This window comes from Elephas maximus, chromosome 9 (genome assembly GCF_024166365.1).
Source record: "Elephas maximus indicus isolate mEleMax1 chromosome 9, mEleMax1 primary haplotype, whole genome shotgun sequence".
Classification (NCBI taxonomy): Eukaryota; Metazoa; Chordata; class Mammalia; order Proboscidea; family Elephantidae; genus Elephas; species Elephas maximus.
The window spans coordinates 4404211-4474570 of NC_064827.1; the positions used below are offsets into that span (position 1 = coordinate 4404211).

The 70360-nt window shown below is 53.9% G+C and overlaps 1 protein-coding gene and 1 non-coding gene across 3 annotated transcripts; one reads left to right on the forward strand and one right to left on the reverse strand.

Annotated features, from left to right (window-relative positions):
- The first annotated feature begins 25079 nt into the window (after positions 1-25079).
- LOC126083501 (U6atac minor spliceosomal RNA) lies at positions 25080-25205 on the forward strand. Its single transcript, XR_007518843.1, has one exon. It is a non-coding gene; the product is annotated as a U6atac minor spliceosomal RNA (small nuclear RNA).
- A 6037-nt stretch (positions 25206-31242) lies between these two features.
- Positions 31243-51586, reverse strand: WDR5 (WD repeat domain 5). 2 transcript variants are annotated; one of them, XM_049895972.1, is made up of 14 exons: positions 51475-51586; positions 48094-48233; positions 47007-47115; positions 46514-46587; positions 46076-46165; positions 45756-45845; positions 45457-45540; positions 40871-40926; positions 37086-37132; positions 34354-34429; positions 33430-33463; positions 33052-33126; positions 32490-32577; positions 31243-31343 (listed from the first exon to the last, which is right to left on the reverse strand). In XM_049895972.1, the coding sequence occupies exons 2-14, from the start codon at positions 48172-48174 to the stop codon at positions 31243-31245; spliced, it is 1005 nt and encodes a 334-aa protein (XP_049751929.1). In that variant the 5' UTR covers positions 48175-48233; positions 51475-51586. The 2 variants fall into 2 exon arrangements, with proteins under 2 accessions (XP_049751929.1, XP_049751928.1); XM_049895971.1 differs by having other exon boundaries at positions 48094-48275.
- Positions 51587-70360: the final 18774 nt, after the last annotated feature.

A 70360-nucleotide genomic window follows, 5' to 3' on the forward strand; every position in this document is an offset into this window, starting at 1 on the left:
TTGCAATCTATGAAAGCACCTGAGCTAGTGGCATCAGGCTAAGCCACACCTGGATTCCTTACCCACAGAATCTGAGATAATAAATATTTGTGTTTTAAGCCACTATGTGTTGGGATATTTTCGATACACGGCAATATGTAACTAATACAGAAAAGGATGATTAGACAATACAGGCAGCCCCTGGGTTACAAACGAGATCCGTTCCTAACTGTGCCTTTAACTCTTTAAGTCGAGTTTCTAGGTAAGTCAGAACAGGTACATATGATTCTTAGTTAGCCTTACTTTAGAGCAAGAAGAGGCTCAGAGCCTTTGCCATGATTTAAAAGGTGCACCTGCAGCAAGTGAGGGTGATTGTGATGAAAAATTGGTTGCGAGCAGGGGTTGGTGGCGCAGCGGTTAAGAGCTTGGCTGCTAACCAAAACGTCGGCAGTTTGGATCCACCAGCCACTCCTTTGAAACCCTATGCGCAGTTCTGTTCTGCCCTGTGGGGTCGCTACGAGTCTGAATAGACTCAAAAGCAATGGGCTTCTTTTTTTAGGGGTTGGTTCAATTATTTCAAAGAGAGGGCAAATTTACATAACATTAAAGGCCAAGGATGAGTTGTCCCTAAGCTAGGCACTGGTAACCCGGGGACTGCCTCTACAGCCAAAAGAAGAGCCAACAAACAAAACAACAACTGATGAACGTGGCTGTCTCGGGGCCCCATCTTACAGACGAAAAACGAAAAACTTAGGAAGTCTCAGCAGTTCGCCCAAGATCACTCAGCTCATAGTGGTTGAGTCAGGATTTGAGCCCAGGTCTGGCTGGTGCCAAAGCCCTTGTTCTTAACCATTCTGTTATCACGACCGTGTGGCCCTGGGCAGGTGGGATAACCAGGGAATTGGGGGGAACACATAAGAAGGGGGTATCATCTGGGACTTGGGGTCCACATCCAGTATTCTGGTGAGACTCCACACTGAAGGGGTGAGACCCCCAAGCCAGTCCCCAAACAGAGACATTGAGTCAGAATTCATCAAGCCATCCGGGGTAGTCCTTGCGTAGTCCTGCCCCTCTCAGACCGTCCTGCCTGGTGAGCCATCGGGGCCTCCGCCTACCTAGTACTCAGGCAGCTCGGAGCCCCCGAAAGCCACTAAATCCATGCCCCAACACGAGGGACTTCGCACCTCTGAGGCTCCGTGTCCACTGGCCCAAGCGAATAATGACAGGAAAATCAGTCGCCGTAGCGTCACCTCCAGCTCATGGCAACCCCGTGTGTGTCAGAGTTGAGCTGCACTCCTTTCATAGGATGTTCAAGGCCGTGAACTTTTTGGAAGCCGATCGACAGGACTTTCTTCCAAGGCACCTCTGGGTGGGTTCAAACCACCAACCTTTTGGCTAATGACCTAGTGCTTAGCCGTTTGTGCCACCCAGGGACTCCCACAGTTAGGAAGCCCTCACTACATGCCAGACACAGAGGGCTAGCTCTTCTTCAGCCCCTCTCCCCTGAGCCCACAATATTCCTCACTAAGTAGGGGGCATGACAATTCCTATCCCACAGTCCCCCAGCCAGTACATCCCATTGGAGCAGAAGCGGTGGGGCACGGGGCTTTACTCTTTTATTCGTGGAGGTATCGCCAGGGCTCGGCAAACTTTGCCATGTAGAGGCATGAAGCGAGCCCGGGTCAGAGCCGAGCCACCTGACTCTCTGGGAGAGCTCGGGATCACCCCGCCCGCTGCCTCCCTGTTTCCTTCCTTCCGCTCTAGAACCTGAGTGGGCGTCTGTGTCTCTGAACCAAGAGGCAAGGATGCTCTTGAGGAGGAATGTGAGGGCAGCCTCACTCCCGCAGGCTGTAACTGGTCAGGGGCAGGCACCTAGCCAGAGGGCCAGCTCAGTCTTGCCAGCCGAGCCTATCCCAGGCTGAGGCAAGGGAACGGTCCATGGCCCACAGTGTCCCTGCCTGGTCTGTCATGCCACGCTCACTCCCAGGAGCCCCCTGTTACTCCTGGCCAAGGAAGGGAGCAAGTAAACTCAGGGCAACCGGCCTCAAGTGCCAAGGTGGCCTGGGCATACAGTTCACAGAGTCGGAGGCCACCAGGGCCCCAGTGGGCAGTCCTTGTACTCTGCCTCCACCGTCACCTGTGATCCGCTGGAGCCGAGTGAGCCTTTGCCATCTTCCCCCACCCTCCCCAAGCCCCGTCCCCCTCCACCAGCCCTCTCCTGGCCCCCCTTCTCACTGCCTCCGGAACAGACTTTGCGCTGTTCCCTGTTTTCTCCAAGATGCAGAATTGCCGGTGACGTCCATGTTCTTGTACCAAATTAGCCACACTTAACTCAAGTGCCCACCCAGCTGCGGTCCTAAGCTGCAGCGGTGGGCTGACTCACAACCTGATGCCACTTGAAATTAACGAGCAGTGGCAGCTTCAGCCTTCCCCGCCCCGTGCACCGGCCCGAGCCTTCTTTTAAGAGGTCTGGGGAGAGGGGAAGCCACCTGCCGGTGCATGGCCATTTGAGGAGGCAGCTGCACTAGTAGTTGCTCTTCAGCAGCTCTGGGCTGTGCCGGTGAGAAGCCAGAGGAGAAGGTGCAAGTCGGGGTTCAGCCCAGAGCTGCCCGAGTCAGGGCTCTAGAGCACCTTGGTCTCCCCAAGAGATGAAGCCTCGGGGTCTCCCTATTGAATAGTCCGACCCTGCCTGTCTCCTTCTGCGCCTGCTCTCCTCCCTGGGTGCCTTAAGCTGGGTGGCTGTCAGAGGGCTAAAGTCCCAAGGGGAAGGCAGAGTGTCTCCGGGAGCATCAGGCCCCAGGGCACAGGCTGCTAAGCGCTGCGTGACTTGGGAGGCTCGTCCTCTCACTGGGCCTTGCTCCCTCCCCCTGAACCAGGGGTTTGGGGCTGAACAAGGCCCTCTCTGGGCTCCCATGGGGCCCACGGAGAGGGGGAGACAGAGGGAAGACATGACCGCAACCTCAGATGCAGCTGCCCAGAGAGCCCCACCCCTCCACCTCTCCTGCAGCCAGCCCACCCCACGGCGGCACCTCATCTGCCGGCCTGCACTCCTGCCAGGGGCCTTTACCTCAGAGGTGACATTCCAAGCAGGAGGAACACCAGGGTGTCCCTGTGGGGATGGAAGTCTGGGGAGTGGATTAGAGCAGCTTAGGAGAGAGACAGGCCTGAGTATCAGCCTCCTCCTCGTCCCCCTCAGCTGTGTGTCCTGGAACGAGTTTATTGCCCTCTCTGAGCCTCAGTTTCCTCATGTATAACCTGGAGGTGAGAATCTCACATCCCTGGGATGTAAAAGAGCTACTGCAGCTAAGAATGTGGCCCTGCGCTAGCCCATACCACAGCCAGTGGGAGCTTGTTGAAAGACTGAACGGAAGAGCGAGTGAACAAATGAGTGAGTGAATGAACACTCGCTGGCAGGGCTCTCTCCCTGCTCCATGTGATGGGTAATGGCCTCGGCTTCTTGGTAAGCCCCTCAGGGAAGGAGCCCCGAGACACAAGCAGAGTCCAGAAACCTGAGCTGAGCCCACCTGTGGGTCCCGCCCTTCTCTCAGCCCCATGTCCTCACCTGTGGACCCAGGCAGGACTCCTGGCTCACAGTGTTGCTGAGCAGATGGGAGAGAAATCAGTGCCCCCAGGGAAGGTAGTACAGGCATCAACATCTCTCTACCCAGCACAGTTTCCAAAGTTGTAATCTTGTTGATGTGGCTAGTGGGTTCGAACTATTGACCTTTCAGTTAGCAGCCAAGCACTTTAACCACTGTGCCACCAGAGACTTATTAACAACCTGAGTTATACTGATGACACAACCTTGCTTGCTGAAAGTGAAGAGGACGTGAAGCACTTACTAATGAAGATCAAAGACCACAGCCCTCAGTATGGATTGCAGCTCAACATAAAGAAAAGAAAAATCCTCACAACTGGACCAATGAGCAACATCATGATAAACGGAGGAAAGATTGAAGTTGTGAAGGATTTCATTATACTTGGATCCACAATCAACAGCCATGGAAGCAGCAGTCAAGAAATCAAGAGACACATTGCATTGGGTAAATCTGCTGCAAAGGACCTCTTTAAAGTGTTGACAAGCAAAGATGTCACCTTGAAGACTAAGGTGTGCCTGACCCAAGCCATGGAATTTTGAATTGTCTTATATGCATGCAAAAGCTGGACAATGAATAAGGAAGACCAAAGAATTGATGCCTTTGAATTGTGGTTTTGGCAAAGAATATTGAATATACCACAGACTGCCAAAAGAACAAACAAATCTGTCTTGGAAGAAGTACAACCAGAATGCTCCTTAGAAGCAAGGATGGCGAGACTGCATCTGACATACTTTGAACCTGTTGTCAGGAGGGATCAGTCCCTGGAGAAGGACGTCATGCATGGTAAAGAAAAGAGAGGGTCAGTGAAAAAGAAGAAGACCCTCAACGAGATGGATCGACACAGTGGCTACAACAATGGGCTCAAGCTTACCAACGACTGTGAGGATGGCGCAGGACCGGGCAGCGTTTCGCTCTGTTATACACAGGCTCACTATGAATTGGAACCAACTCAGCACCTAGCAACAACAACAAAAAAAAAACACAGTTTTTAAAGGAAAAAAAATGCGACTCACTGGAAAGAAAGCCATCACACAGAAATACAAATAAATATCTCATTCCCATTCACATTCCCCACAGATAACCAATGTCAGAGAAAAAAAACAGGGGGCAGCCCTAGAACTGGGGGCTCTTCTAGGGGAATGAGCAGCTCTGGTGGCACAGTGGTTAAGCGCTTGGCTGCTAACGGAAAGGTCTGTGGTTCGAACCCACCGGCTGCTCAGTAGGAGAAAGATATGGCAGTCTGCTTCCATAAAGACTAGTCTTGGAAACCCTATGGGGCAGCTCTACTCAGTCCTACTGGGATACTATGAGTCGGATCGACTCCACAGCAAGGGGTCTGGGGGATGAAGAAGGCAGACACGCACAACTTGGCACCTTGGTCTTTTTCCCACTTAGCACTTCGGCCCGTTCCCAGTGGAACATGTGGAGCTCTCAGGCGCTGCTCAGCCAGGAGGCACACTCAGAGGCCTCCAGGCATGGGCATGGATCGGGCAGTGGGGCGCCGGCCTGGTGGCAGGGGCTTAGAAAGCAGAGGCCCAGCCTCAGCTCCCACCAGCGGCATCGGGTATGAGCGCTCCGCAGTTACTACGAACATGGTCTTTGCACACGCAACCGAGATCGAGAGAAAGAGCTTGGCCCAGGCAGCCCCACAGGACCAGCAAGAAAATGCAGCTGCTGCAGAAGGACGCCAGGATGCAGCCGCCCTGCAGCCGGGTCCTGGACTCCAGGAAGCCTGGAGACGCCGCCTGCTGCTGTGAATAGAGTGCATCAGCACCTTGAGAGCCACTTGACCTTGGGCTGCAATGGGCCAGGACACCAGACTTCAGGCTGGCTTCTCCGGGAAGGGAAAGCCAAGTGGCTGAAGCCTCTCTTGACCCCTGGCCCCTCTCCTCAATCAAGAGCGGGGTAGGAGGAGGTCCAGGGAACATAGGGGAGGGAGAACATGCCTGTCCTGGCCTCCTCACACTCACCCAACAGCTCTTTCCCTGACCTCCTGGCTCCCCCACCCCAAGCCCACTCTTCGGCCAAGATCTTTGCAAAGCCAGAATCTGACCATGACGCCCCCCACCCACCCTCTGCCACCGCCTGCCCCTCCCTGCACCCTCCAGCCTCACACCCTCCCCCTCCAGCCCTTCCCCCTCTGTCCTTTTCCAGCATTTGTTCCTTTGCTGCCTTCTGCTCCCTGGCCACTCCCACTCAGCCTTCTAGAGCCACCTTCTCCTGGAAGCCCTCTGGGATGCCCAGGTTGCATTGTGCTGCCACTGCTTACGTTACCTCAGTGGTAGCCCCCCAATGTACCCCCTTTACCTAGTTCAGAGCAAGCTCAACGTCGATGCTCAGAAATAGCCGGTGAGCAAGCAAGGGCAGTGATGGGGCAAAAGCCTGGAAAGGTGGACCAGAAATGATAACACACACACTCACACTCGCACATACACACCGTCCTAGTCACCTAATGCTGCAAGTGGATGGCTTTAATAAAGAGAAATTTATTTTCTCACAGTCTAGTTGTTAAGTGCAATGGCTGCTAAACAAAGGGTCTGCAGTTCGAATCTGCCGGGCGCTCCTTGGAAACTCTGTGGGGCAATTCTACTGTGTCCTATAGGGTCGCTATGAGTCAGAATCAACTCGACGGCACTGGGTTGGGTAGTTGGCTAGAAGTCCAAATTCAGGGCGTCAGCTCCAGGGGAAGTCTTTCTCTCTCTGTCGGCTCTGGAGGGAGGTCCTTGTCATCCATCTTCCCTCGGTCTGGGAGCATCTCAGCGTGGGAAACTCAGGTCCAAAGGACACACTCTACTCCTGGCGCTGCTTTCTTGGTGGTATGAGGTCGCCACTCTCTGCTTGCTCCCCTTTCCTTTTATCTGTTGAGATAAAAAGCTGGTACAGGCCACACCCCAGGGAAACTCCCTTTACATTGGATCAGGAATGTAACCAGAGTGAGGCTGTTACAATCCCACCCTAATCCTCTTTAACATAAAATTATAATCACAAAATGGAAGACAACCACAGAATACTGGAAATCACGACCTAACCAAGTTGATGGACACATTTTTGGGAAGACACAATTCAATCCATTTGACACACACCCACACATTCCCACACTCACACACACGCTCACTCGAACTCACACTTTTGAAAAAAAAATTTTATTGTGCTTTAAATGAAAGTTTATGAATCAAGCAGTCTCCTCATATAAAAATATACATACACTTTGCTATGTACACCTAGTCGCTCTCCCTCTAATGAGACAAGACGCTCTTTCTCTCCACCCTCTATTTTTGTGTCCATTCAACTAGCTTCTGTCCCCCTCTGTCTTCTTATCTCCCCTACAGACAGAAGCTTCCCACATAGTCTCCTGTATCTACTTGATCCAAGAAGCTCACTCTTCACCAGTATCATTTTCTATCCCATAGTCCAGTCCAATCCCTGTCTGAAGAATTGGCTTTGGGAATGGCTCCTGTCTTGGACTAACAGAAGGCCTGGGGACCATGACCTCTGGGGTCCTTCTAGTCTCGGTCAGACCATTAAGTCTGGTCTTTTTGTGAGAATTTGGGGTCTGTATCCTACTGCTCCCTGCTCCCTCAGGGGCTCTCTGTTGTGTTGCCTGTCAGGGCAGTCCTTGGTTGTAGCCAGGTACCATCTAGCTCTTCTGGTCTCAGGATGATGTCGTCTCTGGTTTATGTGGCCTTTTCTGTCTCTTGGGCTCATAATTACCTGGTGTCTTTGGTGTTCTTCATTCTCCTTTGCTCCAGGTGGGTTGAGATCAATTGATGTATCTTAGATGGCCACTTGCTAGCGTTTAAGAACCCAGACGCCACTCTCCAAAGTGGGATGCAGAGTGTTTTCTTAATAGATTTTATTATGCCAATTGACTTAGATGTCTCCTGAAATCATGGTCCCCTAACCCCTGCCCCTGCTACGTTGGCCTTCGAAGTGTTCAGTTTATTCAGGAAACTTCTTTGCTTTTGGTTTAGTTCAGTTGTTCTGACCTTTCCTGTATTGAAACTCATATTTTTTGACTCAGAGCCTGAGCTCGACTCTGAGGGCATTGGGGAGCAATGTAGGGCTTGAGGCAGGGGAGGGCCGTGATCAGGACCCCTGGCCCAGGTGATGGCAGCTCCTGTAAACCCACCATATCCCCCAACCCTCCATCCCTCCCCTCCCCCAGTGGGCTTTGCCTTAGGTTGGGAGGCTCTCGCTGTTTAGACATCCAGGTGGCTTTGGGCCAACTGTGAGCCCCACCCCAAACTACTCCAAGGACTGGGCAAGACAGTCAAAACCCTCCTGTGCTCTCTGAGAGCTGCAGTTCTGCCGAGACCTGAGCTGTTTCTGCTAGATTCCAGCAGGGAGGAGGAACAACAGTGATGAAGATAACAACAACCCCAAACACCAGCCGCCTGCCAGGACTGTGGGCCTGCACCCGGACCCCCACAGCTGGGCAGTGGGGCAGGTAGAGGGTGGCCAACCCCACCGGAGCTGGGGTCTGCCCCACCCTTCCAGCACTTGGTCTTGAACCCGATTCTGCCTCCCCAGCGCCCTCCTTCACTCAACAATGGTGACCAGGACACCCCGTGCGGGCACTGTGCTGGGCCCCTCACCTGTGAAAGGGTGACCCCACACCCACCCCACCAGGTTTGTCACAAGAACTAAATGGGGTGCCTGACTTGGTGAGCCCACTGCCTTGACCATTAGCGCCTGGGGCTGTGGGGTTACTCTGGCCACCTAGCACAGCTATGGCAGTGGTCCATGGGGGACGTGCTGCAGGCAAACAAGCGTCGTGTGGACACTCAGCCTTGGAGACAATGGTCAGGGACCATCCCTTATCCTTACTGACATTGAAATGGTGTGCCCTGGGGTGGGCGAGTCACCTGCCTCTTCTATTCTTTGTGGCTGATTCGGAATGTGGAACTCATGTCCGCTTCCCTGGACAGCTAGCCGGCCCCCATGGAGGGGACAGAGGAGCTGGAGGCGCAGGATGGGGGGGGCGTGAAGAATGGGAGTTTGGGGACCTGCCTGGGAGGGCCCCCACGCAGGGACACTCAGGGCCAGATCACAGCAAAGAGGAGCAGGCAGGAGGGCTGAGACGGGGCGAAGCTGCTTAAACTTGCTCTCAGGGGCCATGGTCCGGCACACGGGCTTCAGCTGGGGACCACCCCGTGCTGGCCTCTGAAACTCCAGCCCTGAGCTGGCTCCCTCCAGCCTTGCTTTGCTGGTGTGAAGGGAGTTCTGCAGGGAGGAGAGGGCATTCAACTCACAGGGCGGAGTTCCAGGAGCAGCAGGGCAGGGGGCACCCCCCAGCCTGTCAGCTGCCACCCTTCCCAGGCTGCCAGAGAAGATAAAGTACCTGCTAGTCCTCCTCTGGGTGGGGGGGGGCTCCTCCTCTCCCCTCCTCTCAGCCCTCTCCCTCCACTTGTCTGTCTCTCCCTCCCTCTCTCTGTCTCTCTCTTTCTGTGACTCTCTCTGTGACTCTGTTTCTCTCTCTTTGTTTCTCTCCCTCCCTTTCTCCCCTTGTCTCTCTCTCTCTCTTTCTCTCTCCCTCTCCCTATCTCCCTCCCCTTGTCTCTCTCTGTTTCTCTCTCCCTCTCTTTCTCTCTCTCCCTCCCTCTCCCCTTGTCTCTCTCCCTCTCCCTATCTCTCTCCCCTTGTCTCTCTCCTCTGTTTCTCTCTCCCTCTCCCTATCTCTCTCCCCTTGTCTCTCTCTCTCTCTGTCTCCCTCTCTCCCACTCTCCCTGTCTCCCCCTCTCGCCCTCTCTCCCCCCTCCCCTAATAGCACTAGCAGAGAGGGGAGCAGAGAGGGCTGCACACAGTAACAAATCTTCCGTATTATTTCCTCTCCTTTATTTACACCGGGTGCACAGTAGCAATTCAATCTGAAAAAGTGCCGTGTTTTCAGAGGCGTGCAGCCCGAGAAATTGATGTTTGTGTTAATCAATCTTGTAGGCGCCTGCGGGACTTGGAGAGGTGTGACTCCAGAGACTTCTTGTATTGATTAATTGAGCTCGGAGCAAGGAGGGATGGGGGGATCAAACATTCCAGGTGGCTGAACGCTCGGTTCGTCCTGTTTCTGCCCAGCCTGGGGAAAGTGTGGAGGGCCCTGAATTCTGGGCCCCCATACCATTCTTCTCTCTCAGGATGGAGCACTGGCTGGGGGTCAGGACACCTGGCTCCAGGGCCAGCTCTGCCCTGACTCCTGGTAGGACTTTGGGGATACCCTGTTCTGTCTGGGGTAGCTGGACCAGGCATGGTCCCTGCCTCATGCCCTACCGACTGCCTGACTGGGGGCACCTAATGCCCCTTCATCGTGGGAGGACCCTGTGAGGCCCTTGACTTGAGCAGCGCCATGCGTGGGGACGAAGGCCCCTCACCAGGCTGCCCCTGGCCTCCCTGGACCTCCTCCCTGCGCCCACCACCGTGGAAAGTTTCTGGTGCCACCCAGGCTGCCTGCCCGCTGGCCAAGCAGGGCAAAAGATGGCAGCTCACCAGTGTCAGAGCCTGCGAGTTATTTTAGGGTCTGCATGGCTCTGGGGGGCAGCATGGCTCTGGGGGGAAGATGTGACTTGGGGGAGGCAGGATGGTTCTGGGGGGGATGACAGGACTCTGGGGGGTCAGCATGACTCCGGAAGGACAGCCTGACTCTGGGGGATGAGCCAGGAGCAACTCTTTACTCCACAGAAGGATGGAAAAGTACCAGGTGTAGAAATACTCTGCTTCTATATGATACTTAAAGGGCTAAGGCAGGAACTGCCTAGTGGTTCCAGGGCTTTGAACCAGTTCTTCCCAGTTCAGTCAAGGCCAAGGAAGCAAAACCAGAACAGACCCAAATTTTTTAAATTCAGGTGAATGGGAGCCACAACCGAACAGGGCAAAGTACAGGTTGAAGCCTTGCTAGAAATCTAATCTCTCTCTTAGGAAACCAGGGCGGCAGAGGTGTTACACAGCGATCGAATCTCTTGCCCTTCCGATACTGAGCAGAGTTGGGAACAGCGGTGCCCTGCTCAAAGATGGCGGCAGACCACACTGCTTTGGCTGTGTGTCGCTGTCCACAGTCAGGCTCCTGAAAGGGCTCACTGTGCCTCTTCCGAGTCTCCCATTCCAAGGCTTTCACTCATAATTTTTCCCATTGCAGTTATCCTTCTGGGCCACCCAAATTGTAAAACTTCAGGTCTGCTCCAGCTTTGCGTTGTCAGCTTCGACTAAACCAGCTCCATCCAGTTTGAAGCCCTGAGTGGTTCTCACTAACCCGGCGGGAGCGCAGGAAGCATTGTCATCAGGCCCATTTCACAGATGGGAAAAATGAGGCTCCAACAGATTTGTCTTGCCCAGCTGGAGTGCACAATCCAAGCTGCCTGGTTCCCTAGATCCTGCACTTGGCACCCAGGAAAGTGTGGGGACACTCAAGGTGACTGGTTCCTGGTGGCATCACCTCATTCCACAGGGGCAAACCTGGACCAGTGAGGTTGGCACAGCTGAGCAAGGAGAAACAGGCCAACCAGTCCAGCTGTGTGGCCTGCGGGGGAGCCTGCCCACAGCAGCAAGCCTGGACGTCCAGGCCCCTGTACTTAGAAGGCTTGACAAACATCAGAATGACAGACTTCTGTATTTCTCCACATTCTACGATGCGGAAGCAGGAGAAAGGGACCCCAGTACCACATGGGCTTCTCATCTGCTTGGAGACATCAGGCAAAGTGTCCCCACCACTGGGCCTTCGCTTCCCCGTCTGTAAAATGGGTCGGAGCAGAGACACCACCTGGGGCATGTTGCTGGGAAGTCTGTGGACCAAGCTGATTCCAGGCACTCTCTGTGGGGCTCTGCCTGGAGCAAGCCTGACCACCACCCAACCTGATGCCAGGTGCTGGGGATCTTTGAGAGAACACTGGCGTGGGTGCTCTAGGGCGCCATCGGCTCTGACACTCTGTGGGGGGGGTTCTCATGCCTGCTGCGTCCTCTCAGGATAGTCTCCAGGGTCGTCCAGAGCTGAGTGCTCGGGGAAGGGCCTGGGCTTAAAGGAAGTCGCTTTTTATGGCTCCTCAAAGGCTTGTTTTAAACTGCTAATCGGGTGACTCCTGCCCCATTTCCGTCCGCGCGTGCACACGCTCACATATCTTTGATTTTTTCCAACAAACAGACACAACGTAATCTCTGTTACTGCAGCAGAATGTCCTGTTTAGGTTGACAAAAGCCAGAAGGGACGACCCGAACCATTCCTCCACGAACGCATTTCCAAGAAGAGTTCAGGGGCACCGTCACGTCTACCCGCTGGAAGCCACCAGGAGCGCAAGGTCGAATCTCAGCGGGCAGCCGCCCGGGCGATGACCACACTCTCCCCAGCACCCCCACCCTGGCTGCTCCCTTGAGACCATTCAGCACGCACACCAGGCATGACCAACACAAAGGAAGGAGTGATCTGACTATATTAAATAAAAATCAGTGTTCAAGTGTAAAAATCAAATACAAAGTAAAAGACAAACTTGGAAAAGCATTGGCAACATACACAGTTGAAAACGTCCATATTATTCAGCTAGAAAGGTGGCTATCTCATTAGGAAATAAAGTGGGTGAAGGTGTACAGGCCATTACAATAAAAACGGTCCGTAAACGTTTAAAGATAGCTGTTGTTGTCGTTAGGTGCCGTCGAGTGGATTCCGACTCACAGCGACCCTATGTACAACAGACCGAAACACTGCCCAGTCCTGCACCATCCTCACAATCGTTGTTAGGCTGGAGCCCATTTTTGCAGGCGCTGTGTCAATCCATCTCATTGAGGGTCTTCCTCTTTTTCACTGACCCTCTACTTTACCAAGCGTGACGTCCATCTCCAGGCACTGGTCCCTCCTGATAACACATCCAAAGTTCGTGAGACAAAGTCTCCTCATCCCCCTTCCTAAGGCGCCTTCTGGCTGTATTTCTTCCAAGACAAACTTGTTTGTTCTTCTGGCAGTCCACGGTATATTCAATATTCTTCTCCAACACCGTAATTGAAAGGCATCAATTCTTTTTCAGCCTTCCTTATTCACTGTCCAGCTTTCGCATGCATATGAGGCAATGGAAAATATGTGGCTTGGGTCAGGCACACCTTAGTCCTCAAAGTGACATCTTTGCTTTTTAACGCTTTCAAAAGGTCTTTTGCAGCAGATTCGCCCAATGTAATACATTGGTTGATTTCTGACTTCTGCTTCCATGGGTGGTGGATCCAAGTAAAATGAAATCCTTGACAACTTCAATAATTTCTCCATTTATCATGATGTTGGAAGCCCTGGTGGCATAGTGGTTAAGTGCTATGGCTGCCAACCGAGAGGTCAGCAGTTCGAATCCACCAGGCGCTCCTTGGAAACTCTATGGGGCAGTTCTACTCTGTCCTGTAGGGTCACTATGAGTCAGAATTGACTTGACGGCAATGGGTCTTTTTTTTTTTTAATCCTGATGTTGTTTATTGGTCCAGTTGTGAGGACTTTTGTTTTCTTTATGTTGAGGTATAATCCATACTGAAGTCTGTGGTCTTTGATCTTCATCAGTAAGTGCTTCAAATTCTCTCCACAAAATTCAAAAATTAGAAGAACAAAGACATCTGTTTGCCTCTACCAAATGGGCAGTGGTTTTTATGTCAATACCTGAAATTAATGAGATAAAAAGTTTTTTTTAGGGAAAGGCTCTCTCTGTTTCCCTGTGTAGTGTTCCTGAAGGAACATGGAAGACCACCTCCAAGCCTCTTCCTCCGTGAGAAGTCCCAAAAGCCCCAGGAGCACCAGTCCTTGCTCAGAGGAAAATGCCTGCACCCAGGTCTGCCCACCCACCTGGAGCTCAACCTTAGCAGGTCTTGTCCTACTCATCTTCACGAGCTCCTACTGTGCACTGGCCTCATTCTGCCTTTTGCACACTTGGACTTCATCTACTGCTCGCATGCCCCATGAAGTATGTAGGATTACCCTATTTTGCAGGGGAGAAGACGCCCCGGGAGGCAGCTGGTCTCCACTCTGGGCTGTACCTGCCTGAGGACAGGTGGTGCAGGCTCGCAGCCTGAGTGTGGTCAGCAGAGGTCCAGGGACGTGGGTCTGGGCCGGGCGTGGCCTCCCCACACCACATCGCTGAGTCCTGCCTCAGACACTGGCCCAAGGGGAGAAGACTGAGCTGACCAGAACCCCAAGCTTGCAGGGCCAGGCATGGAGGATGCTAGCTCCGAGCTAAGCAGAGGTTACTCCAGGCTAAATAAATAAGAGAACTGAGAGACGAGAGCAGAAAGCATGGAGCATCTGTGAACCCATCCCTGAGGCAGCCCTGCCAGCTCAGGGCAGCGCCTTGGGGCCTGTTGCTGGCCAAGGGGGCTGATGGCCTAAGAGAAGGGCCCGGGGCATGCCTTGGGGCCAAGGTGCCCTGGGGACCCGAGGCCTAGCGCCCCAGCCCTCACCTTTGCTGACATCAGACCTGCAGGGCAGGTGTGGGCTCCCCACACTGGTGGAGGGAGAAGCTGGCCCAGGTCCAGCTGTGTGACCCTGGGGGCTTCCCTGTGCCTGTCTGAAGGGGCATGCCCTCGTTATAAGGTGAGGCCAGTGGGCAGACCTGGAGGGTTGCTACTGGGATTCACACCTGGGACCATCTCATCCTATCTTAAGGCATACAGTGGGCCCGCAGGTGCCTGGGTGACGGGAGGGGGCTCTGTCCTGCTCAATGGGGGCCCTCCTCACCACTCCCAGCCCACAGCACAGGGGCATGCAGCACAGGGGGATCAGCACAGGGGGGGCACAGCACAGGGGGGCTCAGCACAGGGTGACACAGCACAGGGGGGCTCAGCACAGGGGGGCTCAGCAAAGAGGCGCTCAGCACAGGGGGAACAGCACAGGGGGGCTCAGCACAGGGGAGCACAGCACGGGGGGGCACAGCACGGGGGGCTCAGCACAGGGGGCCTCAGCACAGGGGACACAGCATAGGGGGGTTCAGCACAGGGGGAGATGGCACAGGGGGGCACAGTATGCCTGGTTGCACCCCATTCTCTTAGTGTTGCCCCGCTGTAGTCCCCACTTGGAACTTTCTCTCTCCTCCTGCCTGTCCCATCCCGTCTGAGAAACACAGCCCCTCAGGTCTCACCTTTGCCTGGAGGCCTCCCCTGCTTGCATCCATCAGGCAGCCTTTGAAGCAGCTGGGTCGCTGAGTCTCAATTGACTCTAGGGCAACAGGTTTGGTGCTGCCTGTGGGTGGGCCTGAGCCAGGTTCAGGGACTCAGCCGCAAACCGGCCTCAGGATGCACAGCCTGGGGAGAAAGGATGGCAAACACGCAAACAGGGAGAGACAGCCCCCAGTGCGGTCACCCTGTGACAGAAACCAGGGTACAGAGCAGGACCATGGGGCTATCTCTGCAGAAACATCGAGAGGAGAGCAGAGAACAGGTTAGATTCTGGGGTGCCTAAGGGATCGGTGCATGCTGCGGAGGTGCCTGGCCTGAACCCACACACTCGGAGGCTGCCTTTCATTCTCAGCCCAATGGCAGAAGGGTCGATGGTGGGTTTAAAGCATGAAATAAGCCCAGGGTCTTGGGGGTCCACGCACCCCTGGAGTCATGTTGCATGCACTGTGACATTCTTCTCCATCAGAGCCTGAAGAGCCCCATAGACCTGCTCACTTCACAGAAGCACAGGGGCTTCACCGAGGTCACAAAGGTGCTGGTGACAGAGCTGGGCAGAACCCTGGCCTGGCCTCGGGGCGGAGCTGCTTCCCTTGGAGGGACAGAGCCCTTCAGGAGCAAACAAGGAGGAAAGCTGGACTGGGCACAGGAAACAGGAATTACCACCAGATTCACAGCACCGACCGGCCTGGCCTGCTCCACCATGCTCCACCCTGGTCTGTGCTTGCTCATCCCCATTTCTCAGACGTGGAAGCTGAGGTCTGGAGAGTACAGCAGACTGGCTGGTGGCCTCCAAAGAGATGTGTCCCCCAGAACCTATGCACGTGGCCAAATTCGGAATGAGGGTCTTTGCAGATGCAATTCAATGAAGGCTCCCAAGATAAGGTCATCCTGGATGACCAGGTGGTCCCTAAGTCCAGTCGGTGTGCATCTAAGAGACAGAAGATGGGAGACAGAGACACAGAGGGGAGACCACGTGAAGATGGAGCAGAGACTGGAGTGATGCAGCCACAAGCCAAGGATCACTGGGGCCACCAGGAGCTGGGAGAGACCAGGAAGGATCCTCCCCTAAAGCCCCCAAAGGGAGCGTGCCCAGCCCACTCTGAATCTCGGGCTCTGGCTCCAGAGCCATAAGGGAGACATTTCTATGTAAGCCCCCAGTGTGTGGTTGTTTGTCACAGCAGCTGCAGGCCAGTCACATGGAAAGGCTCGTCTGCCTGGTGGGGACAACACAGGGATGGACCCGGGCCTGAGCTCCTGACAGTGCTGTCTACCGCCACCACTTCAGACAGGGAGTCCGTGCAGGCTGAGCCGGCCTTTACCCCACTGCAGGCAGCGGGCCCAGAGCACAGAGTCTGCAGGGAGCTGGGACGTGACAAGACCCAGGCTCAGCGTGGCCAGAAATTGCACCAGGCCTCTCAGATGAGGTCTCGGGGTCACCCAAAATGCCGGGTCATCGGGTCGGGGTCGGACGCTGTGGACAGCCGAGAATGAGCTGGGGTGAAGGGTAGTGCCAGGCCTCCTCCTTGTCCACCCACCACTGCCCGATGGGGCCCCTTCTCGGTCATGTCCCACCCTGGGGCCGTGCCCTTGCTGTTCCCAGGAAGTCTGGTTGGAGGCCAGCACATGGCCTGAAAGGTGCGTCCCCCCACCTAGCTTCACCTGGCACCTGCTTCCTCATCCCAAACAGGAATAGCTGGCTGGCCTCGAGGTGCCATGGGGAGCCCCGAGGGCTGCCATGAGGGGCACTGCTGCCCTTGATGCCCACTCCCATCCTCTGGTGCCTAGTGGAGGGGATGGTGGGTGCGCCCTGAGAGTGGGACCTTCCGTGAGGGGACCCCTCTACAACCATGCCCAGAGCAGCAGGGGGAAGGGGTGCAGGGGAGCCCCGGGTTCTACCCTAGTGAAACTGCCATCCCCCTCGGCAAGGCCAGCACTGACCAGGCACCTCCTTTCTGTGGCCAGGATGGCTCCTCGGCCACCAGCCTTCTTTCTAGGTCTCCGGTCCATGCCAGAGGCTTCCTCAGACACCCAGCACATGTCTCCAGAGCCTCATCCCAGGTTTCTAGCTCGAGTGGTTTTCTCCCCCACTTCACAGATGAGGAACAGGGTGCAGATGGGGGAGCAACTTGGCCCAGGGTCTGCAGGCTCATAGGGGTGGTGCCATGGCGGCCCAGCCACAGCCCCCACCTCACAGCATTGTGGCCCCAGCTCCTTCAGCCTCAGGCCTCGCCCGCCGGGGACACACAGGCAGAAGACAGCGGGGAGCACTCATGAGCTAGAGCACTGGTCCTGCCTCCTCCTTCCTTGGCTCATTGCTGCTCCACGGTGACAGGAAGCTGGGAAGTGCTGGGCTAAACCTGCTCCCTACTAGCTGCGGGTGCCCTCGGAACTTCATTTTTTCCTCTCTCACTGTAGAAAGAAATGCCCAGAGCCCAGGGAACAGAAATTCTGTGCACAGGCACCAGGTTGCAGCCGGCACCTAGTAGGCACTCTATGCAGTGGTGGCTGCATGGATCTGTGATACTAAGAGGGCACACAGGTTGACGCTACCCCCCGACTTCCTCCAGGGCCAGGCTTGCTCTGCCTGGCAGCTGCTCCAGCGTCACCTTTAAGAGGGAGTTTTTTGTCCCACGGAAATGGTTTACAAATGCTTCATCGTCACCAAGGCTGCGTGTGGATGACAGCCACACAGGCCACGGGGACAAGGTGGGAAGCACAGTCATCACAGGGAGCAGGGGCACGGTCATCACGGGCAGCAGGAGCACGGTCATCACAGGAAGCAGTCGCATGGTCATTACAGGGAGCAGGAGCACAGTCATCGCAGGAAGCAGGAGCACAGCCATCACAGGGAGCAGTGGCAAGGTCATTGCAGGGAGCAGGGGCACAATCATCACAGGGAGCAGGGGCACGGTCATCACGGAGAGCAGGGGCACGGTCATTGCAGGGAGCGGGAGCACGGTTATCGCAGGGAGCAGGAGCATGGTCATCACAGGGAGCAGGAGCACGGTCATTGCCACGGTCATCTCAGGAAGCAGGAGCACGGTCATTGTGGGCTGTTTGTTCAGTACAGGCTATTTTGGTCCTTCATGCCGCTGGGAATGCCTGCATCTTCCTCCAGGAGGAGGTTCTCCAGGCTCCCGTGGAGTGCCCAGGCCTGCGCTGCCGGGTTCAATTCACGCAGCTTTTGGAGAAAAGCCAGAATGTCAGTAAGGGAGAGGGGACTGCACGGGGTGCGTATCCGAGGATGGGAACGCGGTGGAGACTCTCATGGGGACAGGGGGGCTGGGGAGGCCTTGATAAAACTGGAGGAGCGGCAGCCTCGCCCACCAGTGGGCACCAAGCTTCTGTATCCGGCGGGGTTCGGGCTGGGCGAGGGCTGCACCGAGTTCTGGGCCTCACAGCGGCCCCCACGCTGGGTATCAGCGGGGACCGATCAGATCCTTCAGCCTGCATCAGGCTCCTCAGGCCCGACCCCATTCTCCTGAGCCCCGCCAGGCCCTCCTCCCCAGCCAGGCCTCCCCTGGGCTGGCGCTCCCGCTCCCTGCCCTTGCTCAGAATGCAGCCCTGCTGGGAGTGCCAGCCCTTCAAGGCAGCGTTCCATGTGCAGGCTGCGCCCTGCACCACAGGGAGCCTCCTGGCCGCTAGCCTCTCTAACAAGGCACTCCTTCCCATGGGAACCAGCCCACCAGCCCTGAAGCCTGGGCAGCTGCCTCTGCTCCAGGTGGCCCTCCAGCAAGTTCCTCAAGAACAGGGGCCCTGACCCAGAGCACCCTCGCTCACGGTGCAAACTCAGCTAGTAGCTTGGCCCATGGGTGCCTCGGCTTCTCATCTGCCAGACATGGACAGCAGCAGGGCCCACCTCACAGCTGTTGTGTGGATGAAATGGGTCCTCTGGTTGGCTTATTGCTTTTATAGACCCTTGTTTAATCGTCCGCTTCCCTCCTGTCCCAGGACCTAGCCCAAGAGACGTGTGGTACAGGTATTACCAGTCGTGTTAACGCTGGTCCCCTTCCCTGGCTCTCGTCCTTCCGCTCTCCAGAACAGACATATTTTCTGGAAGGTGGGGAGCCAACCCCTCTTCTGTCCCCAGGCCATGTCCACAAACACCCAGGGGCCAACCGATGAGAAGTAAAACAAGATCCCTCTGCTGATTGTCTCAGGGCCTATAGGCAGAGCCAGAGAGCGCGGCAGCTGAGAAGGTTCTGGAACATGTGTCTGAGTCCCACCTGGTCCCACACTCCTGAGGTCCCTTCCCTCCCTGCCTCAGGGCGCCCCAGACGCGCTTGCGGGGATATTTATATCATGGAGGAAGGACAGGCTCGGCGCCTGCTCCACAAAGGGCTTCCGGTTCACCAGGGCCATCGGGCCCAGGGCAGAACTGTGCGTTCCAGGGCTGGTGGGGTCAGACAAGGTCTCCAGCCAAACGCCAACCCTGGGAACACTTCAGCCCCACCTCCCTCCCGCACAGCCGGGGTCAGCAGTCACTTTATTAATAGCGGTCCTCAAGGAATAGCCTTCCCCCCCACAACAGTCATCACCGGCCCTGCTGAAGCAAAGAAAGAGCCTACCGGTTGGACTTGGCGAGCGGCCCCCAGGCACCCTGGGGGGAGAGGCACCAGAGACGCTGAGGGGAAAAGGAAAGTAGGTTACAAAGACTGCCAAGCATCGTTGTACACTTTGACTATGCAACGTCCACACCCTCAGAAATGTCAAAATGTGAAGGGACAAGGAAATACCCTGCTTTAAATCATTTGGGCCCATAAGTACACAGAGAAAAGTCTGGAAAGTTATTCACCATAAAGGCCTTATCTGGGCCCTCGGACCTTCCCTGGGCACCAAACCTCCTGAGAGAGTAGTCTACTGCTGGGAACAGTGAAAGGCCTTGAATCCAGCCAAAAAGAGGGCTGGCTGAGCTGCTGTGCAAACCCTTCGGGCCATTGTTGAGCTGTTTTACATTACATTACAGGAAATAGGATGTTATAACAATGTAAACGGTCCTTGTCCACAGAAATGCAAAAAGTGTGCCCACTGGGAGATTGGGGGGTAAGATGAGGGCACTTTTTCTACCTTTCAGTCTTGCGCCTGTGTGACTTAAAATTCTTCTACGAGTGGGGTCCTGTGCATAACACAAAAACAATCAACCTTTGAAAGAAGCGACAGTACCTGGAGCCTTAGCCTGTGGGCACAAACTAGGGGCCCCACGAATCCGACATCCCCCACATGGCCACAGAGGGCAGTGGAACCAGGCCTGCAGCACCGCCCCAGTCCTCGGGGTCGCTGGGAGTGAGGGACCCGGGTTCCAGACCCCACTGCCGGCCTGCACTCTGGGGGTATCCCCTTCAGGGGCCCCGTGAGCATTCTGAGCCTCGGTTTCCCTCCCCGTTGCCAAGCCCTGTGCCGAGCACTTTGCAGTTCTGTTGTCAGTCCCTTCAGGGGGAGAGAACTGAGGCACAGAGATCTAGAAGGTGAGCTGAAGAAGTTGGCCCTGCCCCAGGGTACAGGTGAGGACTAGAGAAGGTTAGACATCTAGCACCTCACCCGGGCCTGGCACCCAGAGGGGCTCCAGAAAAGGGTGGGAGCGGCTTCTGGTTGGGTTCCCCCTCTGGGCCCCACTGGAGCTCTGAGAGGTGCAGCCCTGCCCCCTGGTGGAGGCTCCTGGAATCGCCCAGCATGGCGGCCCAGGGGAGGTGCTGGCCTCTGTTGTCCACCCCAAGCGAGACAAGTGGCTGGGGTGGACATCCACGCCTAGGGCCCAGCAGCCTGACCATGAAATCCTTTCCCCATTGTGCCCTTTCCCACAGAGAGCAAAGCGCCAGACGGCAGGAACCCACCACCCCTGGGGCCACCCACTGGCTGCTCCAAGGACAGCAAGATGGGGGCCCAGACACAGGCCAGGATCCACCCGATTCCAAAGGCCCTGGGTGTGTGCCACCCTTTAGAGTGCCCTTGAAGCTGACCCTCTGGGCCCCAGCAATCTCCAAAAAGCTCATGACAACCCCAGGGGGGTCCCAAGTCTCTGAGGCCTTGCATTCCAAGGGGAAACGAGTCCTTGGGGTCTACTGCTGTTCCCAGGAACGTCACCAATGGTGCTGCTCCTCTCCCCCTCACATCTGAGAATGCCCCAGGCACCTGGGAAGGCCTTTGGGGTGGCTGGCCAGCAGGCAGAGGTCTGGTAACCGGAGTGGGCCAGGCAGGGGCCAGGCTCCCCTACCCTGCCCCATCCCACCCCACAATACTCTGCCACTGAGATGTGTTCCAAGAGATGTTCTCCCTCGTCAAGACTGAGCTCGAAACTCACCCCAAATCCCTAATTCTGCAGGAGTTGGATTGGAGTTGGGAGGGATCATTTTCCACCGTGCACCCATCTCTGGCTTTGCCCTTTCCGTGGTACCAAGAGCTTGTGAACAAGCAGGGTGGGCCTTGGCCATCCGCACCACTGGTTTCTAGGGAAGGAAACTGGCCTCCAGCTTCCCTCCAGCAGCCTGGTCCTGACTCACTGACATTTCTCTAGATCTAGAGCAGAGATTTCGTCAGAAGTCTGTAATATCCAGTCCCTCCAAAGCCACTCATGCCTGAGTACTGTAACCAGTGCACGAGCAGGTTTTCCGCTCTGAAGAACCCGGATCACTGCCTCAGGGCACTCATTCACTGCTTGTTTGTTGAGTGCTTCCTGGGTCCCAGACAGGGATGTGGTCTGGGTTCACAGGGCCAACGCCTCAAAACTTTGCGCCTGCAAACCAGGCCACTGCCACCAGGGGGTGCTCCAGTGTGAACGCTGCCTGCTTCTCAGCGGCTCTACATGGATTCCCGGGGAGGAGTAGCTGCCTCCTGAGTCCTTGCAGTCTGGCCCTCCCAACCCTTTGGCCACCTTTCTTCCCAAGCAGCCTTCGCCTGACTTGACAAGACTGGATCCATCCTACCTGTTGCATCATTATTGCTAAATCCGACTTCCACCCAAAGCAAAGACAGGCTGCTAAGGCGGGGAGATCCAAAAGGCTTCCTCAGTGCACAACCCTCAGGCTCATTGCAGGCCCACAGATTCAGACTCTAATGGATGAGCCCAGGAATTTGCATTTTAACGAACTCCAGGTGGTTTTGATTCACCTTAAGGCTTGAGAGACCTGGCCTGGGGTTCCAAGGAGGAACCTGGGCTTCATTCCAAGTCCTTCCTCAGGACAAGGAGCTTGCAGACTCCAGGAAAGAGTGAAGCTCCACATGAACTGGTGATGGGCAGGATGAGACATCATGGGGACCAGGGCCCCGTGGACCCCAGTGGTGCATTGGGAAAAGAGATTTGGGTACAAGCAGGCTGGAGAAAGACCACAGAGTTCGAGATTGGCCTGGTTTAAATTCTGTTTCTGGCCCAATAGAAGCCATAATCTTGCAAAGACTACCCAACCCCTCTGGCCTCTATACCTTCAGCTATAAAATGGGGGTGCTAATGGCATCTTCCTCGGGTTGGGGCTTTAATGAGAGAATGCTGTGCAGGGCTACCCAGTACTTGGCACACAGCAAGTGCTCAGTAATGACAGCAGCTCGGTCCATCCGCACTCATCGCGGCCTGCTGCACCCCAGCCACAGACATGGGGCAAGGGCAGGAACCCAGGAACTGAATTTCAAGAGGCCGCCATAACCCTGAAAATGAGACTGAGGTTTGCGTATTTGGCCCCACTGCCCTGCCCTTCCCACATGAAACCCTGGTGGTGTAGTGGTTGAGACTAAGGCTGCTAACTAAAAGTTTGGCAGTGTGAATCCACCAGGTGCTCCTTGGAAACTCTATGGGGCAGCTCTACTCTGTCCTATAGCGTCGCTATGAATTGGAATCAACTTGATGGCAATGGGTTTGTTTTTTTTGGCCCTTCCCATGAAGGTGGCCGAGTTCTTGGTCTGGGGTGGAAAACACTAGGGCAGGAGAGTTTAGTGACAGAGCTGGGGAAGTCACCAACCACAATTCTCCCAGCAGCTTGTCCTCAGTAAGGAGTCGACAAGGCCCCATGTCGGCTGCAAAGGCGCTGGCAGGGGACAGCGGGTACAGTGGCTGACAGGGAGATGCTCAGTGCCCTTGGAGCTCGCTCACCTCCAAAGCAGACAGTCCTTAGCTGTCCCAGGTCCGGCGGGGGGGACACCCAAGCCTCACGACACACGTGGGGAAATCGTGCAAACAACAGGGCAGGAAAGGCACTTGCCCAAGTTCACTCCTAGCCCTCCCAATCAGGGGTCCTGGCTCTGACTCCCAGGCTACTTACCCCTGCCCCCCTTTCTGGCTTCCTTTCCCCTGCCTTCCTCATGCCCTCTGCTTTATTCTCAACCACAGTCACTCTGGAAGGTGGGCATTTTGTTGGTCCTTCCATCAGTAGTTCATTTTCTATCTGTAACTAATGAGTTTACCCCGAAATTCTCAACAGGGAGCTTGGCAGTGTCCACCCAGCTCGGGTCCAGCCTCAGCCTGCCACCCCTCCTGCCCATTTCCCTTCAGCAGTCCTGGTCCCTGCCCCGGGGTCTCAAGGGTGAGGAAATGAAGATATGCACCCAGTTACTTAACCAACCCTCAATCAGATGGACTGACACAGCGGTTGCAACAAGGGGCTCAAACACAGCGACAATGGTGAGGATGGTGCAGGACCTCACAGTGTTTCCTTCTGTTGTACACGGGGTCACTAATAGTCAGAACTGACTCAATGGCACCTAACAACAACAACAACACTTGACCAACAAATTAAGTTTTGTTTTTCTAATGAACATGCACAATTAAAAAAAAACAGTGCAATAAAAGCACAAAGAAGTACAATAAAATCGTTCACAGGCCATAGCCCACTGCCAGCCAGAGAGGACCACTGGACATATTTTGTGTCCTCCTCCTCTCCACACATGTGCTCGGGTGTGTACGCGTCTGTAAACCTGTGTGCACACACATACGCACACTTCATACATGCTTGCACATCACTGTCACTTTAGCCCCTTCCTGCCTGCACGTGCACTGTACGCGTGCACACCTTTCCGTAAATCCACGAAGTGTTGAAAAGCAAAGATGTCACCCTGAGGACTCAGGTGCGCCTGACCAAGCTGCGGTGTTTTCAATGCACGTGAAAGCTGGACGACGAATTAGGAAGGCCGAAGGAGAAGTGATGCCTTGGCAAAGAACACGGAATATACCAGGGACCCCCGGGCCAGGAGGACACACGGCAGCCGCGGAGGCAGCACAGCCAGAGGGCTCCGTGGGAGCAAGGACGGCCAGAGGTCAGCTCCGGCCCCGGGGCCTGTCCGGAGGGATCGGGCCCTGCAGAGGGACGTCGTGCCTGGTCAAGTCGAGGGTCGGGGAAGACCCTCAGCGAGACGGACCCCCACGGTGCCTGCACCGAGCGGCTCAGCACGGCCACGACCGTGACCCCGGCGCAGCCCGGGCAGCGCTCGTTCTGCCGTGCGTGGTCGCCGAGTCGGAACCGGCCGGACCGCCCCGCACGACACACGCACGCGCGTTACTGTCGTTTTCACACGAGTGTGTTGTACAATCGGGTGGATGGAGACTGTCCTCCCCGAGACACTGGCTCCAGGCCGCGAGCCGAGCTCCACGGGCGCCCGCGTCTGACGCGTCGCCGGACAAAACCACGCCACCCCCGGCTCGCGGGGACGCGGGGCTGCCCGGGCTCCGGCCCACGGATGAAGGAGGAAGCCAGAGGCTCCCGGAGGCGCCTGACCGCGCGGCCGGCCAGACCGGAAACGTCAAAATTCAAATTCAAACGTTAAGCCGGGAAGACAGGGGCAGGGCGGAAACCCCGCGCCGAAACCGGCAGCGTCGGGGCTCGAACTCGGCTACCGAGCCGGCTTGGCGCACACACGGAGTGGACACGGGGCATGCGTAGAGCGGGCCCTAAGCATGCGCGGACGGCGCCCCCTGGCGTCTGCCTTAGTGCTGCGCGCGGCTCTGCGGCCCCAGCACCCAGAGTTCCAAGCGCGGGCCCGCGTCCGGAAGTTCGGGGAGCCGATCCCCGACTCCTCGTTTTCCGATTCGCCACAAGCCACACCCATTTCCGCAGACACTTAGGCCTCTTCCCGACGGCCGTGAGGTGTGTCGCTGTGGGAAGTGCTCACCCGCTCGGTTTTAGTTCCGGGGGAAATCTGCGTTTCCGAATGACGCTGGCGACTTCCGGCGTGCTCCTAGGCCTCTGATTGGCTGGAATTATGACTCTATTAAAATCACGAAGGGAAAAATAGATTTTTTTGTACTTGTTCAAATTAGTGCAGGTGATTTCATGCGAGTGGCCTTAGATTCCGACTGGACGCTAGTATTTCCATAAGGGTGTCCGTCTGGGCGGCTGACGCCGAGTCACCGTAACTGAAAGGTGACAGGGGCTTCGGACTATAAATACCGTGCGGGTGGTCGGTAGCCCCGTGTTGTATGAAAGGAGAGAAGGTTAGCACTCCCCTTGACAAGGATGGAAGAGGCCCTCGGGCCTTACAACACGCATACGGTTAAGGCATTGCCACCTACTTTGTGGCATCTAACCACTGTTTTCTAATTTTTTTTTCTTACACCCAGGGGCCGGGGCTGCACGTCTCTCCCATTGCAGAAGCGTACCCAGGCCTGCGCGCGGTGGGGACCGGAGAGGGAGCGCTGCCCAGAGCGGGGCCGAGGTGGGCTCAGTGGGGCCGGCCCCGTACCCGCGATGCCGTGGCTGTGTGACCCCACGATCAATACACTGGGTATCGGGACATGCGCAGAGCGGAGAGGAATGTCCAAGCGCTGGTCTCAGCTCTCCGCTGTCACCAAGGGGTCTGTGGTCATCCGTCCAGAGCCGCCCCGAGTCCACGCTTTCGTGCCTTCCTGGATGACCTTGCTACTCAAATGGCCCCAAGCATCAGCTGAAGGGCTGCCTGGGGACCCCAAGCGCAAGAAGGCGGTTGATGAGCCTGCGGGAGAAGGCCCACCTACTGGACAGGCTACACTCGGAGCTGAGTTCAGCGTCAGTGTGTCCACCATCCGCTACATCCACGAGAAGCAGGAGGACATCACTACTCGGTCAGCAAGGCTGCCCCCAGCAATGCCAAGGTGACCGCCGTCGCAGGAGGCCATGGAAAAGCTGGAGAAGGGGCCTCAGTCCGTGGATCCACGAGATCGCCACCGGCAAGAGGAGCGTTGTCACGAAGGATGCCAAGGACATTTCTGGCCGTGTCGTTCAGGGTCAGGACAATGTCAGCCCTTCTCGGCCAGTGTGGGCTGGCCGGCCCACTTCAGAAGGCTCTTGGGGTGGAGAATGTGGGACTTGCAGCGGAGATGGGCTCTGCCACTCAGGAGGCTGCAGGGGAACTTTAAAAAATACCTGCCCCGTGTCATCCAGGAAGAGGGTTATGTGGCGGACCAGGTTGTCAACACTGACAAGACCAGCTTATTTTACAAGGACGTTGGCTGACGAACCTGTGTAAGCGGCCACCAGAGCCCCGGCATTAAATCACTCCAAGACTGTGCAACGTTGCTGTTGTGTGCCAATGCCAAGGGCGACTTCAAGTGCAAACCCTAATGGTGTACATAACCCCAAATCCATGAGCCCTTAAAGGGAAGAACCTGAGTCGGATGCCAGCAAGTAGGAGGTGGACCAGAGAAGCGTGGATGAGAACTGGGATTGGCTGCACAACCGCTTCCTGCCCGAAGTGGGGCGCTATCTCCAGGACGAAAGCCTTCCCTTCAAGGAGTTACTGCTTCTGGACAATGCCCCAGTTCATTGCCGCAAAGAGCTCAAAAATGCTCACCCCAAAGTAGGGGTTCTGTTCATGCCTCCAAACACACCGTCGCTCATCCAGACCTTGCATCAGGGCATAGCCAGTTTTCAAGGCTCACTGCACAAAGCTTGCCAGGTTCTGGCTGCCAACAAGGAGACCACCATGATGGAGCACTGGAAGTCGGTCACATTCGCAACGTTAGTGGTTATGTCGGCACAGCCTGAGACAGCACCACGGAGGGGTCTGTCAGTAACTGCCGGGGAATGTCTGGTCAGACTGAGAAAATGTGAAGACTTGGAAGACAGGATGGAAGCTGGGCCCGTGGTGGTGGGGGCAGTGGTCAGTGGCTGAGTTCTAGAGATGTTCTCAAGGCTAACCGACATTGACGGGGGGAAGACAGGGCCACAGTGACTGCAGGGTCCCCACACAGGGAGGATGCCCACAGGAGGGGCCAGTACGGGAGGTAGTGAGGTCTGGAGCAGGCTCAGGCCTATTCCGTTGATACCTGTCACATGTGGAGGCTGGGGTGGCAGTGGGCCATCGGAGCCTCGACTCCAGGGGACAGGTCTGAGACTGGTGTAATCATGAGGCTGGCAGGGTCGCTTAGGAAGGAGAGGGTACACACAGGCCCAGCAAGGCCAAGAGCCCGGTGCTCTGAGGGACCAGAGGGACGGGGTGTGCCAGCCTGCTCATCCTCACCTAGCATTCCAGGGAAAGCTCTCTTCTGACCTGCCGACCTCACTCTCCCCCGCCCCACCTTGTGGCCATCCCCCAGAGACCTTACCCGGCCCCTCCTGCCTCCTTCTGTGCCCACCCCCCACCCCCAACGAGGTAGTCTTCTGGCCCAGCTGCCTGGGCCCCGTGTTGTCCTTGAGCTAACTTGTAACGCCGCAAATGGTAAGGCCAGTGACTCTTGATACAGAAGTGGAGTGCAGTCGGTTACCAACCCGTGGGTTTGTGCGGCTTCCACCACTTCTGTATCTGCAGACTCATCTCAGCCCTCCCACTTGCCTCTGAGTATGGTACTCAGACCCCTGGGGCCAGTGGGCACAGCTTACAGGTTCCGGCACTGCACTGAGTAAAATCTCCAGCAGGTGTCCATTCTGTGTGTACATGAAGGCCATTTTACCTTCTTTAAAAATGCAGTCTTTTAAGGCTGTTTCTGCCTCATTGCTCTGTCCTTGTCCCCACCCCTCTTGGCGGGCTCAGTGCTTCCTCCTAGGGGACCAGGGGCTGAGTGGACACGCAGTCCCCTCCTCTGGGCAGCAGTGCCTGCTTTGCCTCCTCCCTGACTCACTTTTCTCCTTGGCATCTCGGCAAAATGAGCCCTGCCCGTGACTCAGAGCCCACCCTGTCATTAAGGCTGCCCTCTGAGAGTCTGCGATCCCAGAGGACGCTGCACCACACACCAGCAGCCTTATCCCAGGGGGCCCCGGGAGTGTTTTCTCCATTGGCTAACACGCAGAACGTTCCCAAATGACAGGCAAGCTCACTATTTACATCACACACTTACATTCTTGTAGACAGGAGTCCCTGAAGGGGTTAAACCAGCAGGAGGGGGCAGAGGGGCCCTCCCTCCTCGTGTGCTTTCCCGGGGCATCTGAGTGACCACCAGCGCTTTAAAACGCGGGACTCGCTTGGGCGCCTGTCAAGAGGCTTATCAAACAAGCTAACCAAACAATGCCACAGCTTAAAGATGCACACAGCAGCGCGAGCCAGTGTGAGGGGAAGATGGACCCTGAGCCACAGGACAGAGGACAGGTGAAGGGACTAAAATAAAAAAAAAAAAAAAACCCATTGCCGTTCCAATTGATTCCAACTCATACTGACCCTACAGGACAGAGTAGAACTGCCCCACAGGGTTTCCAAGGAATAGCCGGTGGATTCGAACTGTCAACCTTTTGGTTAGCAAGCCAAACACTTAACTACTGCACCACCAGGGCTCCAAGGGGACAAAACGCCCCACAATTGGCATCATCTGGAGCAGGGCACGTGTACAGGAAAAATGATCTGACCTCAGCTGGTAAAGGGTGAGGAAGACACAGGGAGAGCTTGGAGGGAAAACAGGCTGGAGACAAGTCAGCCGAATGCACGCGTGGACCGTGTCTGGCTCCTGAGCCCGTGTGTGCGTGTGTATCTGCAGCTATACACACGCGTGCATGTACGTGTGTATCCACACACAGGTACGTATTTTTAAAGATATTAACGAGACAGCTGGACAAATCTGAACATTGACTGGGCTATCTGATGAACGAATTACTGTTTTAGGTGTGAAAACGGCACAGCAGTTACGCTCTTGGAGAACATTCTTTGAGAGGCCCTAGTGTTCTCTGCTTACTTGGTACACACCTGGGATCTGTGCTAAAGCCATCAGGAGCAGACGAGGCCGGGCCATCAGGACACGAGGCAGCTCTCTACTTTTATGGATGTTTGGAATTTTCTGTAATAAAGAGCTGGCTCTTTTCCATAAATACAAGGTGCTTTTTAGAGCCACACTACGAGATACCCAAACGTTAGCTGCGGTAGGGCTTCAGGTGATGTCCTATTTTCACCTGCTTGTTTAACGTCATCAATCAGCACAAATACAAAACCTTCCTAAGAAAAAGTTATTTTAAAAAACTAAGAACTTTCAGCCAGAACACCTGGGGCTGCTGCAGAACGTGAGCAAAAGGAGACCCATGTCAGCACCCCACCGTGCCCTGCCCCGAAGACACTAACCACACCGTAAGAAAGTTATGGGACAAAGTTACAAGACATGAAAATCTTTATTTTCAAAAAGAATGCATTTTTACATAAATCTACAACAGAGAATTAAAATGTAGAAAAAATAAACTATACCCAGGCCCCAGTGGGGTCCCCACTCCCCGAGGGCGCCAACACCAGGACAAGCAGGACTGAACGAACCTCAACATCTCGGGGGAAAAGCAACTGAGACAGACATGTGGAATCTTAGCGTTTTCTATCAGAACAGGCTGCAAACACAGGGATCCAGGCTCTGAGTTTTAAAGACAAAAACCCATCTTGCCGCGGTTGTTTCTTTGTGAGAACAGAGAACCCATTTGTACATCTACTTTGGCGGGGGGGCGGGGGGGTTGGAAGCCTATTTCCAGCCGCCTTCTAGAACTGGTTTTCTTGCCTTGCCCAAGAGCCACCATCAGAGGACCAGGAAGTCAGCTGAGACACTGACCACTGCATCACCAGACAGTCCCCAGCTTGCCATCAGTGACTTGCCATCACTGGTCCTGAAAACCTCAGGCCCTACAGGCTTCACCCAACTGCATGGCACTGTCCACACCCCTACTCCACAGGCCCCAGGCCAGGGGTCCCTGGGACCAGCCTTCACAAGGGCAGAGCCGGCTGGGCCTCAACTCCACACCATGGTCTGCAAACCCAGAGCCCTGAGAGGAGTCCACACAGCCTGAAGCTCTGCTGATAGGCAGTGGAGCCAGCCAGGGGTGCAGCCCTCCTGTTACTGTGTGGCAACCCTACCTGCAGTCTCGGTCATGGTGCCCTGGGGGGTGAACCCCAGGTTCACCTTGCTCCACGTAAGACTCCCCAGTGACCCAACTCCACACTGCAGTGCCCCACCCCTCCCCGCAGACCTAACCACCAAGATGAGAGAAGCCAGGCGCTGACATGGTTCCAGGAGCCAGGGTTGTGAAGGCAGGGAGTCAGGCCGCCCACACACACTCACCTGCTGCAAGAGCCAACCCTGGGAACCGCCTGCCTGCCCCGGCTGGGGCCCTGGCCCGCACGCCCCCAAACCCGCACACCCAACCAGAAGCTACAGCTGGAATTAGTCAGCCACAGGCCAGAATCCCCCACGAACTCGACTCAGCCAAGACCAGCATCTCTATCAAGTCAACAGGAACAGAGCAGGAGCATTTCCAACCTAGGACTTCCACGCCACCTCCCACGTGGAGCCCCAACACTCCCCACACCACCGGTCTACGGGGTCCGTCCTGCGCTCTCGCACCTGGGCAGTCAGAGCGGAGGAAGGTGCTCCTTCCCTGGCATCTGTCTTTGGGGGGAAAGTTTACTTAGCTTCCTGCCAATTGTGAGACTTTATAACGGCCAGCTGGAGACTGGTCTCCGTGGGCCTCAGCTGGCGCAGGTGCACACAAGGCCCCACCTCCTGTGGCAGCTTGTGGCGCTGCGAGCTGTGCGAGCACTGGGGAGACACAGGGACAGTGGGGTGCCAACACCAAGCAGTAACCAACGTCAACTGCCAACTTCCGGAACACAAAACGTTTTTTACACGAAAATAACTTTACAGTGTCCTGTGTTTTCCAGAAAGACATCAAAATACACTGGGAACCACTACAGGCAGAAACCGGCGAACACCGAGAGCGTGGGGGTCTGTGCCGTCACGGTCTGCCTACCCAACAGACAGCAGACGCGGCTCTGCCGAGGCTCAGGGCCGGGAGAGGCCAGGGAAACAGGGCAGGGAGCCGCCAAGCCCACGGTGTGCCTGTCACAGCGTCCGCACTGGGTAGGAAGGTATCAGAAAAGGCATAGAACGTTTTACTGGAGAAACAGAACTCGTGATAAATTGAACTTCACCCTCTTTCAACAAAAAACTAAAGACTTCTGTTGACTCTGTTGAAACACAGTGTGACTGGGAACTCTTCCCGACAGCGCTGGAAGAACTGGCGAGAAGTGTCACCAGCCACTTTTAGAACTTCCCGGTGGTGTGCACTTTCCCCTCAGCAAGGAGGCTCGGAGCCAGCCCCTTCCCAGGCCCCCACGCCAAGCCCAGGGAGCCACGTCTCGAAATCCACGTTTCTGGTCAAACCGGGTCAACTTCCTGATAGTCTATCACGTGTATCAAAAGGGCTTAACAGTCACTCTTCCACAGTTTAATCGTTTTGTCGTTTTCTAACGCAGCTGATGCGATGATGTTCTCTGTTGGGTGACACGCCGTTGAGATCACAACATCTGAAAAATAAAGGGGCAGTCAGGAAGGCTCCCTGAGGGGTGGCCCCGGACCCCTGACCCTCATGGCTTTTCACTGTGTCTGCCACACGGAGCCACGAGGCAGAGCACACACAGGAGGGCGGACCATGTGCCTCCTCGCAGGATGGGGGCCGCAACACCTGCTCCAGGCCAGCCCCGGAGAAGACCAGGAGCCTTGCCCAACACTGCCTCAAGGATGGTGAGCCCGGGAGGGAGCATGGGGGCATGGCCCTGTCCAGGGGTCACACTGGGCTTCTCTGGGGTTCTGAGCTGTCGGTGAGGCACCTCTTCCATGGATTGCAGGGCAGCTTTGCCCATGGCCCCCAGAGCGCCGGGGGAGCTGCCTCTGCCAAGTGAGGGCAACCCCGCTTTTGTGACGACAGCCACTCTAGTAAGCAGGTACCTGGGGCAAGCCCAGGTGACCGTCTCCAGCTGTAAGTGAATGGAGCCCCAGACCCCACCTGTCCCCTGCATGCCCGCCACACGGCAGGGCGGGGCGGGTGGATGACAGGGAGCAGTGGGGTGTGAGCAGGCTTTCCAGGAGCAGGAAGTGGTGTGGGGAGACTGTCGGGAAATAGGGCCAAGTCGAGTGTAGACCCCAGGAGCCACGTGGGGAGCTGCTTTGTTTAGGAGAGTCTAGCACTTTCCAGGACTTTCATCAAGTTCTCAAAGGGCCCTACAACCTGTTTGCCAGTCTCGGTGGGCAAGGGGCACAGGGGTACCCCGGGTGTTCAGGAACCTCCCAAGTAGCACTGTGGCAGCAGCATGAAACACCAGCCCCTCGGGGGACAGGAAGCCCCCAGGGGAGCCAGGCCCAGGACAAGGAGGCAGGGGGCAGAGCAAGGGGCTGCAGCCTGTAAGGAGCCATAGGGCACGGGAAGGGAAGGGCCGGATGCTGGGTGGATGGGAAGCAAGGGCCTTAAAGCTGGACACCATGGGGTTGCATTCAGCACCCAGACCCTGAACAGCACCGCTTCCCTGTAGCTTCCAAAGCAGGATCCATTCCCTCCAGCACCGGAGGAAGAGGTGGAGGCAGGGGCACGCAACAGAGGTGCCCGCTTCTTCACCGCTCTTTCCAGAAACACCCCGTGTGAGCGGCACGCACCCGCACAACAGGCCCCAGCTCACCTGTGTGGCCTTGTAACTTCTGTACAATCTCTTTCGTCTGGAGATTCCAGATGTAAACCAGGTTATCTTCAGAACCGGACACGATCCACTGGTTAATGACAAGGAGAGAGGAGGTGAGGCAGCAGCCGGACCAAGGCAGGGATGGCGTCATTTCATACACGCCCCCCCCCCACCCCGCACACCTCCTTCCCGTAGCTCCTCCGCAGAAATCAGTAACACAAAGCTTCCCCTCCTCGCCGGCCAGCGTCTGATGTCTCATCATCCCCAACCTAGCCGTGTACCCTCCACGCCCACTGCGCCGACTAGCGGCGAGGCAGAGGCGGCTCCCTACAGCACATCCTCATGACAGATGCCCTGTTCTGTGAATGGGCGCCAGGGGGACCCAGAGGCAGACCCCGAGGTACTGAAAGCAAGTGTCTCAGACACTTAGCGTAGTGTGCGACCTTTTGCTTCAAAGCCAGAAAACACACCTCTGCTCTATGGGTCACCAAGAATGTAAAGCCAACCTGTAAGAGAGGGGTTTCCTCGGGAGGCCAAGAAACCTCCCAGGGAGGAGACTTACCTTGCCACCAGTAACTGAAAAGTTCGCAAATATGCAGTATTTCTCATTCTTGTGACCGGTGTATGTCTTCAGGCACTGAAAGGCAAAGGTGGCAGGCTCTGTACGGAGCACGGGGCCCTGGCACGCTGCGTAGCCCCCAGTGCTTGGCACAGGTATTTCAATGCTGATGAAACGTGGCTCTTACAGGTGTTCTAAAAGCCAAGTCTTGAAGAAATCTGCAGCAGACCAGTTCCAGGAAGACGGCTCTGGGCTCTGAGACCCTCTTGCTGTTTATCCCCCCGCCCAGCCCTGCCGCCAGCAAGAGCCCGAGAGCCAGGAACTTAAGCACAAACACGCAGCGAGCACATGGCTGGTGCTGCAGCGTCCCCAGATGCTCACCTTCCCCTTGCTGTAGTCCCAGAGTTTCAGCGTGCTGCAGGGCAGAGAGAAGGCATGAATTACCCACCATGTCCACGGCTCTCCCGGAGCTGCCTCACCTGTCCCTGCGCCCAAACTCTGCTGCTGCCCAGCACGGCCTATCCACAAGCTTTGGGAGCAGAGCCATGAGGTATCGGCCCCCAAAACGGTACACACAACACAGACATCACGAGCACCAAGTTCACAAAGGCCAGTAACCTTGGGAAAACACCAAATATCTGTGATCCAAAGTTTAACGACAGACCTTCTAAAGGGGCTGCTGGTGTTCCTTCCCTAAAGCCAAGTGGCTGGCCTCATTCCCACTACACCCAGGGGTGTGACAGCTCCAGGACCACCCGGATGGGTTCCAGCCAATGCTCATCCTCACGTTAGGTGCTCATGGTGTCTGTGTTGTGTGCTCTGTTTAGGGGCAGGAATTCACTCCTACGCAGGGCTGACCAGGCGCAGCTCTTGGCGGCGCCACCTGCGGGCCAGCCACACGCACAGGCAGCCAGAGTATGTATGCAGGGAAACAGGGTTTAACTGACTGCCCTAAGGACGTGTGCTGGGTAAAACCAAGGTGCTCCAAGGTCAGAGCCAGAAGGTGACCCAGGGTTGCCCCGTCCAGCCCAGTCCTCCCGCAGCAAGGCTCAGCCTAGGGCGTGGGGAGGCTGGCTGGGTCACCCAGGCCCTCAGCGAGGCGCTGGTCTTGACACAAGGCTCCATCAGAGGCAGCAGCCCTCCTTCAGCCTGCCATCTACCTTTTAGAAGCCAGAACAGAGGTGTCTGGGCCACGCCCTCTGTCTAAAGCAGCCTTCAGTCACGTGAAGGAGTTTGCCTCTGGCAGGGGATGGATACCCCTGAATGAGGTGACCCACCTGCCCTTAGCAGGGGCAAAGCACTCACTTGTCCAGCGTAGCAGCCAGGATGTACTTGCCATTCGGAGAGAATTTCACAAAGGACACCGGGGGGTTGTCATCATCTGAGTGAAGACGAGGGCAGAGCTGACACGCGCGGCAGCCAGGTGGGACAGACCGTGTGAGCACAAAACTGCCCAGTGTCCCACCAGACCCTCGCACACATGCCCTCCTTCACCCAACACCCGGCACCATGTGACAGCTGGGCTGGCCTGGCAGGATCCCAGTGGGGGCATCCCATAACCTCCCCTCTGAGCTGAGGCTTTAGGAACAATGGGCCTGAGGTGAGTTAAAGCCCCACCAAGACCATCCTGGCACCTCGGCTGCACCCTCAGCTCACTTTTACAAATATGAAACCAAACTAAGAACACTGTCACCACTAAGGAAAAAAAAAGACATGGGCGAGTAAATTTCAGGTATTTTCCTGTGACGTAGTTACTACAGCAAAAGTTGTTAAAACTCCCTCTGGAGCCAACCGTTACGATACCATCCCACATCTCTGCTTCAGATGCTCTGGGTCCAAAAGCTTAACCCCAGGCGATCCTGGGAATGCCGTGAGCACCACCATGACAGTGAAGTGACCCGTCAGCCATGCTCATCCAGGCGACAAGAGCCGGCACTCGAGAACCGCCAGCAGAGGCCAGAACCCCCAGCTCTTGCTCATGCTGGGACCCCTGCCATGGGGGGAGCAACCCCTCGCCTAGGTGAGGAGGGCAGCCGGCAGAGCACACACCCTGGGTGGGGGAGCAGGGGGTGCGTGGGGAGCAGGCGGCAGACCAGGCTGTCCTGCAGCCCAGGGAGCCCCTGGGGGTCTGCACACCATGTTCCAAGCTTGGAGGGAGAGTGGCACACGCATTACCACAGCCGGGAGGCCTGGCCTCGCTGCCTGGCTCCAGGGGCCTCTGCTCCCTCAGGCCGGCCGCCAGGGCTGCGAAAGCACGAGAAGTAAGCTCACACTGATCCTCCTGCCGGAGCCGATGCCAGGAGGGCAGACGAGGTGAAGTGCTACCTGGTACATATACCCCAAACGACCAGCCCAGCACTGCTGGGACTGCCTCAGCTCTCTCGTCTCGATGGAGCTTAGAGAGTACTAACACACTAGAGTGGATAGGAAAGCCGCTAACCACGTGACCGTGGCCTCCCCATCCCTCAAGCTGACACCTCACGGGGCTCACAAGATCCTCAGCATACCCAGCCTGAGCCCGTCCACCCCAGACTGGGAGGCCATGCATTTCCATCTCAAACCCACACAGCACCCAGCGGGCAAGCAAGGTGGCCAGAACACGAGTCCAACCACACCTCAGCCCAGCGCCTGCTGCTGTATGTCCCTGGGCAGCTACTTAACCTCTCTGTGCCTCGGTTTCCTCCCTCTAAGATAAGGATAGCCCTGCCTGCCCATGGAGTATTGTGAGGATCACAGGGGCTAAGATGAGCAGTGCTGAGCAACACCTGGAGAAGTGCTGGCCGCCGCCACGGTACACCTGTGCAGGTACCTCAGCACTAAGTAGACACTGCCCCACCGGGCAGAGGTCACCGTACAGGGCCTTTTGGGCAAAGACACCAAGATCACTACAGTAGGGTTCTGCTGTGGGAAGTAAGGATGTAGGTCAGAAGGATGGCCCATCAGCAGCCACATCTGCTAGGGAAGAAAGCCAAGTGGACAAGGCTGCACCGCCAGCCCCTCCCCAAGGTGGGTAAGTGGTGTACCGCCTAGGTGGTCACAGTGCAGGCTGCACCGCCAGCCCCTCCCCAAGGCAGGTTAAGTGGTGTACCGCCTAGGTGGTCACAGTGAAGGCTGCACTGCCAGCCCCTCCCCAAGGTGGGTAAGTGGTGTACAGCCTAGGAGGCTGCAGCCCCCTCCCCTACTTTACATTCTGCCCCTAACACGCCTGTCCACCCTCCAGGCTGGCACTCTGCGGTCAGCTTTCACCACACACAGCCTTCCACAGCTCCCTCCCCACTGCCTACCAAGAGCTTCCAGGCCTGCAGGGCAAGAGCTGGGGTCGGCCATCACCCACCCCACCACAGGCAGGCCGGGGTGGTTTCTCCCCCTCCAACATGCCCTTGCTAGCCAGCCTCTCCCCGCTCCCCACCCAAGCACGTCTCCTCTCGTGTCCCAGGTACCTTTTAAGGCTGCAGGGCACCACGTCCACCTCCAGGGCACCCTGCAGATAGCACACCCTTAAGGGGCATGAACCTGTACTATTTACCAGACACTCCCAGGGGCCTGCAGAGCAGGGACTCAGTCTTGTCTGCGAGCATGGTGGCAGAGCCCCCAAAGCCAGGGAGGGACAGCGAGGGTCTGCCCAGTGCAGGCAGAGGATCACGGAAGACTCGCCTCACAGAAAGGGGCAGGCTACTGAAGCCTAACAGGAGAGGAGGGGAGACACGGACAACAGGCCACTCACCCCCAAACAGGCCAGAGGGGAAGAGAAGTCAGGGCAGACGGAATTCCCAGAGAGGAACTGAGGTAATGAATGGTAGGGAGGGGCAGCTGGCAGGGTGGAAGTGGCCAGGTTAAAATAGAAGGTTCCTACAAAGAGGCAGTCTAGGAGAGAGAATTAGCTCATGCAAGATTACCCCATGAAGACAGGGCGGCTTCTGGAAAAATCACTGAAGAATGCGGATGGGAAACAAGCAGGAGGGGCCCTCAGAAGAGAAACCTGAGCGGACCCCCACCTACAGGAAACGAGGATTCTGGAGCAAACCCAGGCCACTCACCTATCAGCGTCTTCAAGCACTGGCCTGAGGCTGTGTCCCAGATCCGACTGAAAGGGAAAATCAAACAATCTGTTAAAAAAATCAAGTTACTCCAGCAGCTAGATGAGTTCTATAGTTATTAATCAAACGTAAGTCTGAGGACTTACACGTGCAATTTTTCATTTGATACTTCACTTATCTATTCCCAGCACAGATGTGGCACTGAGTACAGGCGTGAACACGCCACTCGCAGCACACCCAGACACGGGCACGGAGGCTTCTACACAGCCCTTCTGAGACTAGACATTTACCATGGCTGGTGAAACAGATGACAAGGCCCTGCCCACCCTCCTTTGCCAAGGTGAAGGGTGCCCGAGCCCCCCCACGCTCACACACCAGGCACGCGGACCCAGGAGTGGATTTCAGTTTCAAAACACAGAGCACCATATGCAGTTTCTGGACACCCGACCAGTCCCACAGCCAGCCAACCCATCCAGAGCACAGCTCGCTCTGGTGTGGGGCCCCAGATGCACCCACTGGCCAGTCTCTTTCTCTGTGGGTTTGGCCAGTACAAACCCCATGTTTTGGGAAACAGACCACCGCATAGCAGTAGATACGTCTACAGGAGGGATTCACAGTCGTGCAGATGCGAGTTGAAGGGCGTGGAGATTCTGACATAGCGCAGTTCCCACCCCCCACCTCCGTGCATCCCAACCCACGACGGGCACTACCTGTCATCTACCAATCGGAAAGAGCCAACATCTCTCACGCAGCTTTACCTCCAAGGCTTGCCCACCCAGCCCCCATATCACAGGGCCACTAGAGGATTAACCATAACGCACCACGTCAAACCAAACACCAAACCCATTGTCGTCGAGTCGATTTCAACTCACAGAGACCGTATAGGACAGAGAACTGCCTCAGAGTTTCCAAGGAGCAGCTGGTGGATTCGAACTGCTGACCTTTTGGTTAGCAGCCACTTACCCGCTAAGCCACCAGGGTTTCCGCACATCAGTGGCTCGTTAAACTTAAGAACATACAAATACACCATCCACGATGGGCTCCAATTCTCATACAATTCACCGGGTCCAGTGCCTTTCCCACTTGTACTGACAACAAACCACCAGGGGAGGTTGTGATTAATTAGACTGGTAGGTTTCCTGACGCTTATTATGATGTTACTATAATCCCTTCGGAAACCCTGGCGGCGTAGTTGTTAAGTGCTACGGCTGCTAACCAAAGGGTCGGCAGTTCGAATTCGCCAGGTGCTCCTTGGAAACTTTATGGGGCAGTTCTACTCTGTCCTGTAGGGTCGCTATGAGTCGGAATCAACACGACAGCACGGGGTATGATCCTTTCGTTGTTCAATAAGCCTACTTGGTCTGATGCACTGTTGGATTCCATCTGCTGGTATTTTATTTGGAACTTTGACACCAACATTCCCAAGTCAAACTGTCCTCTTCGGCTTTCCTTCTGGGACTCGCAACCAGGTTTGGCTAAGGAAGCCATGCTACAGACTCATAAAGTGAGCTGGGGAGCTCCCTCCGGTTCTGTGGTCTGGAATCGTTTAAAAGGCCTAAAAGTTTGTTCATCAGTCAGACTTCAGGTATAAAATCATAGGACAACACTCTTTAGACCTTTAACCATTTTTCGGAAAGTGCCCTGGTGGCGCAGTAGTTAAGCACTCGGCTGCCAACCAAAAAGTTGGCGGCTGGAACCCACCAGCCTAGAAACTGCAGTGGGGCAGTTCCACCCCATCACACGTGGTCACTGAGTTGGAACGGACTTGACCACACACCACCACCACCTTCCCAGCCTCTGAGGGTGGCTGGCCATTCATGTTCCCACTTCTTGGGTGGGTCTCGGAAATGGGAACTACCTTCTCCTCTAGGGGCCGAGTGTGTGGCCCAGGGGGACGCTTCTGTCCTTCCCTAAACCTGGGTTTCACTGCCCTCTTTCTCATTTCTAATCTTATTTTTGCTTTTTTTTAAATTATAAAGGTTTTAATGACTTTACTGGACTTAGTAAAAAAGTACCTTGTTTTAATTATCCCCATTTTCATTTCATTCAACTTTTAATTTTATAAATTCCTTCCTCCTACTTTTTACGACGTGCTTAGTTTTACTTTTTCTAATGTCTTTAGCAAGGTTTTAGGGCCGAGTCCAAAAGCTCCCCCAAGGCGGTTCCCTGCTCTTAGGAAAGCAGACCTCCTGTCTGGTCTGCAGTGAGCTCCGCACACAGTGAACAGCCAGCCTCTGCTGGCACCCATCCTCTGCCAAAGGCTAAAAGCAATACATTAAAATCACTCGGGTTTTTTCACGTTCTCCTTATGTTTCCAGTTCTTATGTTCTTTATGGCTGCTACGTTGTGTGATGCCTAAACTTTTAACTCTCAGATCTTCTTCATAAATTCTGCCTTGCTCATTAAATGATGTCACTCTCTGTCCTGTTTAGGGTTCCTGGGTGGCGCAAACAGTTAAGCACTCGACTACTGGCCAAAACGTTGGCGGTTCTGGAGAGACAGACCTAGCGATCTGCTTCTGAGAGGTCACAGCCTTGAAAACCCTATGGAGCCATTCTACTCTGCACACATGGGGTCGCCATGAGTCAGAGTCAACGCGACCGCCACTGGTGCTGGTCTGGGCTGCCAACTGGAAGGCCCAGGAAGGGGATTTCGGAACTACGCTCATCTGCCATGAAGAGCTTTAGTGGGCTTTGATTCCCAGGAGTCCCTGGGTGCTGCAAACGGTTAACTGCTCAACTACTATTAAGGCTGACAGTTCAAACCCACTCAGAGGTGCCTCCGAAGACAAACCTGGCTATCTTCTTCTGAAAGGTCAGTCTTGAAAACCCAGTGGTGTGCAGTTGTACTCTGCACCCACATGTCACCATGAGCCAGGAACTGACTCAACGGCAACCAACCTAACTGTCCTGTTGGCTGCTTTGCCTATGAACGCCACTAACCATTAAAGTTTCTTTTCACTTTGTGTCTGCTTAACATCATTTGCCCATCTTTCTTTTTAAAGCTTTATTGTTTCCTTTCAGGCGTTTTTCTTGGAAACAATCAGAAGACTTTTTTTTAATCCGCTGACAGCCTTTAAGTTGGTAATTCATCCAACCCGTCATTTATTGTAGTACCTAATATGTTACATTTTACTTCGTCCCTGTTACTTCTACATACGTTCTTTGTCATTCCATTTCCTCCTTTTGATTTTTGCTAAATGTGGACAAGTTTCCCTTTCTGTTACTTGAGAAGTTCTACCAGGTTATCAACTCAGCTCGTGGCCTTGGGTGCACCATCTCCTCCTGGGTACCACACACAGATTTATTTCTTGAGACCACGTCCTCCGTCCCCTCACCTTCCCTGTCTCGGGGTCTCTGCTGATCCCTGTTCAGGACTTGGAGTCCTCAATGGGACCACGTCCCTCCGGGGATCACCTTCCCAGTCTCGGGGTCTCTGCTGACCCACTGTTCAGGACTCAGCGTCCTCAGTGGTCCATGAGGACAGCCCACTCCCTGAGGCCTCAATCCCAGCACGCTTCTCTTCGCCTCAGGGGCTCGACCACTCACTGTCCATGAGACTGTGAAGCACTTCAGTGTCTACATGGAACTTGGCCTGCGGAGCCCATCCTCCCAGACCAGGTCACCCCAACCCCGCTGTCACTCTGCAGTGCATTACCATTACCTGAAACTGCACTGTGTTTGTGTGTACCATCCGCACTCCCTGGACCTGAGGGTGAGGCCGCCGTACACAAGGCGACCTTTCGTATACACCCGCTAACAAAGTGAAGTGAAAACCGCACTTACCAGAGGCCATCATAGCTACTTGAAACTATCAAGGATCCATCTCGGTTGAAGTGAACCTAAAAATCAGAAGTGGGAAGAAAGAAAGTGACTTACTTTTAAAGCATCAGTACTGCTTCTCCCCAAGTGGCTCTTGGTGAATACCCACCAAAACCTCCGTGAGCAGCCACAGAGCCACCCTCTGCCCCGAGTTCAAATGACTTCCTAATATTCTAACAGACACATGAGCAGAGCAGCTAAAGTGATCGCGTTACCTGCTATTTTCTGATGGATGACCAAGCCACAAGGACCACCCTTAAATCACTCCATAACTATGAAATCTACCATGGAAACAAAAATGGCTGAGCCAGTCGAGGTCTACCTAGCTCCAGGAGAGGTGGGGCTTCCCAGTTTGTCTGTCAGTCACGGGTAGGATGACTGAGTGACAAGGTCAACGTGGCTTGTCACAACTTAGCATTAAAAAGAAAAGACAGAAAGCACCACTCTTCAGGTCCAGCACCCTCTCGCCCGTTTATCCTCAGCAGGCGAGCCAGATCAAGGTGGTTCGAGCCTCTCAGACCGAACAGGATGAGATGTGGGACACTCCACAACCCGTCTCTCAGAAAAAGGGGAGATTCTCAATTTACCACTGGTCCCTAGGAGCTGGCCTGTGGTACTTCCAAATCCTTTATTTTACCGGAATGCCTAGCTCTGCCCACTACGAGTACAAGGCCATGTATGCGTCCTGATAGAAATTGCCACCTGACAATGGTCCAGGTCTCAACAACCTGTTTTACTTTTTCTTTTTTATTCTTTTTACCAACTGAATCATAGCAGGAATAATAAGAACCCCAATGTCAGGGGTTCAAGTTCATCATAAATTTCTATCAATTCGAATCCTGAGCATCTTACTCAAGATAGGCCTTTTTTTGTTTGTTTTGTTGGACTTTTGTTTTGTTTTTTGTTTTCTTTTTAAATAATTTTTATTGTGCTTTAGGCACTCCTTGGAAACTCTATGGGGCAGTTCCACCCTGTCCCATAGGGTTGCTATGAGTCGGAATCGACTCGACGGCACTGGGTTGTCTGGGTTAAGTTTACAAATCAAGTCAGTCCCTCACACAAAAACCCATATACACCTTGCTACACACTCCCAATTACTCTCCCCCTAATGAGACAGCCTGCTCTCTCCCCCCACTCTCTCTTTTTGTCAGCTTCTAATCCCCTCCACCCTCTCATCTCCACTCCAGGCAGGAGATGCCAATATAGTCTCAAGTGTCCACCTGATCCAAGAAGCTCACTCCTCACCAGCACCCCTCTCCAACCCACTGTCCAGGAAATGTCCACTTCAGGAATGGTTCCTGTCCTGGGGCAACAGAAGGTCTAGGGGCCATGACCACTGAAGATAAATAGGCCTTTTTACAAAAAAGTAACATCTTTCTGAACTCTCTGCCTTGTTTCACACCGTGTGTGACGTTTCCTCTGTGACATTACCCCCACCACGAGGCCCTATTTGAATCACTCGGGAGGGCCTGAAGCCGTGCCTGCTTCTACAGCCCAGAGCAGGGACACGACCCCCTCAGGCCTCCTGACACTCTGGGCTGGATGTTTGCTGGGGAAGCGGTCCTATTTAGCAGCACCCTTGGCTGCTACTCACTAGATGCCAAAAGCAGCACACCCCCACCCCCACCCCATTAGGACAACCAAAAATGTCTCCAGACACTGCCAAGTCCACATACGTCAGGGGCATCTGAATGGCTTCGTAAACAGACCGTCGGGCCCGACCTGCGTTTCTGGCGCAGCGGATGTGGGCAGGCCTGAGAACACCTTCCCAGCCGCTTCCCAAGTGATGCCGGCCAGGCTGCCCGTCAGGACCGCACCTGGAGAACGCCTGTCCACACTCGCCACAGGCCACACGTGGCATTTTAACTTTCCGGAAGCCGCGTCAGAGAAGGCGAAATCAGTTAAACATATCTTACTTAAACCGATACATTTAAAATCGATTCTTTCAACATGTGATCGATATAAAAATCACCGACAAGCTGCTCGCATCTTTCCGCTGCACCCTGTCTTGGAGACCGCCAGGAGCTTTGTACTCACAGCGCATCTGTTTGGAGCTGCCACATCTCTGCTCCGTTGCTGTGAGTGACCAGTGGCCGCCAGGCTGGACAGCAGGCCCCGATGACCCTCTTGGCAGATACTGTCACCGCTGTCGTCCTGTCTACTAGCTGTATCGACAGGACGCACGTACAGCACCAGCCTCTCAGTTGCAACCATCTGTCCACGAGCCTCTCGGAGCACTTTTCTTTCTGACTCACAGCAAGGGATCCAGCGGCATTCCTTCCTTTTTTTGAATTTGCAAAATAGGCTCTCTTGTCAAGGCCACTATGCTAGACTGTGATGAGTTGTCACAGGTCCCAGAAACTCACACGCCCAACTCCATAACCTAACCTCCTAACCACGTCTGAATACAACCACCAGCAACCGTGGCATGGCTTCTCCACCCAACCAGGGCTGACCGTGCAACGCGCACCTACCATGTGGAGGTACGGCCACCCGCACACCCGCGAGCAGAGACAGCGGAGGAAGGCCTGCCAAGAACTAAGGAACAGGGGATGCCAGGTCCCAAACAAGCGCAACAGTCAAGGAGAGCCGTCTGAGGTGGCAGCAGCGGGGCTGGAGCAGAGCCCTGGGGAGGAAAGGAGGGAAGGGGCCGGCCTGGTAGACAGAAAAGCAAAGGCCTGAGGAGGGAATGGCCAGGGGAATACACGGAGAACACAATGACCCGTCAGCTGCGGCAGGGAGCCCGGGTGCAGGAGGAAGTGGCCCGAGCAGAGCTTCGCTATACGTGAGCACAGGAGGAGCCTTGGCAGGAGCTGACAGAGGCCTAGACCAGGGGGGTGGGGTGGGGACCGGAGAAGCAAGAAGTATTTTGACGCACCTCAGTGCATCCAGCTCTAAAATCTGTTAAAAAGCTGTTATGTAAGCGCCGTCCAGCACTCCCCCACTCCTGAAAACCTGTCCTGCGGAAACTGTCCCGCAGGTGTCCACAGAGGCTCCATCAAGTCTGTTCCCTGCACAGCCCTGAGCAGAACTGAACAGTGCACACACGCATCCAGCAGTGGGTCACTCCCTGTGACAAGCCAGACCACGGACCAGGCACCGCAGGCAGAGGGCGGCCAGGGTACAGGTACTGGCATGGAAAGCAGGCACCCTGAAGTGGAAAAAGCTGCAGGATGGTAGCTACGCAGCTGTCATTGTCAGCTGCCCTCCATTCAATTCTGACTCATGGCGACCCCTTGTGTTAGAGCAGAAGTGCTCCACAGAGTTTTCTTGACTGTAATCTTAATGGGAGATTGCCAGGCCTTTCTTCTGCAGTACCCCTGGGTGGGTTTAAGCCGCCAACTTTTACATTAGCAAATGAATGCAAACCGTTTGTGCTACCCAGAAACCTTATGGTACAGGGCTGCTGTCATTTAAAGAGAAGAACAGGAGCAACAGAGGTTGGCAAGTACATGTCTAAAAACAACAGAACCCGCAGAGGGAAGATCCACACTGATAGCAGATGACCTGGGGTGGGGCTCAGGAGAGCCTTATCTTCTACTTTCTACACTGACTTGCCCCCCAAGGGTTTTAATGAGCTCCCGTTACTTCTGTAAGGACTCTGCTAGCCCCACCTGCTCCACAGAGTGCCCGCAGCTGCACTGGCCTGTCACATACGGCACTCCCCTTTCTGGCAGCTCACAGGGCCCCAGTCAAGCTCATTTTTCTGATTACTTCCCATGTGCTCGCTGGGCAGAAGTCAGGTCTACTCTGGCTGACCCCACGGGCACTCGACGGCAGGCCTGGGAGCAAAGCTCTGGGGGCAGCCTCCTCCTCAAGCCCAGGAACAGAGGTGCCTAGACAGGTGACGGGGTGTGCATGACCCAGGGCTCCCCGGACTCCGCTCCCACCAGGACCCCAAGTCTCAGGTGCATCAGGGCTTTGCACAAGGTCTCACCGGGGAGGAAAAAAGCCTTCCAGGGTAAGAATGCTTCAACTCGTCACCTGCTCGACTTTAGGAAGTGAGAAGGACGCCCGCTCGGGGACAAGGAGCAAGCCCGCTTCTACAGCTTCCCTCTTCTGTACAACAGAAGGCAAACCGCGAACGACAGACCCCCCCCAGCCACCTCCTTCCATAGAGCAGTTTGCAATTCATCCTGTGGCTTGACCCTCCACTGTGCTTTTACACACGCGGACGGCATCTGTGACAAGGCAGGGCTGGGAACCTTGGGTTCAGCACACTCCCTGGCCCCACCTTCTGGCTGCTCTCCCACAACTCTGGACCACCCTCGACCCTGCATCCATCATCCACAATTCACACTGCCTAACACATGTCTCCAGGTCCAGCTACCCTTGGTCGCCAGGGGATGCCCCCTCACCCTGAAAGCCCACCCACCGCCTGCCCCCCAGTGCACTGAAGACCCCTGTGCTCACCGCGGGCACCTCACAAGCGCTCCCCACCCCTCCTCCCCTGGGCAGGATGGGAGCTCTCCGCACCCTCACCCTATCACATCACCCTGTATGCACTCAGGAGGACAGAAGCAGCGTTCACAGTGGGAGGAGGGACTTACGGCTGAAACTGGGTCCGAGTGAGCAGGCAACGTCTTGAGGCACTTCCCTGTCTTCACATCCCATATCCTCACACTTTCATCAAACTGAGGACAAAAGAAAGACACAGATTAAAATGATTCTAACGGGAGGAGAGGACAGAATCTCCAGCTCCTGAGGCCTGCCCCAGCCCCATCACCCGTGAACTGGAGCACAGAAACGGCCTGGAGCCCGCCGACCAGCCCCGTGTTGTAGGGCAGCTGGGGTGGAGAGCCACGCCCCCCACGTCACCTCCCACACACGGGAAAGGCAGCACGCTTACAGATCCGGAGACGATGAGGTTGGACTGGGGGTTGAAGTTGCAGCAAAAGACGTAATTACTGTGTCCCTTCAGGGTTTTCAGACACTTCCCCTAAAAAGGCAGTGTTAGATTAAGTCACTCCCCCGGGGTTTCTCCCCCAATGCCAGCAGCAGGCTAACCTCACCCATGGGCAGCCTCCCACCAACCTGCAGCAACACCCTGCAAACATCTGACAGGCCAGGCCTCCCAGGGACTGCTGTCCCCAAATTCAACTAACTCTTGCCCACCGTGCCCCTTCGCCAACCACCATCCCCACGGGGGGACACAAAGGTGCTGGTTACCGAGCTCACGTCCCAGATCTTTAAGGTCTTGTCGTCTGAGGCAGAGACAAGCAGGTTGGAGTCTGACGACCAGGCCACATCTGATATTCCCTTGGGGAAAAAGGCAGGGCAAGCATCTTGACGTGACAAAATCTGCTCAACCAGCAAAGGTCAGAATTCCAAACACCCATCTAGAGACAAGCGGGTAGCTGACCTGCAGTCAGGAAAGCCTGACAAACATCCACCACCCAGAGGGCCACCAACGGACCCCAAACTGGCAGAAACACACTTGCGGGGTAAAAAGTATTTGCCAGAAAAAAGACTAGAGGCAAATAACTACAAAAAAGTTCAACTTAACCTCACAACCCTCAGGGAGTCCCGGTCCCCGCCAGCCCCTAGCACTCCCCTATTCCACAGCCACCTTTGTGCTGCCCTGAATCCAAACGGGCGGACACCTACCAGTTTGTGACCAGATATGGTTTTCTCAAATTTTCCATCATAAGCACCCCAGATTTTAATGAGTTTATCAGCAGCTGAAAGGAGGAAATGAAAAGGAGCTAAGTCACACACTCTGCAGCACTCAGCTGGTACGTGGGAGCCCAGACTCACGGCCTTCCCCCTACCATGCCCCATGAGGAACACCAATGGCCTGGAGCCTAGCACACAGGGCACCACCACGTCAGGAAGGCTGAGAAGTCCAGGACACACAGTACCGAGCCTGCTGCCCTTGGGGCATCAGCTGCAGTGCCCTCTCCCCCGCACCCCCTTTAGGAGCAGCAGCAGGCTCTACTTTAGCAGGTGGTAACGCTTTCAGTCACAGTGAGGGACACACAGCTGGCTCAAGTGACCCAGCAACAGGGTCAGGAAAAAAACCCGTCCAGGCGCTCCCCAATGCTTGTCGGCAGCTCAACCTACTCCTCCCAGCAGCTGGCAGGAGCGCAGGGGTACTCACAGGAACTGGCCAGCCATTCTCCATTGGGACTGAACTTCACGGAGGACACGGCTTTTGTGTGGCCAGCCAAGGTGAACTTCAGAGCGTAGTTTGGTTTGACAGGTGTAGGCTATCAGAAATGGGCAACATCAATGTTTGCATAACGCGACACGATCGTCCACTCAGTGACTCAGTGGCTTACTGGCTTGGATCTGATTTCCAAAGCTTTAATTCAAACTCAGACTCATTTCCAAATCCGTATTCCCAGAGCCCCTGGAAAGCTCTACCTGGATATCACCACTCAACTTAGAATGTGTCCAAACTCATTGTTGCTGGGTGCTGGCAGAGTCGATTCCGACTCACACTGATGCTATGGACAGAGTAGAGCTGTCCCGTAGAGTTTCTAAGGCTGCAGTCGTTACAGAAGCTGACTGCCACATCTTTGTCTTGTGCAGTGGCTGGTGGGTTTGAACTGCCAACATTTCGGTCAGCAGCCAAGTGCTTTAACCACTACGCCGCTACCCCCCCACAAACAAACCTACTTCTCCTGCCTTCCCCACCTGTCCTCTGGTTCCACCATCCACGCTAGAAAGGTCTGAGGCCACCTGAAGGCCCCACACTACCCCATTTTCTACTGGTCACGTCACCGGGACGCTGCTGTATCGAAGGAGTCCCCACACCTCTGGTCTTGCTTCAGCACCCTCTCCCGTCCAAAGTCCAGCCTCCCCAAAGCAAATCTGAGCCTCACTACCTGGGTGAAAGGTCTGCTTGCTTCCTGTCGTCTACAGGAGGGGCACGCAGGCCTGGCTGGGCACTGGGATTCTGGGGCCAGGTGGGGGGCTCACAGAAAGATGTCTCCTGGGTCTCACTCTCAGAGTCTTACACTCAGGACCAAGCATCTACATTGCTGATAAAGCTCCTGCCCGGGTGATGGGTTTGGGAACCCACTGTGGTGCATAAGCACCCCTCGGGCACGTGCTCAGGCAGTAGAACCTGACAGCGTTATCTAGCTGGGCACGGAGAATAAACTTACGGGCGTGAATAATATTCCAAGGCTCTTTAAACAGATACTCCCCCAGAAGCCCCCCAAGGAGTGCTCTGCACACACCTTGCTCTGAGTGGCCGACGACGAAGGGGTCGGCTGTGCCCTGGCAGCTTCGGTCTCCGGCTTCTTCTCCTCCGTTGCCATGGCTCCGCAGCCCACCAGGCAGGGGGACGGGGTGCACAGCTCTGAGCAGAAGAGTCAGGCTGGAAAGAGGCGTCTGCTTACCAAAGCCTATCGGGGGGAACCTAGGCCAATGAACAAACCATTTTAAAAGCTAATATCCAGGACAAAGGACCAAGACGAAAAATGCCTGGCCACCACACTGACCCTGGCAGCAAATAGCCTGTTCCGAGCTGGGGAGCCTGACTAGTAGACTCGGGCCACACTAACGCTCTGCAGATGCTGGGCGAGACAGCGCTGCCCTCACCCTTTCCCGTAATCAAAGTCACCATGCTGCACGGGGCTGCCTATTTTGTTACCCAGACGTTGGCAGGAAGGCAGCTTGATCCACACAAAATGCAATTTTCTTCAAAGACCCCTTGATACGTTAAGAAAAAGACCCAAAGGTTTCCTGACAGAAAACTAACGTGCCAAAGGACAGGGGACTCAGCGTCAGGGTGCGGAAGGTGACAACTCATCCAGATCCTAAAACGCACCCCGAGTGGGGACGCAGGCGTGAGCACACCCAGGGCTCCCGCACCTCAGGGTGGGCTCAAGGGCTCACCGCACAGGCTGCTTCCAGATCGCCAACAGGTGAGGAAACTCAGCACACAGCTGAAGCGTGACCCAGGGCCTGCCCTGCAAGCTGCAAGGAGCCTAAGCTGGGCACTGACCCCGCAGCCAGACTCACTGCAGAGGAGGGAAGAGACTGCAGCTCAGCCAGGGTCCGCTCGACAGTGGGAAACACCCCAAACCTGTGCAGTAAGCCATCAGTCTCCTGTCACAGCAGCACATTCCATTACTGGATAAAACCAAAATCAAACCTGTTGCAGACGAGTCGAGTCCAACTCACAGCAACCCCAGAGGACAGAGCCGAACTGCCCCGTAGCGTTTCCAAGGCTGTAACCTTTAAGGAAGCAAGCTGCCACGTCTTTACCCTAGGGGGTGGCTGGTGGGTTTGAACCACTTAACTTTCGGTTAGCAGCCAAGCCCTTAACCACTGCACCACCAGAGCTCCTCCGTTACTGGATACCTCTCATGAAACCACACCAGGTTATCCAGAAATGAGGGAAACCGCTGTTAAAAAGGAGAGCCACTAAGCCTTTCCTGCAAATGTCACTGGCCATTCAACCCCCTAAGCTGGCACTACCATTCACCTGGTGTGTTCACACACTGTACCTTCTAGCTTGAAGCTTCAGGCGAAATGGAACCCATCAAAAAGGACAAAGTCCCAAAGTCTTCATCCAAGGGGAGAAAGTTTACCCAGGAACACCCACTGGGCAAAGCCAACGGGCACGAAGCTCTCTTCTGCTGGGAAGCCTGCTGCAGATGCATCCAAGGACGCCCAGATCACAGCACAGGGCTGAGAAGTGGCTGGTGCCCCTGCCCCAGGTGGGACACCAGTGGCAAAGGCTCCACAAAAGGGCAGCTCAAGGGCCAGAAGTGTTCTTTTAGCATAAACAGCCTGGCCTAGAGGCAGGGCGTGACTACGGCCAATTGGCTGCCCAAGAGGAACAAAAGGCTGAAGTAGGTGGTCTTACCCCCCACCCAGCACAAGCCCAGCCTTCCAACATTAACATGCAAAAAAACCCTTGTGCAAAAGTAGGTGGTCTTACCCCCCACCCAGCGCAAGCCCAGCCTTCAAACATTAACATGCAAAAAAAACCCTATGCAGAGAAGGACCTTTAAGAATATGGATTTCTTGACTCAGCACCCCAAGACTCTGCTTTGCTGGGTGGGGTCTACGCCCGCAGCTGCATTCTTCACAGACACTTAGACAGGTCTGTGGTCACATTTGGAGAAAGGATTATTTTGAGGGAACAGGGAGCTGGTTAGGGGCCAAACCAATAAAAAGGCAGGGTACAAGAAGGTGAATACACACCCGGAGGGCAACCTGGACGTTGCCTCCAGAGCTCCCGCCCCTCTAGGCACCCACAGGCCTTTGATCCCAGTGAGCCTGACACCTAAGGCAGAGCCTCCCAAACTTGAGCGCTTTCCTAGACTCTGGTAAAACACAGGTTCCTGGGCTCCATCCAGACGTGGGAACTCAGAGGCCACCTATTTCTCTGTGCACACGCCCAGGTGAGCTCAGGCAGCCCGTCCTGCAGCAGTCGTGGCAGGAACAGCTCTCTGCTACCTCAGCTCTTGGACATACTTCTGCTCCCCACTTACCTGTCTGCCTTCCTTAGGGGCCAAGCTCAGAGGCAAGGTCTAGTGCAGTACCGCCCGATTCAAAGCTTTAAAACGTTTGTTGACGAGAATTGGAGCCCTGGTGGCGCAGTGGTTAAGAGCTCAGACTGCTAACCACAAGGCGAGCAGCTCGAATCCACCAGCCACTCCTTGGAAACCCTATGGGGCAGTTCTACCATGTCCTATAGGGTCGTTATGAGTTGGCATCAACTGGACAGCAACATTTCTTTAAGAGAATTGGTGAAAAGACCTGGGTGGGTAAAGGCTTGCACAGCAAAGGTGGTTAAGGGGTATCTTTTAAAATATCCCCAAATGGCTTTCAAAGACCAGACCAGGCGTGGTCTGAGGTTCCACCACAGGAGGGCCGGTGGCTTCTCCCTTCCTGAGGGTGGACTCACACCACAGTGACCCCAACCCGGGGCTCTAGGCTCTTAGGCGAGACGGGGTCTGGCAGCTCAGGAGTAACCAGCAGGGGCAGGGTGGGTGGAAAACAGGGGTCATGTCTACAGAAGAGGGGAGCTCAACCCTGTCTGCATTCAGCCAGTGTCTGCGTGGACCACATGTGGGACAGACCGGCCTGGGGTCTCTCTGAAGAAATGCAGGGGAAGGGGGCGATGTGCACGCTGGCTGGGGGTTGGGAGGGGCGTCCCAACCCCTGGGGCTTTGGTCTTGTCATGTGACCGCTGCGGAGAGAGAAGTTCCGGGGAGACTGGGACATGGGCCGGGGAGGGGCACCTGCAATCAATGGGGGTGTGGGGGGTACCCCTGGGATGGGGGGCAGGACACCCAGGGCGGGGCCGCCAGATGGGGCAACGGGGACGGGCGGGGAGCCTGAGCCGGGAGGAGGGCGAAGGGGGCACCGGCTGGGGGCTGGGGGCTGGGGAGGCGCGGAAGGTGGCCCTCACGGAGGGCGTCTGCACGAGGAGGGCCCGGGCCCGCCGGCGGCGGTTTGGGGTCCGCGGGAAGGAGCTGCCACGGGGGCCGAGGCCCGGGGCGCCGGCCTGGCGGGGAACACGTGCGGCGGCCGGAGACGGTTTGGGGGCGAAGCCGGGTCGCGCCCACCCACCCCGCTGCGGCCCGCGGGCCGGCGCTTACCTCTGGGCCGCAGCGGCGGGGCCGGGAGCCGGGCGTCGCGTCGGCCGCCACCTGGGCGGCAGCGCGGGCCAAGCTCGACGAGGCGGCAGGTCCGGCGGGCGCCAAGCGGCGTGGGGGGGGCCCCTGCCAGTGCGCGTGCGCGAGGAGAGGGGGCGGTGCCCCGGAGGCGGGGCCAACGCACAAAGCTGGCCTCTCTGAGGAGCGCTACGGAGAGCGGCAAGGGGCAGAAGGCCTCGGCCAGCCGAACGCCTTAAAGGGGCCGGGCGCTGCGCTCGCTTCCTGATCCAAAGCGTTCAACTCCAGAAGTTGGCTGGTGCGGGCCCGCCTCTCCCGCACTTTTTAAAGATTTTTTTTAGTGTAATATACATACAGGGATGTACTATTGTATCCCTTGAATTTTGTGAGCAGCCCTGCAGCCGACACCCACATCCTGGGACAGGGCGTTCCCCGGGGATTCTGAGGAGGGGAAGTTGCCCAACGTTTCTCCTCGGAATCGGTGGCCCGGTTGGGGCATCAATTCTTCATTAACGCTCACACCACTGGTCGCAGCAGTTGGCTGTGACAGCATCTGCAGCTAGCCCGCGCAACGCCTCAGTGAACCCTCACACATCAGGCGGACAGGTGCGCACGCCTTCCGCTTACAAGACCTGGGGCTCAGTCCCCGGACTCCGCCCGAGGGGCTGAGAGTCCTTCCAGCGCCAGCTCTTCCCCAAGCTCACCACACCTTCTTCCCTCCCAGCGTTGTGTGATGAATACAATGCTCGTAATTACTGCATGCAAACTGGTTTCACAGCCCCTCCCTGGTGGGGCCCCCAGGCAGGTGTTCACCTCCATCACAGACGGGCAGGTGAGGCTCAGAGAGGAGTGAGGGGCAGGAGGAGAACCTGGGGTCCAGTGTTCTGCTCCATCCACGAGCAGCCGCAGCCCACTGCCCCACTTCTGCAAACCACATGGGCCTTAGACTCTTGGAGGTGGCCCTGGCTCCTGCAGCTCCACCGCCCCTGCCCAGGTCTGTGGGTAGAGTGGCAGACAAACTCTTATTTTCCAATTAATAGGACAAGGTACCTGAGCAAACAAAGGGACCATGCATTAGAAGTGGAACCAACCGCCCACGGAAGGTGAGATGTGTGGCTGTCATGGATAACGACAGCTGAAGAGTGGCAGCCAATCTGGAGCCCTCTCCCAGAGAGGACACAGGGTGGCAAGGCCATAGTTCACGTGGATCTGTGTGTCCAGCAGGCCCGGTCACCCTTGGTCCAGGTGCCTTGGAGCCAAATGCCGGGATGCTCCAATGTTAACAAAACCAGCTAAGAGGTGAAGATGGGCATCTCCAGCCACCTGGTGGCCTAAGATGGGCATCTCCAGCCACCTGGTGGCCTGGACGGACACCTGAGCCCACCCTGGATTCCCCCCCATACCTCTCAGTCCTCAGGTCCACCCACTCCTCTCCATGCCAGCCTCATCATCTCAGAGTGACCACTATGCTACCCTTCCCAAACCTCTACACAGCACGCCATAGGAAAACTCCAGCTCTGGTCTGTCTCTCCCCAGTCTAAGGTTTAGAAATAGCTTCCCAGGGCCCTCAGATCAAAAGCCAAACTCTGTTGACGGTTTACCAGACCCTCCCTCTCCCTCCAGCCTAGTGCCACCCCCAAACTGTGCACCCCAGGTTCCAGCCCCAGATAGAAATTACTTCCAGTCCCCAGCCCTCCTGGCAGAGTGGGATGAGGGTCCTGACCCCAGAAGTCACAGAACTCAAATCTGTTAACTCAGTTTCCCAACTTCCACTCCCAGGTAAATGGGCCTGGCCCCGCCCTCCCCCAGGAGGTAGAACCTTCTGGTGAAAAAGAAAATCCTCCCTGCAGAGCTGAAATCCGGAAACCGGATAGCCAGCAGGAAAAGCCGCTTAACAAAAACAAGTAATTTGCTTTATTATCTGTTTTAAACCCCTTTATATCCTTCCCAAAAATTTGTCACGCTCAGAAAAATCAGTAGTGGAAGCCGAAGAGAGTGTGAACTAAAGAAAAGGGGAAACCATGCTCGAGTGGTTTTTTCCAGAATACTAACTGCTTGGGCCACCGGGGTGAATTGGTGAAGGAAACTGTTTCCAAGAACAAATTTTTACAGCCAACATTTCTAGAAAGCTGCTCCTTACCCCCATGCAAGGGGTGGTGTGAGCCAGCCTGGGCACCTCCCTCTCCAGGTCCCTCCACCAGGCTCCCCTTCTCCTCATGACACCCCCTCCAGCCAACGTCCCCTGGGGCCTCCTCCCCTGATCCCCAAACCTGGTGAGTGACCCTGGCTGTGTTTGCATCGCTCCCAGTTCCTCCCCAGTAGAAACCCTCATCTCTTCATAGAAATCCTGGTCTAAAGTCTCCTGGTGCCATCTGAGCTGGTGGGAGTGGGAGGAAGACAGGAAGGAGGAGGGGGAGGAGCAGTGGGAGAAAGGGGGAAGGGAGGGGGAGGGAGGGGAGAAGGGGGAGGGAGGGGGAGGAGCAGTTGGAGAAAGGGGGAGGGAGGGGGAGGAGCAGTGGGAGAACAGGAGGGGGGAGGAGCAGTGGGAGAAAGGGGGGAGGGAGGGGACGAGCAGTGGGAGAAAGGGGGAGGAGAGGAGCAGTGGGAGAAAGGGAGGGAGGGGAGGAGCAGTGGGAGAAGAGGAGGGAGGGGAGGAGCAGTGGGAGAAAGGGGGAGGGAGGGGAGGAGCAGTGGGAGAAGGGGGAGGGAGGGGGAGGAGCAGTGGGAGAAAGGGGAGGGAAGGGGGGCAGTGGGATAACAGGGAGAGAGGGGGAGGAGCAGTGGGAAAGGGGGAGGGAGGAGAGGAGCAGTGGGAGAAGAGGAGGGAGGGGAGGAGGAGGGAGAAGGAGGGGGAAAGGGAGGGGAGGAGGGATGACTTGACATGCACTGAGAACTTGGGTGCTCCTTCCTCTATTAAGTTTGTTACACTTGTTACCTCCTTGTACCCTCTCAACAGCCCTGTGAAGTGGGTGCCTACATTATCCCCTTTTCACAATGAGGAAACTGAGGCTCAGAGAGGCTGGGAAACCACCCAGGGACCCCCAGTCAGTAGCAGATACTCAAGCTCAGGACTGGCTGTAGGCACAGCCTGCGCCCTGACCCCTAGACTTGTAAACAGTGCACGATCAATGACGCTTATTTGGTGAATGAGTGAAACGCCCATGTTGTAGGCCTTCAAAGAAGACAGCAACCCCATGAACTCCAGCGCTTAGAGGAGGTCTATAGAGGCCGCAGATCTAAAATATAATAACATTACGTTCTCACACGGCTTCAAGCTTCCGAAAAACCATGTTTTATCGTCTAGTGAGAAACATTTTATCAGGAAAAGTGGCCTTCAGGACGTTGGCTGAGGAGGGGGCTGGTTGCATTGGGGTGGAACACTGCAATGCTCACACCAGGGCTGCAGGCAGCAGTGAAGCTCCAGCCCCTTAACGGCTGAGCCCAGAGCTTTGGGGGCAGCAGATTCCCACAGCAGTTGATGAGAGGATCCTAGAACCTGAGGGACACGAGGATGCTCAGGAGCCAGGGTTTCCAGGAGCTGCTCCCAGGATCCCACAGCCTGACTTTATCCCGAACCCCGCAGGCTCCTGCCAGCCCAGGTCAGAGGGTTCCTGTTAAGCCCTTTTCCCTCATAAAGATGCTAGGCAAATGGTTTAGGGGACTTATGCCACTATTCTCCTTGCTAGGGCTTCTTTCTTCCCACCCCAGTACCCTCCACCCCAGCCCTGGATCCATCAGGACAGCCAGCCTTCGGCCACAGCCTTGTCCTGAGCCAAGTGGGTACCTATCACCCCTGGTGTCCAGCATCCTCTCTTCCTCACCTGGCACCCGTTTCCCAGTTACAGAATAGGCTGGACCCATCTTGTTCTTGACATTGTGGGTTTCCCCCTTGTGCCAAGTTCTCTCCTTCCTTGGTTCACCCAGGCACGTGCCCCCCCCCCGTCTCCTTCCCTCAGGCTTCCTTTCCCTACATCACATCCCCTCCCATTGTAACCCCTGGGTGACTGACCGTCTAGTTTGCCCAGCACCATCCCAGTTCTAGCGCTGAAAGTCCCTGTCCCTGGCACCCCTCGGTCCCAGGTAAACCAGGGTGGGGGCCAACAGGCCGCTCTTACTCGTCCTTCTCCTGGGCTGTCCTGTCCTCAAGGAGCCCCAGGCCCTCCCCTGTGCCTCTGCACCTTCCCCATCCTGCCAGCGGGCTGGCCCTCGAAGGGTCCACTTACCCATGTATCCCCCCACCCGTGGACCGTGTCCACCACTAAACCAGGAGGGGCAAGAGGAGGCCCAGAGGGGAACAAGTCCCTGCTAGGAGCACCCAGCAATCAATGAATTCCACTGACCCCGACATCCAAAAACAACAATAATCTTTAAGTAGGCAGGTCACCAGGCCTTTCTTCCATGGTGTTGCTGGGTTGGGTGGGTTCAAACCACCAACCTTCAAGTTAGTAATGAGCGCAAGCCACTTGTACCATCCAGTGACAAGGACTTCAAATACAGTCTCCCTAAATCGCCAGAGATGGCTGTGCTCACTAAAGCCCCATAGAGTACGTGTGTCATCAAATCTTTGATTTCTCTTCTGTGGGCCTTTTACAAAGATAATTGATCGAGGTGAAATTCACATAACAAAAAGTTAGTCATTTTATTACTGGTCTGACAGAGACTAGAGAAACCCCAGAAGAATGGCCCCCAGACACCCTTTTAATTCAGTACTGAAGTCATTCCTGTGGTTCACCCTTCAGCCAAAGATTAGACAGGCCCCTAAAACAAATAATAATACAACGAGCTCAAGTATGCATACGAAACTCAATGGGCACAGCAGGCCAGGGACAAGGACGTGAAGGCAGGAAGGGACAGGAAAGCTGGAAACGGGGAAGCCAAGACTGAGAAGGGGAGAGTGTTGGCATGTCTTGGGGCTGGCAACCAACGTCACAAAACAATGTGTTGTTTAATGAGAAGCTAACGTGCTCTGTAAGCCTTCACGGAAAGCACAATTGAGAAGTAAAAGTTAGCCATTTAAAGAGAAAATTCAGTGGCATTTAGGGTGTTCGCAATGCCGTGCAGCCACCAAGCGTCTCCAATTCTAGAATATTCCCACACTCCGAAGTAAACCCCTTACCAGGGAGCAGTTTTTCCCACACCCCTCCCCTTCCCGTTGGTTTTAACCCTATCTTAAACTTCCTTCGATGTTGCCACAATTGCATCCGCCTGCCCTCACCCTCCACCCCACCCCAGGCTCGGCATCTCCCCGCCCAGCTGACCGCCCTCTCCAGGTGGTGCCGGCAGCCTGGCCACCCCGCACCCACACCCGGAAGCGCTAGGTGCAGGGACCAGGCTGGGCGGGTCTCCCCCCAGGAATTCCAGGAATGTGGGCTCCCGCTTCCGGAAGCCAGGCTGCACCTGGCGCTGGCGGGAGAGCGTCTCCCCACCTGGGACCGGGGTGTAATCCCCCCTCCCCCACTGGACAAATGAGGAAGAGACACCTCCTTTGTAGGACAGACTGCCAGGAGAAAACTGGAGCCCCAGAAAGTCAAGGGAGTTTTTCAAGGGCTTCAGTGTTTTCGTTGTTTTTTGGACAGTACGCAGTGGTTTAAGGGGTCGTCTTTTAAGGAGTATAAATTTGGCTGCTAGTGTTCCACCTGTATCTCTGCATCCCGTCAAGCTATTTCCATCTGCCCGTGTTACTAAAAGCCATCACAGCTGTCCTTCCTGAGTGCCTACTGTGTGCCCTGCACATGGCCAAGGACTTGAAATCAGCCTTTTGAGCTGGTTCTTTCCAGTTCAAACCCCTGCTGAGAATTTTCATTTGCACCCCACATATACTGAATCAGAGTCTACATTTTAACAAGGTCCCCAGGTGACTCTTACGTATAATACATTTTGAGACCCACTGCTCTACTAGTGCTTCTCAGAACTGGTCCCTAACCAGCAGCACTGGCATCACCTGGGAACTCGTCCTAAAAAATGGTTTGGAGTCCGTGTGGTGACCCCGCGCACTACGGAGTAGAACCGCTCCGTAAATTTTTCTTGGCTATAATCTTTATGGAAGTCGGAGCCCTAGCGGTGCAACAGTTAAGCACTCGCCTGCTAACTGGAAAGTTGCTGGTTCGAATTCAAGTAGCCATTCCACGGAAGAAAAACCTGCCGCTCTGTTTCTATAAAGATTACAGCCTAGGCAACCCTAGGGGGAAGTCCTACTCTGTCACCTGGTGTCACTAGGAGTTGATATCAACTCGACAGCACCCAACAATATAAATCTCTACAGAAGCAGATCCCCAGGCCTTTCCTCCGTGGCACTCCAGGGTGGACTTGAACCGCCAACCTTTAGGTTAGCAACAAGCACAAATCACTTGTGCCACCAGGGAACAAGGACTTTAAATGTCTCATTAAATCTCCAGAGTTGGTTATAAGCTCTTCTGGTTTTGACCAAACCGAAAACCAAACCCATTGCCATCAAGTTGATTCCCATTCACAGCAATGCTATAGGACAGACTAGAACTGCCCCATAGGGTTTCCAAGGAGCAGCTGGTGAATTCAAACTGCTCACCTTTTGGTTAGCAGCTGAGCTCTTTAACCTCTTTGCCACCAGAACTCTGGAAAATGGGGCTCAGAGAGCCTTGGTGGCTTGTCCAGGGTCACACAGCACGTAAATGTCCGTGAGCCCACCAGCCTTCTTGGGATGTGGGTGTCGTGTCCACACACCACAGTCTCAGTAACTGTGCAGTCTGCTAACATTTCATCAAGAAGCCCTGATGGTGCAATTAAGCACTCGGCTGCTAACCAAAATATTGGTGGTTGGAACCTATCAGCGGCTTCTCAGGAGAAAGACCTGGCATTCTGCTCCAGCCGGCGGTTCTGCCCTGTCACATGGGGCCACTATGAGTTGGAATCCACTCAAGGGCACACAACAGCAAGGTTTCAGCATAGGCGTTGCCCTGCCTCGCCTCCCAGGCCTCGCTCCCGCCATCTCTCCATGGCCGTACCTGCTCCTTGGCAGGAGCAATCCGGGGTTCACTGCCATGTGTCAATTCTCTGGGATAAAGTCTAGGGGTGGCCTGGCTGGGTCAAGGGGTGGGAACATTCTCAACACAGCCTCGTAACTGACAGGGTGCCCTGCGTGTGGGAGCATGCCAGCCTGGCCTCCGACCACCTGGACACTGAGAGGGCCCCTGGGGGCCGAGGAACACAGGAGCCGGAGGCACGGGGCTGGCCTTTGCTGGTTTCCCACAGGCTCACTGAAAATTCCCACATGGAGAAGCAACTGGTCTAAAATAGAAAAGTGTCACGAGGAAAGGCAGGGGCCAAAGTCAGAGGCCTCTGCCCAGGCGGCCCTGGGCCAGCTGTAGAAGCCCCCTCCCTCCCTGGCTCCCCCAGGCGCCGCAGCCCATCCTCCTGCCGCCCCCCTGCTCTCGATCCTGGCCCCGTTAAGCCTCCTGCAAACAGCCAGGCTCCAGCTCTGCAGCAAATGCTGAGGAAGCTTCTGGAGGCTGGGGTCAGCCTGGTTTTCCTTGCAGCTGTCTTCCCTGTGGCAGCCGACCTTAGAGGACAGATTTGGAAGCAGGGAGCGGCCGCCCCGCCCAGCCCAGTTGCCGGAGCCTCGGAGCCTCACAGACAGCTGGGGCAGGTGCACCCACTGTGGGTCTGCCTGGGGAAGGGGGAGCGGGCTAGAAACTGGGGTTGTGGCAGGGCACAGAAGGCTCAGTCCATTGGGGTGTACATGGTTCTGGCCCCTGGCTAGTTCTGATCCCAGACATTGACTTGATGGGAACATCAGTCTCAGGGAGGGGGGACATCAATCAGTGAAAGCTATTGGGGACCAGAGAGAATAGGGGTTATGAGAGCAGGGAGGCCATTTAAATAATAGACAAACCCATTGCCATCAAATCGATTCCAACTCATAGCCACCCTATAGGACAGAGTAGAACTGCCCCATAGGGTTTTCAAAGAACAGGTGGTGGATTCCAATTGCCGAGCTTTTGGTTAGCAGCCATAGCTCTTAACCACTGTGCCACCAGGACTTCTAATAGATAACCAAACCAAAAACCGAACCCATTGTCACTGAGTCCATTCCAACTCATAGGGACCCTAAAGGACAGAGTAAAACTGTTCCATACAGTTTTCAAGGAGCACCTGGTGTATTCAAACTGCCAACCTTTTGGTTAGCAGCCTTAGCTCTTAACCACTACACCACCAGGGTTTCCTAATAGATAATCCTGTAAAAAAACAAGCAAACCCATTGCCATTGAGTCAATTCCTACTCATAGTGACCTTATAGGACAGAGTAGACCTGCCCCATAGAGTTTCCAAGGAGTGCCTGGTGGATTCGAACTGCCATCCTTTCGGTTAGCAGTCATAACTCTTAACCACTAAGCCACCAGGGTTTCTAAATAGACCCAAAAAACCAAACCAAACCCACTGCCATCAAGTCGATTCTGACTCATGGCAACCCTATAGGAGAGTAGAACTGCCCCATAGAGTTTCCAAGGAGTACCCAGTGGATTTGAACTGCAGACCTTTTCGTTAGCAGCCGTGGCTTTTAACCACTACACCACCAGGGTTTCCATCCGAATAGACAATGGTCCCTAAAACCAGAATAAAAAGTGGACCTCAAGCACCTATTTAAAATATAGCTGTCTTCCCTCCGTCCAGGAATCTTTCCTTCAGAATGCCCTAAAGAAGGGCACAGAGATGTTCACAGCAGCACTATTTATCAAGATGAATCACTGGCGGCCACGTAAATGTCCATCGGCAGGGAATAGTGGAGCAAGTCGTGGTGCGCGTGTATTCTGGAACGTTCCGCCGCCATGGAAAGAGTGAGTCAGCACCTGGTGTGGAGGAACATCTGTGGATACTGCTGAGAGAAAAAAGTCCAGCTATGGAAGAGCGGAGAACAAAGCCACTTGTGTGGAGGAAGGGAGACACTGGCTCCACCACAGCACAGGCTCCAGAGGCTCCACGCGGAGCTGCTGGAAGGGAGCCCAGGGGGAGTGGAGGAGCCTCAGGGGTGTCTTTCAATTCTCCCTTTAGATCACTTATGTTTTTCCAATCACATATATCACTCCTGTGGTTAAAGAAAGTAATACCGGGTCTTGTTCCTTTTTTCACAATAGTAGGGTGATGCATGAACAGCTGACTAATCAACTAGCCGGTCAAGTCTGACTCATGGTGACCCCGTGTGTGTCAGGGCAGAACTGTGCCCCACAGGGTTCCCAAAGGCTGGTTTTTCAGAGGTAGATGGCCAGGCCTTTCTTCTGAGGCACCTCTGGGTGAACTTGTACCTCCACCCTTTCTGTTGGCGGCCGAGCACGTTGACCATTTGCACCACCCAGATACGTCAAGAAGGCTTGAGGATGAGGAAAGTCAACATGGGGGGCAACAATAAAGAAGGGGTTGAGAGCTGGGCTTGAGGTGACTGTGACACCCCAAAACTTGCTGGGTCTCCCAGAGTGGCCCAGACACACTTAATCTTGCCTAGACCCCTCTTTCGCACCTGAAAAATTGGGTTACAAGGGAAGAACCCTGCCTTGTAGGGCTGTTTGTGAAGGGCAAAGGGAAAATCTAAAACACAGCCCAGTCCTCAGCAGCACAGTGAGCCTGGCCGAGATTGTCACCTTTGTTAGGAGATGCTGGGAGGGTGGGCCAGCCTTAAACGAGATGTAGGCCAGGAGGAGTCCCTGGGTGACCCAAATGATTAAGCACTGGACCCTTACTGTAAGGTTGGCGGCTGGAACTCACGCAGAGGTGCCACGGAAGACAGGCCTGGTGGTCTTCTGAGAGGTTGCAGCCTTGAAAACCCTATGCAGCAGTTCTACTCTGCACCCATGGGGCTGTCATGTCTTGGAATTTACTTGATGGCAACTGGAAAGCAAGGAGACCACCTCAGTGGAGCTTCAGCCTCTGAGAGGTCAGTGTTGCTGTCTGGGTATTGCTGTGGCCCGTCCGACTGCCAAGAGCCACCCAGTGTAACCCAAGTCCAGCAGGAAGCAGTGAAGAGCCATGGCAGAGGGAAGGCTTTCTAAAGCTGCCACAGGAGTGCTAGGCCATTGGGACCTCATGCAACCTCCTCCCTGGGGCGAAGACCTCTCAGACTCCAGGGTGCAGCAGAATCACATGGGAGCTGGTCAAATGCAGATCCCCAGGCCCACAGTGGTCTGAGGTGTGCCCAGGAATCTGCAGTTCTAACCAGCAGCCTGTAGGGTCCCAGCCACTCTGTGTCTGGACCCAACAGTGTCTGTCCCTGCCACTCCCCGGGGAAGCCCTTTGTTCTCCCCTTTAAAGAGCTGTCTGCCAGACCTGTCTTCCCTGGGTTTACAGCTTCTGCTGGCCATGGTAGCTGGTGTGGCCACCCTGCCCTCAGATCCCCCACTCCCGCCCCATTCAGCCTCAGCTCATCCTGCTAGGGCCTCGATCTCCCCAGAGTCCCCAGATCTCCTCCCAATGGAGAATCTTTCCCTGTCAGATTCTAGCCAGGCCCCCGCAAGCCTGGGAGGGCTGCCATGAGTCGGCGGCCAGCCCTTAGCCTGTCTATGGTGGTGTAGAGTGTTCAGCTCAGGGCCGCCCCTTTGGCAGGGCCTGCGTGGCCAAGGGGGGCTGAGCAGCAGCTGTGGGGTAACCAGCTGCTCTGGCCACCCCAGGATGCCTCCTCCTGACCCCCTCACCTCCTCCTCCTGTCCCTCAGCCCCCCTCCGCCCCCGCTGGATGGTCTGTCTGGTGCAAGGGTCCAGACTGACCCCTGTGAGGCCATAAGCATCGTCTCAATCTCTAGGACGAGCCCTGCTGTCCACACTCTGCTCTCAGCATTAGGAATCCTGCCACAAGGAGGAACTTGATTTTTACAAGGATCTCAAGTGACCAGGCAGTAGGAGGGAGTTCCTGGGTGGTGCAAAGGGCTACACGCTCAGCTACTAACCAGAAGGTTGCAGATTCGCGTCCACTCAGAGGCACCTCAGAAGAAAGGCCTGGCAGTCTACTTCTAAAAGGTCACAGCCATTAAAAAGCCTATGGGGCACAGTTCTACTCTGAAAAACAGGGGGTCGCCCAGAGCCAGAGTCGACTTGACCAAAAAACTGGCTTGATTTTTGGTTTTAAAGCGAGCAGTCGTTAAAGGCCTGAGTTTTGGGGTCAGACACACACAGGTCCCTCCCTATCCCTCAAATTCCTCATCTGTTAAAATGAGAATAGTCAGACCAACCTGTCCGGATGTTTAAAGGATTCAGACACCAGGGAAAGTCAAGCCCCAGTGAGGATCCAGAACACAGTAAGCACTCAGAGGGCATGGTCGTCTACAAAATGTGTTTTCTTTTTAAATGAACTTATCGTAAAATTGAACCTGAGGGCAATCAGTTCCATAGGTTTAACGTTTGTGTAGACCCCTGTAACCACCACCACATTCAAGATTGTGGGAGAGTTCTGAGGGCAAAAAACGTCCCCCCTGCTTCCCTCTGAAGTCAAAGTCTCCTGCTCTCAGCCTGTGGGGATCTCTGATCCGTTCTCCATCCCTGCGGCTGTGGGACGTGGGCATGGATGGGCCGCTGTTGCCACCGTTGGCTTTTCAATGAACAGAGCTGCTATAAACATTAATATAGAAGTTTTGGTGTCAACATAATTTTTCATTTTTCTGGGTCCTAAGGGTAGGATGGATGGGTCAGGTGGTAAGTATAGTTTAACTTTTTAAGAAACAGCCAAATTGTTCCAGAGTGGCTGTCCCGCGTTGCATTCCCACCGACAATGGTTCTATTTGCCCAGCATCCTCGCCCGGACTCGCTATGGTCAGGCTCCTCCAGCCCTCCCATTCTAATATGTTGGTAGTGGGTTTTCACTGCGGCTTTAATTGCATTTCTCTGTCTGCTAATGATGTATTTATTTTCCATCTCTATATCTTCTTTTGTCAAGTGTTTGCTCAAATCTTTTGACCATTTTTAAACTGGGTCATTTGTTTTCTGATTGTTGAATTGTGAGAGTTATTTATGCATTGTGGATACAAATCCATTGTTTGTTGTTGTTGTTGTTAGGTGCCGTCGAGTTGGTTCTGACTCATAGTGACCCTATGCACAGCAGAACGAAACACTGGCCAGTCCTGCACCATCCTTAAAATCATTGTTATGCTTGAGCTCCTTGTTGCACACACTGTGTCAATCCACCTTGTTGAGGGTCTTCCTCTTTTCTGCTGACCCCGTACTCTGCCAAGCATGATGTCCTTCTCCAGGGATTGATCCCTGCTGACAACAGGTCCAAAGTATGTAAGATGCAGTCCTGCCATCCTTGCTTCTAAGGAGCATTCTGGCCGCACTTCTTCCAAGAGGATTTGTTTATTCTTTTGGCAGTCCATGGTATATTCAATATTCTTCGCCAACACCACAGTTCAAAGGCATCAACTCTTCTTCAGTCTTCCTTATTCATTGTCCAGCTTTCACATGCATATGATGTGATTGAAAACACCATGGCTTGTGTCAGGTGCACCTTAGTCTTCAGGGTGACATCTTTGCTCTTCAACACTTTGAAGAGGCCCTTTGCAGCAGATTTGCCCAATGCAATGCATCTTTTGGTTTCTTGACTGCTGCTTCCATGGCTGTTGATTGTGGGTCCAAGTAAAATGAAATCCTTGACAACTTCAATCTTTTCTCTGTTTATCAGGATGTTGCTCATTGGTCCAGTTGTGAGGATTTTTGTTTTCTTTATGTTGAGGTGTAATCCATACTGAAGGCTGTGGTCTTTGATTTTCATTAGTAAGTGCTTCAAGTCCTCTTCACTTGCAGCAAGCAAGGTTGTGTCATCTGCATAACGCAGGTTGTTAATGAGTCTTCCTCTAATCCTGATGCCCCTTTCTTCTTCATATAGTCCAGCTTCTCGGATTATTTGTTCAGCATACAGATTAAATAGGTATGGTGAAAGAATACAACCCTGACACATACCTTTACTGACTTTAAACCAATCAGCATCCCATTGTTCCGTCTGAACAACTGCCTCTTAATCTATGTAAAGGTTCCTCATGAGCACAATTAAGGGTTCTGGAATTCCCATTCTTCGCAGTGTCATCCGTAGTTTGTTATGATCCACACAGTCGAATGCCTTTGCATAATCAATAAAACACAGGTGAACACACTTCTGGTATTCTCTGCTTTCAGCCAGGATCCATCTGACATCAGCAATGATATCCCTGGTTCCACGTCCTCTTCTGAAACCAGCCTGAATTTCTGGCAGTTCCCTGTTGATATACTGCTGCAGCCATTTTTGAATGATCTTCAGCAAAATTTTGCTTGCGTGTGATATTAATGATATCGTTCTATAATTTCCACATTCGGTTGGATCACCTTTCTTGGGAATAGGCATAAACATAGATCTCTTCCAGTCAGTTGGCCAGGAAGCTGTCTTCCATATTTCTTGGCATAGAAGAGTGAGCACCTCCAGCGTTGCATCTGTTTGTTGAAACATCTCAATTGATATTCCATCAATTCCTGGAGCCTTGTTTTTCACTAATGCCTTCAGAGCAGCTTGGACTTCTTCCTTCAGTAATTGGTTCCTGATCATAAGCCACCTCTTGAAATGGTTGAACATCGACTAATTCTTTTTGGTATAATGACTCTGTAGGATATGTAATTTATAAATAGCTTCTCCCAGTCTGTATCTTCTCTTTTTATTGTCTTAACGGTGTCTTCACATAGCAAAGACTTTTTATTTTCATGATGTTATGGATTTTTTTTCCCCCCAAAATATGTGTCCACTTGGCTAGTTCATGATTCCCAGTACGGTGTTATGGTCCACCCTTTTGTCACCTGATGTGAGTTTCCTCTATGCTCTAAATCCTGCCTCAGTGATGTTAATGAGGCAGGATTAGAGGCAGTTATGTTAATGAGGCAAGACTCAGTCTACAGGATTAGGTTTTATCTTGAATCAATCTCTTCTGAGATATAAAAGAGAGACGCAAGCAGAGCGACAGGAGGACCTCATACCACCAAGAAAGTAGTGCCTTTGGACCCAGGGTCCCTGCACAGAGAAGCTCCCAGACCAGGGGTGATTGATGACAAGGATCTTCCTCCAGAGCCGACAGAGAGAGAGAGCTTTCCCCTGGATCTGGCACCCTAAATTCAGACTTCTAGTCTGCTAGCCTGTGAGAGAATAGACTTCTGTTTGCCAAAGCCATCCACCTGTGGTATTTCTATTAGAGCAGCCCTAGATGACAAAGACAGGTGAAGTCCCATTTACCACTTTTTCCTTTTATGGATGGTGTTTTTGGGGTCATATCTCAGAACTCAGCCTAATCCATGGTCACAAAGATTTTCTTCTATGTTGTTCACTGAAGAGCGTTATAGTTTTACTTAGATCTATTATCCATTTTGAGTTAATTTTTATATTAGGTGTGAGGTATAGATTAAGGTTCATTTTTTACGTAATGGATGACCAATTGTTCCAACACCATTTGTTGAAAAAACTATCCTTTCCCTATTGAATTATCTTTGCACTTTTGTTAAAATATATATATATATTGAACCTATTTCTGTAGGTCTATATCTGAACTCTCTCTTCTGATCCATATATTGATCTATAATCTTCCTTTTGCCAATACCACACTGTTTTGATTACTGTAACTTTATAAGAAGTCTTAAAATCAGATCATGTGAGTCCTTTGACTTTGCTCTTCTTTTTCAACATTGTTTTGGCCAGTCTAGTTCTTTTGTGTTTCTATATAAACTTTAGGATCAGCTTGTCTATACTTACAAAAAAAAAAGGGGGGGGCCTGGAATTTTGACTGAAATTGTGCTAAATCTATAAACCAAATTGAGGAGAATGTACACCTTAACTATGTTGAGTGTTTCAATCCATGAACACAGTATGTTTTTCCATTTATTTAGGTTATCTTTGATTTCGTACGTCAGCTTTTTATAATTTCCTACAGATCCTACATTACAATTTAATACTTGTAAGCGGTATATGTAATTATACATATGTACATGTTTATGTGTATGTTAAAATATTTATCTTAAATTTCAGTTTCCAGTTGTTGGTTACTAGTATTTAGAAAGGAGCCCTGGTGGCACAGTGGTTGAGACCTCAGCTGCTAACCAAAAGGTCCGCAGTTTGAATCCACCAGCTGCTCCTTGGAAACCCTGTGGAGCAGTTCCACTCTGTATAGGGTATATAGGGTTGCTATGAGTTGGAATTGACTCGACAGTAATGGGTTTGGTTTTTGGTTTAGTACATAGAAATATGATTGATATTTTTGTATGCTGACCTTGTATCCTATGACCTTACTAAACTCACTCTTTGGTAGATTCCTTGGGATTTTTTTAGGTAGATCATTACATCATGTGTGCATAGGAAAATTTTTCTTTCTTCCTTTCTGTGTCTTGCCTTATTGTACTAGGTGAGACGTCCAGTACAATGTTGAAAAGGAAAGATGAGAGTGGACTACCTTGCCTTGTTCCTGGTTTTGGGGGAAAGCACTCAGTCCTTGACCATTAAGTATCAAGTTAGTTGCAGATTTTTTGTAGACGCCTGTGATTAGGTTAAAGAAGTTGATTTCAATTCCCAGTTTTCAAGGTTTCTTGTTATGAATGGGTGTTGAATTTTGTCAAATGCTTTTTCTTTTTTTTTAATTCATTTGTATTTATATTTAAAAGAAATGCCTTTTTTCTGCTTCAATTGATACGACCATGTCATTTTTCTTCTTTCATCTGTTAACACGTGTCTTAGCCATCTAGTGCTGCCATAACAGAAATATCCCAAGTGGATGGCTTTAACAAAGAGAAATTTATTCTCTCACTGTCTAGCAGGTTACAAGTCCAAATTCCGGGCGTCGGCTCCAGGGGAAGGCTTTCTCTCTCTGTCGGCTCTGGAGGAATGTCCTTGTCCTCAATCTTCCCCTGGTCGAGGAGCTTCTCGAGCACAGAGACCCCGTATCCAAGGGATGCGCTCTCCTCCTGGTGCTGCTTTCTTGGTGGTATGAGGTCCCCAACTCTCTGCTTGCTTCTCTTTCCTTTTAGCTCTTAAGAGAAAAGGTAGTGCAGGCCACACCCAAGGGAAACTCTCTTTACTTTGAATCAGGGATGTGACCTGGTTAAGGGTGGTGTTACAATCCCACCCTAATCTTTTAACATAAAATTACAATCACAAAATGGAGAACAATCACACAACACTGGGAATCATGGCCTAACCAAGTTGATATACACATTTTTGAGGGGACACAATTTAATCCATGACAATACGCGAGGTTGTATTGATTGATTTTCAAATATTGAGCTGGCCCTTTATTCCTGGGATAAATCTCACTTGGTCACAATGGATTATTCTTATTATATATTGCTGGATTTGATTTGCTAAAATTATTTTGAGGATTTTTGTGCCTATGTTAATGAGGGACATGGGCCTATAGTTTTATTTTCTTGTGCTGTCTTTGTCAGAAGGTTTGTCTCTGTTTTCTTAGAATTTTATTTAATACTTTTTTTAATGTGATTTAAGTGAAAGTTTACAGAGCAAACTAGTTTTTTTATTAAACAGTTAATACACAAATTATTTTGTGACACTGGTCGCCAACCACACAATGTGTCAACGCTCTCCCCTTTTCCATCCCGGGTTCCCTATTTCCATTTGTCCAGTTTTCCTGTCCCTTCCTGCCTCCTCGTCTTTGCTTTTGGGCTGGTGTGCGCATTAGTCTTGTATACATGATTGAATTAGGAAGCACATTTCATGTGTGTTATTGTTGGCCCTATAGACCTGTCTAGTCTTTGGCTGAAGGGTAAACCTCAGAAGTGACTTTAGTACTGAGTTAAAAGGGTGTCCAGGGGTCTTTGCCAGGTTTTTATCAGGGTAGTAATACTCCTCATTACTACTACTAGTACTAGTACTGGTACTACTACTCCTCTAGTTACTACTGGCAGTAACGGCCCCTCACTCAACCTCCACTAATAACTCACAGGCTAGGAGGGGTAAGAGTCCTGGCACAGTGAGGAGGGGATGACCTTGTCACCTTGTGGTGGGGGTGGAAGTCTAGGCCCACACTTGGTCCTTGTTAGCATGGGCGGGGTGTATCCACAGTCTTTTCTGTGGTGTTTGGCTGCAGTGAAGCAGTTACTATCTAAATGTCTTGTCTTGCCAGGTGCCGTTTCCTGGTCCTTTGGCTAGAGAAAACTGGCTTTTGTTAGAGCTTTTGTGTCTGTGCCCATTGGCATTGCCAAATTGCTGGCTTCTTCAACCACAAAAATGGGGCAAAAGAAAAACCCAGGGAACCCACAGTGTTCTTCCTTATGTCCCACAGTCCCTAGCTGGTCTGCTGCCTTATTTCCAACTTGCAGAGGCTTTCTATGTTTGTTTTATATACAGTGAAATCTGTGAGAGCTTGAGAGCTGGAACTTGACAGGACCGCCTTGTTTTTCCAGGTCTTTCAAGTTTCTCTCCTTGACAGGGTGCAGTCTTACCACTTTTCTATCAGTCTCAATTAGTGGGAAATATTTGAGTTTTCCTTCTCTGACAGATTTCCAACTTCCACGGGTTCCGACTTTCACAGGTTTTATTGTGTAATGTCCAGGATTTTTAATTACATTTAGTAGGAGGAAGAGGGAAGCATATGTCTACCATATCTTCCCAGAAGCAGAAGTTGTTTAATTTTTATGAATACCACCGAGTAGCCCTCCCAAAATGTTGTTGGTTCATCTTGAACTGGGGAGTAGTGTACCTCAGGTCTGCTTTAGAAGGGTGAAGGTAGAAACAGGCTCAGGACTTACCAATGTTCCCATGCCTGCATATTGTAGGCAACAATCAGTGTTGGATGGATGGATGGGTGGGTGGGTAGATGGGTGGGCCGGTGGATGGGTGGGTGGGTGGATGGATGGATGGAATGCAGAAAAAGTTGTTAAGAGGCCAGTTCACAGTCCAGGTGAGACTAATGTCTCTTCAATGAGGTTTGGAAGGGTGGAAATGTAGAGTAGTGATAGAGGGAGATACTTTTCAGAAGTGGAATTAATAGGTTCTCGCTGTGAGTTGGAATCAACTCTATGGCAGTGCGTTTGGTTTTGGTTTAGTGATTGTCCTGATGTAGAAGGAGAAGCAAGAAACCACGGTGCCTGTAAGGCAATTGTGAGAGAATGATAAAACCATTAAGCAAAGATCAAGGTCAGGAAGAAGGTGATGGTGTAGGGAGGGGCTAGAATTTCAATTCAATTTAAGGCAGATTTCAATTAGAGGTCTTAGTGGGAAACTAGATCCATTTGTCAACAAAAAGCTGGAAACACGGAGAGGGTTAGAAGAGCCAGGTTTTGATGTAACGATACAGGTATTCCCCGATTTACGTCGCATTCAAGTTACGACAAACCGCACTTACAACGATCTTTTTTTTTTTTTGGTACGTCTTACCGTTAGTGACATACACTACACGCTATGTTGCAGTGTGTAAGTCACTGATATTGACGTTCGAAGATGTTCACTCGCAGATGTTCAATGTTATGATTTACTGTTCAAAACACTGCCATGTAGCAGGTTATGGCCTGGTCTACAATGAGGTTGGTGTCAGTGTTGGGAGTCATAAGGGATAGAAGGTTGGGCAATGTTCACCTCTAATGACATATGACAGTTGAGTTGTGCGCATACCCGACAGCCATTACTTGACAATGCCCAGGACCTCTTCCTCCTGTAGATGGTCTAAATCAATATGTGAAAGTGGCATATCTCTCTTCCAGTACGGCTGCCGTGGTTCAGCCTATGGACCAAGGTGCAATCGCCACCTTCCAGGAGTAATACCTGTGGACTACGTTTGCTCAGGCCATAGCCGCAACAGATGAAGGCATGGTAACATTATGCGATTTCTGGAAGAATTATAATATCTTTCGGTGTATCTGAAACATTTCATCTTCCTGGGAGGAAGTGATGGGAAAATGCACGCAGG

Bases quoted from the DNA above. Each gene is read 5' to 3' on its own strand.
- WDR5 (XM_049895972.1), bottom strand. From the start codon at position 48,174: ATGGCAACGGAGGAGAAGAAGCCGGAGACCGAAGCTGCCAGGGCACAG. The intron at 45,541-45,755 runs GTAAGCGTGCTG...TTTTGTCCTCAG, and splicing joins ACCTCATCGTCTCCGGATCT to TTTGATGAAAGTGTGAGGAT. The intron at 32,578-33,051 runs GTAAGTCTCCTC...GTCATTAACCAG, and splicing joins TTTCAGTTACTGGTGGCAAG to TGGATCGTGTCCGGTTCTGA.